General features: G+C 46.2%; 1 protein-coding gene and 1 long non-coding RNA gene across 2 annotated transcripts; one reads left to right on the forward strand and one right to left on the reverse strand.

Moving 5' to 3' along the window:
• The first annotated feature begins 30683 nt into the window (after positions 1-30683).
• LOC110596070 lies at positions 30684-34244 on the forward strand. The gene is made up of 3 exons (XR_002482242.1): positions 30684-30740; positions 31843-31930; positions 34128-34244. It is a non-coding gene; the product is annotated as an uncharacterized LOC110596070 (long non-coding RNA).
• A 2348-nt stretch (positions 34245-36592) lies between these two features.
• Positions 36593-56091, reverse strand: STEAP3 (STEAP3 metalloreductase). Its single transcript, XM_008063032.2, has 4 exons — positions 55589-56091; positions 53391-53918; positions 46749-46913; positions 36593-38126 (listed from the first exon to the last, which is right to left on the reverse strand). Exons 1-4 carry the CDS (start codon positions 56078-56080, stop codon positions 37845-37847), a joined length of 1467 nt encoding a protein of 488 aa, XP_008061223.1. The 5' UTR covers positions 56081-56091; the 3' UTR covers positions 36593-37844.
• Positions 56092-71425: the final 15334 nt, after the last annotated feature.

Genomic DNA, 71425 nt, shown 5'->3' on the forward strand with positions numbered 1-71425 from the left:
ATCAAATGGCAAATATCCATAATGCAAAAACCCAAAATTACTTTTGCACGAACCTATATACCATCCCAATCATTCTCCCAACTTAACTAACTGAAGAGTAACTCTATTATTATAAGAAAAATTAACATGTAAGTAAGAACAATGCTATTTTATTGAACAGACACACACACACAGAATTTTGTTCACATCTAACCTCCTTCAGGAGTGAGAAGGTATATTGTCTTCTAGAAGGACTTTTTGGGAAATCAGTTTCCTTCACTACCAACAGAACCTTATGTCAGTTAAAAACGTATTTAGTGGAAAAACTCGAGTAATCAAAAAAAACATCCTCCTTGGTGTCTTTGAACAAACATCATGTCTCCTTCACAGAACTTCAATGTCAAACTCCCTTTTGTTCCTCTGAACAAAACTGAGATTTTCCTTTTTTTCAAATGTATATGTAGCTGCTTATCAAAAAGCACATGATTAACACTCCTTTCAAATAACCTTCTGGAATCGTATACTTGTGAGTACAGGCTCCAGCAGCAGGGGTCGGGGGTGAGGGCTAGCTTTGGGTCCCCTGCCCCTGTATGTGAAGGAGAACCTACAAGGATGTGGTGAGGCCTCGGAGGTGACAGTTGCTTGGTTTCTGGCTGGTGGTCACTCCTATTATGAAGACCTTGCATGAGTGACAAAAACCATCTTTCAAAATTTTCGAGCATTTGTCCCACAAGCTTCAGCAGGGCAAGCTAAGCCATCAGAGGAAGATGGAGCAGGCCCAGTCACAGCCAGCATCTATCGAGTGCTTGCTCTGCCAGACCTGGTTCGAGCACTTTGCAGACATTCACTCGCCAATGCTCAGGACCACCCCGTGAAGTCCCGCTACTTATCTGCATCTTACAGATGCGAGAGGGGACGCTTAGAGGTAAAGTGATAACCAGCCATCGAGAGGGACTTCCCAGGTCAAGGGAGGTTCCTGTGCTCCCAGAGGTACTAGCCAGACCAAGAGATACCCTTCTTTGCCTTTCACGACTTGCCGAGACCTTCTCCACGCATGTCAGCTCAGAATTGCTGCAGAAGTAACGTCTCAGGAGAATGCCCTCCCCTTCTCTGCCCACTGCCATTGCCCTGGTTTGGGCTTCATCATTTCTCATCTCGACCATGAGACACGCTCCTGTCTGGTGTCCTTATCTGCAGACTCTCATTCGTTGAGTCTATCCTTCACGCTTGCTGCCAGAGTGATCTTTTAAAAATGCATGTCTGACTATATCCCTCTTTATCTAAAACCATCTGATGGGCCCCTGTTTCCTTCAGAATAACGTGCACGCTATTTAAAATGTCATCCAGAGCAGCACAGGGGACTTCCTTGGTTTGATCTCTGGCCATTTCTCCAGTCTCTTCTCTTGCTATGTGATTGGACACCCCCTCCCGTCTCCCCTACCCTCTTTCTGTCTTCCCTTCCCCCCCCACACACACCATGCTGCCACATACCTCAGACTTCTCCCTCTGGTCTCTGTTTGTTCTGCCCCATCCACCAGACTAGCATTCATCTTGGGAGGCCCAGCCCAGGATCACCTTGTCCCTAAGATCTTTTCTGTCCTACCCTCCCTCCTCATGGCCGGTAGACTCAAGTCTGCTCTCCTTTGGGTCCTCACCATGTTCTGGTCAGTCTGTTGTAGCACTTTTTTTTTTTTTTTTTTGAGTTGGTGTCTCACTCAGTCACCCAGACTGGAGTGCAATGGCCACTCCCGGCCACTGCAGCCTCGACCTGCTGGGCTCCGGCGATCCTTCCGCCTCAGCCTTCCGAGTAGCTGGAACTACAGAAGCGCGCTACCACGCCCGGCTAATTTTTTGATTTATTGTAGAGATGAGGTCTCGCCAAGTTGCCCAGGTGGGTCTCGAACCCGCGGGCTCATGCAATCCACTCACCTCAGCCTCCCAAAGTGCTGGGATTACAAGCTGAGCCACTGAGCCCGGCTGCAGCACTTATAACATGCTGTGGTCTTGCTTTTTTATATATTGACCTTCCCCACAAGATGGGGCTATCCCCAAGTTTGGGGAATCAGGTCTCATTCCCTGTTGTATCTCCTCTGCCTGCATGCACTGGGGGTTCATAAATGCATGGATCGATTATTAATGTATGAATGAGTGGATTTGCTTTCCCTGTTGCATACTTTCTAAAAGTTACCAGGATTTCTGGAACTTATATTAAGAAATTCAGATACCAGCAATAATATCCGGATAACGCAGCCTCTGCCAAAATTACTTGATGAGATGATCCGTGTCTCAGAGCTAGGACCACAATTTCTGTTTCCTTTCCATTCTCTCCATGCCCTGGCACAACATTGGATATGCACTACCTGTTTAAAATGTATTTGCTGCTTTGAGTTGGCGAGGCTTTGGGGGTGGGATAGGACAGAAAGAGAAAACGTAGTCCTGGATACTGAGGATCTGGCACAAAGAAAGGGAGACAGACAGATTCTGTGGGGGAAAAAGCCCCATTAAAGCCAGTTACGGAGGCTTTCTTCCACAGCCCCCAGAGATGCCTGCACGCGTCCCCAAGAAGCCCTTCCAAGTTGCGTGACCCTGATGAAGGTCTTCCTTCACCATATGATTTGTTACAGAAAAAATAAGGAAGGAATTTGGAAGCAGTTAAGGTCACTTTGTGCCGAGACAATAGCACTATATCATGTCAAATAAAATGTCAGGTGATAGTTATGGTGTCATTCTTTTCAAATGGTTTTATGCACAGTAGATAATCTTATTTGTTATATATTGGATTTGACTAAATTATCAATTTTTAAGAATTAAGTAAGAACATGTAAATATATTTACATCCTCTGTTTAAGGAAACCTGAAAAGGAATTGATGAGAGTAGTGATGTTTGGTAAGGACAGTGGTGAGCTTTTTGTAGATGACCTCCTCTGATCTCCTCCGTGACCCTGGAATATAGACATTACACCCTCTTCTAACAGATGCGAAAACCAAAGCTTGGATTAATTCGCCTAAGCTCTCATATCAGAGTCCGGGTTCACATTTTAGAAGTTTTTCACATCACGCTACCTACGGATGTTCAAATCTTAATTCATTTACATGAGATTATTGGTTACATTATTTAGAAAATTCTGAACCCTATGATTCTGTTGGCAAATATATGTGATGTATTTACTTAAAAATTTTTTTTTAGCCACGCACATGAATTTCAGTTTTAAAGGTGAAAAATCTTATAGCTATAAATTGCAAAGAGAGAGCAAGAGAGGGAGAAAGATAGTACACAAAATGAACACGGGCTGATGCACACCGGTATTTCCATAGTAACAGCGGGAGGAAACCTGGAACAATATTTCTGGGGTGAAGGCAAATTGGCAACATATGCCCAGATCAAAATTACACATGCCCAGGGATCCATCGAGGCGTCTTGGGAGTTCTGTGGGCACAGTGACACAGGAACTCAGTGGTCAGGGCAGAGGCTCTGGGTTGCCAGAGACTTGTTGTGGAAACATTTTCTGCCCGTAAGGAGCCGCGTGACTCTGGGCAATTTGGCTGGAGTCCCATTTTTGTTCCCTGTAAAACTGGGCTTTCTAGGGCCTACGACACAGGGTGTCGGACTGAATATTGGGATTTTTGTCAAGCACTTAGCATGGTACCGGTCCATGCCATGACTGGGCCAGGGGAAGGGGGCTATTGTCATTGGGGCGAGGCACATGGTTAATGAGGTACACTGTCCTGGCCATGAAGATTGAGAGGGCATGAAGCTAAGGTTGGGTGCTGGTTAGTCATGGAGGTGCCTGGGAACCTCAGTGGTTGGAGGGAGAAAAGGGCATGGCTTAGAGGAGGGGTGAGCCTGATGTCTGAAACCACTTTCCTCTCCTGGATAAGCAAGTTGAAAAGCTACCAAGCTTGGAAGCTACCAAGAAGTCAACAGCGAACGCCTTAGCTGTGCACCTGAATGCCACCAGCCGTCTGTACCGTGCAGTTGCGTAGGGCTCGCCTATATGCTGGGCCTTCTGGGAAGTTCCAGTTTCCAAGATTTGGTCTCCTTGTCAAAGCCCAGTGCCTGATTTTTGGATTTGATCATATGGCATATAGACGTGGAAAAATCCTCAAATCTAGGTCTTTAAACATTGTAAAATGGAAATGGATGTGGGGAAGACAAAGGGGGAGAAGGAGAAACAGGAGGGGGGATTCAAGAAGGACCAGAGGAGAATGCTGGAACCAAGGCAGACCCTGGGCTGCATGCCCAGGAACGTGGGGAGAGGGGTTGCAGTAGTAGGGGTGGGCTGGAAGCGTCGCCTGCCAAGCATATGACATAAGACAAAGAATAGGAGGGCAGGGAGGAGGCCGACAGACTGCTGAGTGCTAAGCCCTTGCACCCATTCCCCCAGCTGTGCCTGGTGCCATTGCTGGTAGCCAACCCGAAGCCTCCAGGAGTCAACTACCAGGCTCTCTCAGGCACGTGGGCCTCTTTCCCACCAAGGGCCCTGCAGAGAGATTTCCCAGGTTGGGTTCCTAGCTAGGGCTACGCACCACTGTGACTAGCCCAGCTAACTATTCGACACCCTCCAAGGTGGCCAGACTTCCACAATGTCCCCTACACTCATCCTCAAAGAGAGACCCCCAGAAGTGGACATTCTTTGTTCAAGAAGGACTTAGAATTCTCTCAAGGGCAAACACATTGTTTTCTGCCTCAGCCTCCGGGGTTTAAAAGAGTGAGGTGAGGGTGCTTAGTGATTCTGGGTGTAATGTTTCCACCTGATTCCCCATGTCATCACACCCCTCAGTGCTATGAAATTTGGATTATATTTTAATCTTCCCTTGGCATTTTTGTTGTTCTGCTGTTGAACTGATTATGCAGAACTGTGTGTTGATGTCTCTGTGGCACCTTCCCTCCAGGGAGGGAGGTCTGCTTTCTAAATACCCCCGTAATCCTCTTATGGAGGGAGGATACACCGGGGTGCTTGCTCCATCTGTCAGGGCCAACCAAGACTGATACTGTTCAGGTGCTTATGACCTGGGCCACACTGGACAGGAGGTTTGGAGGTGCCAAACCTCAGATCGCAGATCTCTTACCAATCCCTCCAGCCAAGCATCTCAGGTGGTTAAAGAATAAATGCATAAAAATTCAGAGCCGGCTCAGACTGTGAAAGGGAATAGGAGGCAGGTTGGCTGTCGGCTGTCACCTGGAATCACCTACTGGAAACCGCTGAGTCACCCCCCAGATCAAGGACAGAAAGGAGGCTTGCTGAGTGACAGTCCCACCCTGGCAGCTCCTCGGACAGCAGAGCTTCAATTCAAAGTGAAAACAGATTTGCTGCGTCGGAGCCAACCTATCAGTGTAAGATATTTCACTCTCAGCCCAGGGGTGTTTGTGATAAATAGATCAATGCCAGAATGCCTGGTTCCATTTTTCATTTATATGAGCTACTCAGGACACTTCTCACTTTCCCAACTTTTTGTATCTTAATGGCCTTTCCAGAACATTCCAGAACATGTACAACCCACACCCAGTAAGCCTGGGGATTACTGAGGGTGCGTAGTGTGATAAGACAGTTACTCCTGCACCAGTTGTCTTTCAGATCTTCCGGTCGAGTGACGAGGACTCAGTTTGGTGTTACCATATCCTTAGGACATCACAAGTCTCTTTCTCACTGTTTTTTTTTTTGTTTTTTAAGAAAGAGCAGGTCTTCATCAAGCATTTATAGCAGATAAAAATCTAGCTAGAATTTAGTAATGCAATTTAAAAAATTTATTTTAAGGCCGTATTTATTTTAAAATGGTAAGTAATACTGGTTTTTCATTTATGCTAGAGATGTTTATTTAGCAAACACACTTATATGGCACTTACTTTGTGGCAGATTTGTTTTAAGGTTTTCATAATCTAAGATCAAACCTACGTGGTAAAAACCATAATGGCCCTCATCCTATAGTTGGGGAAATTTAGGCAGGAGGGAGTTAAATCCGGTCACAAAGTGGTGGGATTGGTGCTGAAGCCCTGGCTGTGTGGCTCCAGACTTTGTGTTCTTGACCTCCATGCTATGCGGCTCCACAAGGAACATTAAAAAGTAATGTATTCAAGGGAAAAAGTGAGTGGATTTGAAGGAAACATTGATTGAAGGCAAATGGCAGATCTGGCGGAGGTGTTTAAAATGAATGCAGCTAAGCCAGGCCCGGTGTCTCAGCCTGTAATCCCGCGCCTTTGGGAGGCTGAGGTGAGTAGATGGCCTGAGCCCGCGGGTTCGAGACCCGCCTGGGCAGCGAGACCTCATCTCTACAATAAATCAAAAAATCAGCCGGGCGTGGTAGCACATGCCTGTAATTCCAGCTACTTGGAAGGCTGAGGTGGAAGGATCGCCGGAGCCCAGCAGGTCGAGGCTGCGGTGGCCGGGAGCGGCCACTGCACTCCAGTCTGGACGACAGAGCGAGACTCCAACTCAAAAAAAAAAAAAGCAAAAAAAACCAAAAAAACAAACAAACAAAAAAAATGAATGCAGCTGGTGGCTACACTGGCCGATTGAAGAAGGAACTAAAAGATGAAGTGCTCCACCTCAGACATGGCACACTCCCCAAAAGGGTCCCTGGGGCTTCAGCTGAACCCTCTTGCGAGGGTGAAATAGAGATAGCTTGCAGAAGCAGATATATTTATAATAATTTGGTTGTGCGCACATGCATGCATATACACCAACACACACGCACTGTTGCTTTGACTATTATGTACCAGGAATTGAGCCAGATAGCATTACCATCTCCCTTCATCTTCATGACACCTCGTGGGGTGGTTTTCATGGGTGAGAAAGCTGAGCTGAGATGAGCTGAGGGTCTTGTCAGGGTCCTACAGACAAGGGTGGTGCTGGGCTGGCTACTCAGGGATGCCAGGCCACTCCTGAACCTAAGTGAGTCTTAACTACTGCAGATTACACCGGCCGTTATTTGGTATTGAAAAGCCAGCTCTGTTTGCCTACATTCTTTCTCAAAAAATAAGGTGTTGGGCCCAAATATGACTCTGGGCCCTGAGTCTCCGACTTTAGGATTTAAATAATAAAGAATTTAAATCTTAGCGATGGATTTGGCAGCTCTTTATTTTATTAAGTGAGAACACGAAAAACCAAACAATACTTCCCTAAACAGTAACGAAGTCCAACAACTGTCTGTCATCACTGTCAATACATGCATGAAAGGAGATGCTGCTTAATAGAAGCACAGGGAAGAAATAAACTCGGGATAATCTGCGCGTGTGCGTGTGTGTGTGTGTGTGTGCACTATGATTGTGTGCTTAAGACAGATGAAAACCCCTTCATGGAACGGAATCAGCAGTGTTGGGAATCACTGACCTGGACTGCTCATCCGCTGTTTCTGCTATCTCTTGTTGATTGCCTTAATTACCTTAATTCAAAAAGCACCTCCTTCAAGTGATAACCCATAAAGTATCTCTTAGTTATCCTGAAGGCTGTGATTGTGGATTGTTCTGGCGCTTGCTCTTAGCAGAATTTTAAAAAGCCTCTTCCCAGTCAGCCCCACCTCCAGTGACAGAATAAGTTCTGGAAGGCTGTAAGCCCTGCAGCAGGCAGCTGTGGTGTCCATCTGCTCACTGCCCAATCCTAGGACCCAGCACAGTGCCTGGCATAGAGTGGGTACACAATAGCTATTTGTTGAGTGATCGAATGAACGAATGAATGGTCAATGAGAGGGAGAATTAAGTTTTTCATTCTTAATTCTTTGTGTGCAGATCTGATACACTCTTCACATAAAACAGATTTGTAAATTATGAGACATCATCATAGAAAGTACACTGTGGACCCACACACAACTTAAGAAAACTTGTAGCCGGGCTCGGTGGCTCGGCCTGTAATCCCACGCTTTGGGAGGCTGACGTGAGTGGATTGCCTGAGCCCACGGGTTTGAGACCCGCCTGGGCAACTTGGTGAGACCTCATCTCTACAATAATTCAAAAAATCAGCCGGGCGTGGTAGCGCGTGCCTATATAGTTCCAGCTACGTGGAAGGCTGAGGCGGAAGGATCGCTGGAGCCTAGTAGATCGAGGCTGCGGTGGCCGGGAGCGGCCACTGCACTCCAGTCTGGGCGACAGAGTGAGACTCCGACTCAAAAAAAAAAAAAAAAGAAAACTTGTGTGCAGCCCTTCATCCTCCTTGCTTCCCTAGAAATGAAAACTAGCTTGAACTGAGGTCTATCATTCCCTTGCTTTTTTAAAGTGCTGTATAGGTTTTAAGATCACATATCTATGCATTCCTAAACAAGATTGTTTAGTTTTCGCTTGTTTCTGAGTGTTAGAAAAATGATGTCTTCCGGTGTACAGTCTGTTCTAAATTTTGTTCTTACCAGCCTTGCTTCCATAAAATATAGTTTTAAAAATCCCACATGTGGGTATTCCTAGATAATATACTGTTCATTTTTGCTCGGTTTCTGAGGCTTGTAAAAATGGTATCGTATAGCATGTCTTTTTTTGCTACTTGTTTCTTTCCCCCCTTACTCCATAATCATGTTTCTAAGTTCACTGGAGCAACAGGTCATTTATTTTCATTGCTGAATAACAGGCCGTCATCTGAATAGTACGATTTATCCATGCCTTCTCCCGTCAATGGGATTTGCGTTCTTTCCAGTTTGGGGTGATTACGAACAAAACAATTAATTGTTAAGTGACAGTATACACATGCATGCAAATATAGCATAGAGCAAGATGAAAGATGAATGAAATTAAAAGATTAAAATGTTTAAACGCCCCATGAAAAGCAAACTGACCCTGACCCCATGAGCCTGCCATGCTCCCTTTCCCAAACACAATAGCCTCCCCCCGCCACCCCCAAGCCACAGGCCTGGCTTTTGTGCTAACGACCTCTACTTTTCTTTGCAGTTATGCCATCCATGCCAGAAGCTGCAGTTCAGCTTTGCCTCTCTTCCCTCCTCTCTGCTCCCCTGCACCCCATTCCCTTCTCTCTTTTCTTTCATGTCAAAATATTAGGCTGCGGTTTTCACCTGTGTGTTTCTCTGGCATGCTTTCGTTGTCTGCAGGGATGTATTCTGCTCCTTGTTTTGTCTTTGAATAACTGTGTGGGATTTGACTTCAATCCTTTTCTGCTACTTATGTTTACATACTATTAGATTTCCGGAACTTTTTGAAAGGAGGCATAATTTAAGAGTTTTTCTCATCTCACAGTGGTAGAGCACTCTCTTCTGTTGTTTTTGCTACGTATTAAAAAAAATATGACACCTCAGTTCCTGAGAACTTTGGGCTCTGTTCTTCCCTATTTTTATCTGGTTTCTCTTGAAAAAAAATATTTTCTCTATTCTCTTGACCTGACTAATTTGAATTCTTTTCTTAGCAGTTACTCCTCAGTTGGGGGTTTGACCTGGATGGGGACTTGGGCTGGTTAGTTTAGAATGTTTATCAGGCTTAATCTTCCCTGGCTCCTCAGTCTTTACCCTTGACACTCACATGCTGTTGGAGTACACAGATATCTCTCCAGACCTGTGTGGTTCTCCAATTGGGCCAGCTTAGTGGTTATTTAGTTCTTAGGTCTGTCAGATACTCCATTGCTTCTTTCTGCTTCTTCTGGCCCAGCTGCTGATACCAAGCAGATCTTGTAGTGTGTCTCTACCCATTTATGTTTTATGGTTTGTAGAACTTCCATGTCGTCTTGTTTGTTGTAGTTATTGTTCATGAGTTTTTAGTTTTGCAGCTTTGTGTATCTTTATGGTGGATTTGGAGAGCTTAAATATACAATCAAGGGTTCTGTCTTCTCAGAATCCCCGTGTATATTGTTATATGCTTTTACTGTTGCACACCTATATAAATTTTTAAAAATATATGATTTGGGGAGAAATTACAGGCTTTTAGGTACACAGATATTCAGCATTATAAGAAATGCTAAATTATTTTCTAAAGTTTTTGTATCAATTTATGCTGCTACCTTCCTTATGGTATTTTGGGGTTTGGTTTTCTCTTGTTTCTCTAGTTTCTTAAGGTGGAAATATAAGTAATTGACTTGAAATTTTTTTCTTTTTTAATGTATTTACATATATAAATTTTACTCTAAGCATTGCTTTAGGTGTATCCCTTAGGCTTTGGTGTGTCATTTTCATTTATCTCATTTTTTTCTTTCTTATTTCCCTCATTATTTGTTCTTTGACTTCTTGGTTAAAGAGAATATTGTTTAATTTTCACATATTTGGAAATTTCCCAAATGTATTTTGTCGGAGACCTGCTCCAGTGGGGTTGGGCCCGAAGGGGAGGTGAGAGAAGCGGCGAGAGACAGAGACCACACAACTTCGATGAGGATGGCAATCACTGCAAAACTTTATTGCTCATGAGGCTATATTTATAATGCTCTTTTTGGCATAATCTTAACATTACACGTATATTTTTCCAACTAGTTACAATATAAAACAACATGTGATATCCAAAACCCCTTTAGTTGACCTTTAATCTTTAATGATCTAAACAAAAATGTCTATAATTTATGCTAACCTTTAACTTTATAATGCTTATGTATCTATTTAATATTTTACAACTATAACAGCAAATATTGGCTTATGCCCCTAAGGTGTGAAACCTGCTGATGTAAGGCAAGTCTTTTTTACTTTCTTTAAGGGTTGTTTCTTAACTTCTCTATTCCATCTTAACTTCTCTATTCTATCTTATAAATCTTATTCTATACTTTAACTCTATTTAAATTTTTATGTCTATAATTTTTTCTATTTCTATTATTTATCTTACTTATACTTTATATCATCTATGATTTATATACTATCTATTAACCAACACCATATCTTGTGTTCCGCTTCACACATACTTTCTTTTTCTGTTCCCACAGGATTTTAGCCTTTTCAGACATAATCAGAGGTTCACTACGCTTTATCTGCTCCCAGGTGGAAACCTCACTGGCTCTGATCCTGCGTCCATTTATCCAAAACCATCTAGCAAAATTCTTATCATAAACACTAGTATATGGTAAAAATGGGTCAAACCAATCTAAATTCTGCATACTACATTTCCCTCTAAGCGCCCACCATATTCTATAATTAATTTTATATCCAACATAATTATCGATTTTCACTATAAAAATAACTTGTCTATATGATTTAATATCTCTAGTGCTTCTATGAGGTAAAGGTGGAATAGTGAAACCATTCTCTACAAAATAATTAAACTGTTTAATGTTTCTCTAGAATGGCCTGTCCTGTTGTGTTCAGTTCTGGGAAAGATTTCTTTATGTTCTCATAAAAGGGTGAAACAAGTATTGTCTCAGCTGGGGGGGAGAGAAGCAGAAATCTGCCTTATTTTGGTTAGAGGATTGTTTAAAAGAAGATCATTAACTAATGACCTTTGGACGTCATGTCTAGTTTCGGTTGATCCATAGAATTGGGTTTCATTCAAAACAGAGTGTTTAACGGATAAAATTTTAACAAACATCCGGGATAAACATATCATGAAACTTAATGCCACGAGGAGCATACATTGTTGTTTTTTCCAGGGCCATCTGAAGTCCCTCTGCCTTCCCTTCCATGGAGCTCTGCCAATTCCATGGTTTTCACCAGTGGCTCTGCCTGCCTGGTGAAGTGGGTATGCTTCAGGCAGCTTCAGAACTGGCACCTGTAAGATTATGGCTCCCAACAGTATTTGTTATTGATTTCTAATTGTATTCCATTGTAGTCAGAGAACATATTTTGTGTGATTTTAATCTTTTGAAATTTATTGGGACTGCTTTATGACCTGCTACATGGTCTGTCCTGGAGATGTTATATATATACATATGTCGCTATGTATTCTGCTGTTATTGAGTAGAATGTTTTATAGATGGTGTGTTAAGTCTCGTTGTTTATAGTGCTGTTGAAATCTTCTATTTCCTTGGTGATCTCTTGTCTAGTTGTTCTACCCATTATTGAAAATGAAGTATTCAACTTTCCAAAACATTGTTGAATTCTCTATTTTATCCTTTAATTCTGAAGTTTTTGCTTAATGTATTTTGTGACTTTATTGTTTTTACTTCATGTATTTTTATTTTCTGACTCTGTCGTTAGGTGCATATATGTTTGTAAATGTTATATGCTATTGGTAGATTCACATTTTAATCATAAACATGTTCTTCTTTGTCTCTGCCTTAAAGTCTATTTTATCTTTATTATACAGCCATTCATTTCTTTTTTGGTTACTGTTTGCATATCTTTTTCCATTCTTTTTACTTTCAGGTCTTTGGGTCTTTTAAAAAAAAAATTAGAGATGGAGTTTCTAATAGCATAGATCACTGTTAGAACAACTGTGTTGCCCAGGCTGGATTCAAACTCCTGGACTCAAGTAATCCTCCTGCCTGAGTAACTGGGACAACAAGCGCATGCCACCACACCTGGATGGGTCATGAAAAAAAAATCCATCCTGCCAACATCTGCTTTTTTCTTAGGGTGTTAAATTCTTTTACATTTAGCGTAGCTACTGATAAGTTAGAATTTATGTCTGTCATTTTGCTATTTGTTTTCTTCTGTCTTTTTTTCCCTCAGTTTCTCCATTATTGTCTTCTTTTGTGTTAGATGCATTCTAGTGTGCTGTGGTCATTGCATTAACTACGTATTTAAAAATTGTTTTATTAGTGGTTGCTGTGGTAATTATGATAAGCATAAGCTTATAAAAATTTAGTTTGAATTAATACCAACTTAATTTCAATATTAGACAAAAACTTGGCTCATATATACTCCATTTCCTCCTCCCTCTTTCATGATGTTAGTGTTGTTCACATAATATTATTTATTTTATTTTATTTTAAAGGTGTGGGGTACAATTCAGGATTAGGTATACAATAGGTCGTCGTACAGGTAAAGTTTGGGCTTCCCTTTGGTCCCTGCTTTGTGCATATCATATTATTCTACACAGCACCCATCAACACAGATATATAATTATTTATTTATATGTGTGTTTCAAATCAGGTATGAGAATAAAGTTACAAATAAAAACATTTATACTGTCTCTTATATTTACCTCTGGAGTTACCTTGACTTATGCTTTTTATTTCTTCGTGTAGATTTGAGTTACTGTCTAGTACCTTTTTAATGTGGTCTGAAGAACTTTTAGGGCAGTGACAAATAATATGCTAGTGACAAATTATCACATTAAAAAAAATACCTGGGAATGTCTTCATTTGTCCTTCATTGTTGAATATAATGATGAGTATTTTTTCCTGTATAATTTGACATCTGATTGTTCCCACATATAGTTTCTGTTGTCTCTTTTTCCCACAGTGTATGGGTTATACTCTTCTATCTCACAGGAGTTACAATTTTTTGTTAGAAACTGGATATCTTAAATAGTATATTGTTAGTGACTTCAGCTACTCCCCTCACCTCCAGGGCTTATTTTTATTTATTTTTTCAATTTTTAAAAAATTTTAAAGCTGTAGGGTACAATTCAGTGTTAGGTATACAAATGGTCATTGTGTAGGTAGAGTTTGGGCCTCACTTTGGTCCCCACTTCACCTGGTTTGAGATCAGGTATGCTTATTGATAAGGTATGCCCTCACCCTGCTTCATTCCCTGGCAGTTTCCCACTACTGCCAATCCTTTTCTTATAGTATTATGATAATTGTTCAGGGTCCACTTATGAGTGAAAATGTGTGGTACTCAGTTCTTTGTTTCTGTGATAGGTCACTCAGTATTATAGACTCTAAGTCCATCCAAGTTGCTGCAAAGTTCATAATTTTGTCCTTCTTTATGGCTGTGAAATATTCCATCGTGTATATGTACCACATTTTTTATCCAGTCTTCTTTTGATGGGTAGCACAGTTGGTTCCATGTTTTTGCTATTGTGAATACTGCTTCAATAAACATGTGTGTGCAAGTATCTTTTTCATAGATTTGAGTTCCTTAGGCTATATTCCCAGAAGGGAGACTGCTGGGTCCTATGGAAGGTCGATTTTTAAATCTTTTAGGAATTGCCACACTGTTTTCCACAGAGGTTGTAGTAGTTTACACTTCCACCAACAGTGTACAAGTGTTCCCTTTTCCTTGCATCCTCTCCAGCATCTGTTGTTTTTTGAGTTATCAATGATGGCCTTCCTGACTGGAGTTAGGTAGTATTTCAGTGTGGTTTTAATTTGCATTTCTTTGATGATTAGTGAAGCTGAGCGTTTTTTCATGTATCTGTTGACTGTTTGTATGTGTTCTTTTCATATCTTTTGTCCACTTTATAATGGGGCTGTTTTTTCTTTTTTTCCAGCACATTTGAATGGCCTGATGTTAGGCCTTTTTCAGATATACAGTTGGCAAATATTTTTTCCCATTCTGTGGGCTGTCTCCCTACTCACTTGATGGTTTCTTTTGCTTTGCAGAAGTTTTTCAGTTTGATGAGGTCCCACTTGTCTAATTTATCTCTTATGGCGTGGGCACTTGGGTTTTTTTTTTTTTTTCTTAATCAGGAATTGGTTGCAAGTTCCAATTTCTATTAGGTTGTCTCCTGCATTTTCTAAGGTTCTTATAGTTTGAGGTTTTACATTTACGTCTTTGATCCATTTAGAGTTTATTTTCGTGTATGGTGATAGGTTGGGGTCTTGTTTTAATCTTCTGCATGTGGTCAGTCAGTTTTCCCAGCACCATTTACTGAATAAGTTCACCTCTTCCCAGTAGTTGTTAGCGGAGACTTTGTTAAAGATGAGTTGGCTGAGAAATTGAGATTTTGCTTCTGGAATCTTTATCCTGTTCCAATGGTCTATATGCCTGTTCTTGTACCAATGCCACACTATTTTGATTATTGTACTCTTATAATAAAGTTTAAAGTCTGGAAGTCTGATACCTCCCACTTTGTTTCTTTTGCTGAGGAGTGTTTTGGCTGTTTGTGATCATTTATGTTCCCATATGAATTTCTGTATTGTTACCATATCTGAGAAGAATGATGCTAGTAATTTAATGGGTATTGTGTTGCATCTGTAGATTGCCTTGGGTAGGATGGACATCTTAACAACGTTGATTCTTTCAATCCATAAGCGTGGAATATTTTTCCATTTGTTTGTGTCATCTTTGATTTCTTTGAGCGGCATTTTGTAGTTTTCATTGTATAGTTCTTTCACTTCCTTTGGTTAGAAAGATGCCAAGGTATTTCATTTGTGTGTGTGTGTGTGTGTTTATTGTGAATGGGATTGTGCTTTTTATTTGGGTTTCTCTTTGTTTATTGTTGATGTATAGGAATGTGACTGTTTTTTGCACATTTATTTTATGCCCTGAGATTTTGCCAAAGTTCTTTATCAGTGCAAGAAGATTTTTGACAGATTCCTTGGGTTTTCAAGGTGTAGGATCATGTCATCTGCAAAGAGGAATAACTTAACTTCCTCTTTTCCTATTTGGAGACCCCTGGTTTCCTTCCCTTGTCTGACTGCTCTAGCTAGGACTTCCAACACTATGATGAACAGGAGGGGTGAGAGTAGGCAGCCTTGTCTTGTTCTGGTTTTCAGGGGAAATGGTTCCAATTTCTGTCTGTTTTGTTGGCAGTGGGTTTATTGTAGATCGCGCTTATTATTTTGAGGTATGTTCCCCTGTGCCTAGATGTCCAAGGGTTTTTATAAAGAAGGGATGCTGGATTTTATTGAAAGTTTTTTCCATGTCTAATGATATAATCCAGTGTTTCTTGGTTTTACATCCGTTGATGTATTTAATTATGTTTATGGTCATGTTGATGTTGAACCAGGCCTATATCCCAGGGATGTGAAGCCTATTTGGTCACGGTGGTTGATTTTTGAGATGTGTTGTTGAATCTGGTTTGCTAGAATATTGTTGAGAATTTTTGCATCAATGTTCATCAAGGATATTGGCCTGTAGTTCTCTTTCTTTGTTGGATCTTTACCCAGTTTGAGTATCAGTGTGATGTTAGCTTCATAAAATGATTTGGGGAGAGTTCCATCTTTCTTGATTGCCCGGAATACTTTCAATAGGATTGGTAACTGCTCCTCCTTGTATGTTTTGTAGAATTCTGCTGTAAAGCCATCTGGTTGAGGGCTTTTAAAAATTTTTTATAGGTAGTTTTCTTATGACAAAGTCAACTTCCTGGGTTGTTATTGTTCTATTTAAGGTCTCAATTTCTTCTTGTTTCAACCTGAAGAGGTTGTGTGATGTAAGAAAGTCCTCCATTTCATTTAGGTTTTCGATTGTTTCCATACAAGTGTACATAGTAATCTCTGATAATCTTTTATATTTATTTGGGGTCAGTTGTGACTTGATCTTTTGCATTTCAGATTATGCTTTTTTGGGCTTTTTCTCTCTTTTTCTTGGTCAATTTGGCTAGGGGTCCATCAATCTTGTTTATCCTTTTAAAGAGCCAGCTTTTTGTTTTGTTGATTTCTCCTATTATATTTTTGTCTTCTATGTCTCATATTTGGGCTTTTATTTTGGTGATCTGAATTCTTTGCTAAAGCTAGAGTTTTGGTGGTCTTGATTTCCAGCTCCCTTAGGTGATCTGTTAGGCTGTTAACTTGTGATCTTTCAATTTTCTTCATGTGTGCTCATAGAGATATGAATTCCTCTCTTAGTACTGTTTTCATGGCATCCCAGAGGTTTTGGTAAGATGTTTCTTCATCTTCATTTGTTTCCAGGAATCTTTTGATCTCTGTTTTGATTTCCGTGTTGACCCAGAAGTTGTTTAGCATCATGCTATTTAGTGTCCATGTCTTTGTGGGTTTTGGGGGAAATTTGTTGGTGTTGATATTTATTTTTATTCCACTGTGGTCTGACACTGAGAAGTTGCATGTCAGTATTTCAATCTTATGAAATTTGTTTATGCTTGATTTATGGCCAAGGATGTGGTTGATCATAGAGTACATTCCATGTGGTGATGAGTACAATGTATATTCTGTGGTGGTTAGATGGAGTGTTCTGTAGGTATCTATTAAGCCCTTTTGATCAAGCCTCAAATTGAGGTTTGGATCTCCTTGTTGACTTTTTGCCTTGATGATCTTTCTAGGGTTGTTAGTGGGGTATTTAAGTCCCCAGCTATGATAGTGTTAGAGTCAATATCTTTTCTAGTTTACCTAGAAGCTGCTTTATGAAAGTTGGTGATCCTATGTTGGGTGCATATATGTTTAGGATGGATATTTCTTGTTAATGAATTGAACTTTTTATCATTATGTAGTGACCTTCTGTATCTTTTTAAATTTTTGATAGCTTAAAGGATATTATGTTTGATATTAATCACAACTCTGCTTTCTTTTATGTTCTGTTCACCTGAAATTTTTTTTGTTCATCTTCTTACTGTGAGTCTGTAAGTTTCCTTTCTGGTGAGATGAGTCTCCTGGAGACAATATATTGTTGTGTCATGATTTTTTTATCCAGTTTGCCATTCTATGTCTTTTTAGTGATGCATTTAGTCCATTCACATTCAGGCTAATTATTGAGATGTGAATATTTACCCCTGTCATGAGGTTCTTATAGAGTTTGTTGTTGTTGTTTGTTTGTTCATTTGTTTTTTGCACTCTTTTGATTTTTGGTTTGATTTATGTTTGTTTTCCATCTTTTTCGTGCATTCTTAAGAAGGGTGTGTTTGTTCTTTTTTTTCTTTCTTATGTGTTTAATACTTAAGTGTTTCTTGTAGAGCTGTTCTGTAGATGGTGTAAACTCTTAGGGATTGAATGTCTGGGAAGGATTTTAATTTTCCATTGCTGACGAAACTTTGCTTAGCTGAGTAGGAAATTCTTGGTTGAGATTGTTTATCTTTGAGAACTTTGAAAATTGGACTCCAGTCTCTTCTAGCCTATAGTGTTTCTGGAGCTAACTCTGCTGCTATTCTAATTGGTGTTCCCCAGTAGTAGTCTGACCTTTCTCTCTTGCTGCCCTTAGAATTTTTTCTTTTATTTCTATTTTATGTAAGTGGATTACTATATGTCTTGGTGTTGGTCTTCTCATTTGATGTCTTGCAGGGGTTCTCTGAATCTCTTGTGTTTGAATGATCACATCTTTAATGAGATGAGGGGAGTTTTCTTGGATAATTTCATGGAACGTTTGTTCCAGGGCGGTCTCTGTCTCTCTACCTGCCTCGGGGAGTTCAATTACTCTTAGGTTTGGCCTCTTGTATAATTGTTCATCTCTTGGAGGCTTTGTTCAATTCTTTTAAGCTTCTTTTCTATATTTTTAACAGTTTTGGTTAGTTCCATATTTTGGTCCTCAAGTGCTGAGATTCTTTCTTCTGCTTGTTAATTCTGCTATCCATGCTTATCAGTTTGTTATTTATTTTGGTCGCTGTATTCTTTATTGCCGTCATCTCAGTTAACAACTCCTTCATTCTTTCCTCTTGTCTCTCCTCATTTCTATTTATTATCTCTATTATCTTGATATCTGGGTTTGTGGTTTGAGACCAGTCTTTCTGGGGGCTCTTCATTGTTTGAGTTCTGAAGTCTGTATTCTCACTTGTTGTCTTCTCAGGGGTCTGAATGGGACCTGTGTTCTTCCATTGGTTTTTCTTAATTTGTGAAGGCTTTCATCTCCCTCTTCCCCCTTGTTTAATTCTGTTGTCCAGTCATAGGGAGGATAGCTTTCACTTCTGTTTGTTCAACCCCCTATTCTTATGTAGACCCTCTGGGTTTGTTCAATTTTAAAGCCTGCCTGAGGTTGGCGGGCTGTGATTTTTGCAGTTTTGAGATTTTATTAAGAGGGGAGTTGTGGTTCAGAAGCTATCTGCGGATCCCAGTATCCGCTGACAGGTGTGTGCGGCCCCTGGAACCCAGGTGGTGGCATGGGCCAGGTGCCAGGTGGTGAGAAGTAGCTATCTCAGCTGCCTCCTCCCAGGAGACCCCGAGAATGACAGATGATCCTGCTCCACTGGGGGTCTGATCTCAGGGCGGTGGTGGGTTGCAGTCACCTTCAGAGGAGAGCCCTGGGTGCTTGGACCTGAATCTCCCCTCAGACTTTAACTCACCCATTGGCACACACCCACTCACACAGACAGTCTTTATAGACACACACTTTTGCAGAGACTCTCACACTCTGACCAGTTCCATCACCATCTTGCCTCTTCTGCTGAGCTTGTTATTTTTATTTGCTTGTTTGTTTTTAGTGGCTGGCTGGGTCATTCTAATGAGGTCTTTCCCCTTCCAGTGTTTAGTCTCTGATGTTGCTCATGAGGCAGGCCCATCAAGAGTACGCTCACACTTACCCTGGAATGACAGTGGTTGTGGCTAGTTTCTCTTTTTTTTTTCCCTGACCACACCCAACTGTTAAATTCCACTACTTGGTAGGTGATTGTTCTATTGTTTTCAACAATGCCCTGAACCTTAAATTGTCCCACAAATTAATCCAATCAAAGAATGGCTCCTTTAAAGGAACAGTTTCTGAAGTCTGTGTTTAATATTTGTTCCGACCCCAGAAGGGCTTCTCCCAGCTGTGTTATTCCATGGCTCTATCCTACAAACTGCTGACCTACAGTCTAGGATATATCTTCTTTAAATCCATGAATGTCCTCCCATTTGCCTTTTACCACAACCTCCACTGTTCTTGAGAGCACCCTTAGGTTTGAACTTCGTGCTCTGTTGAAAATGAAGTCAGTTTCTTTGGGAAGAGATTAAGAGCTATCTGTTTTACAGCCTGTTTTTATCCCCAGGCAAAACCTTTGAGCCAGGGCTCTGAAGCTATTGGTGGAGACAATGTCAAATTTCTCTCTGAATCATACTCCTGCTTCAGGAGCTGAACAATCAGCAGAGGGAGGTTGTAGTAGCCTGAAGTCCCTTGAGTTTACCTCTTCTGGCATGAAAATACTGCCTCATGAGCTGGGGCAAGGACAGGCAATCAGGTCCTCTGTATTCTCAGCTTGCCATGCCCAAGGTACAGCCTCCAAACTACAAATAGGGGTTAAGTGGAAGAAGGAAGCCCCTACTTCTCAATAATTGTTGTCTGGGAATTATCTTCAGCAACAGGCAAATGGGCACTGGGTGAGAACCACTGAAGTTCTGTCCTTCCTAGGAAGAAAGTCCTTCAATTGTGTCTTGGGAAGAGGTAGCCCTGTGTTCTTGGCTGTAGCAGTCTGGACTGAAATCTCTACTTCACTGAGCTGGGAAAGAACAAATATCACACATTCTTGCCTTTCTTATCCATTTATTTTTGTCAATTTTCTTAAACACATTTTTCTTCATTTGCTGAGGGCCTTTGGATAATTTCTAGAGACTTTAATGGTTTTTTAAAAATAATTTTTTACCAGTTTCACTGGTCATTGGAACTCCTGATGCTGTTATGGTAGATGTTGATATCACTCTCTCTCATTTTATAAAATAGATTTGTTAGATATGGAATTCTTGGTTGACTGCTTTTATCTTTTAGCACTTTATATATGCCATTCTGCTGCCTCTGGCCTACATTTTTTTTTTGAGAAGTCAGCTGTCAGTCTTATTGTGATCACTTTTTGTGTGTGTGTGTTGGAGTCTCACTCCGTCACCCAGACTGGAGTGCAGTGGCCGCTCCCGGCCACTGCAGCCTCGACCTGCTGGGCTCCGGCGATCCTTCCACCTCAGCCTTCCAAGTAGCTGGAACTACAGATGCGCGCTACCACGCCTGGCTAATTTTTGATTTATTGTAGAGATGAGGTCTCACCAAGTTGCCCAGGTGGGTCTTGAACCCACGGGCTCAGGCAATCCACTCACCTCAGCCTCCCAAGGCGCGGGATTACAGGCCGAGCCACCGAGCCCGGCTGAGGATCTCTTATATGTGTTTAATAACTTTTGTCTTTTTCCATTCAAGATTCTTTTTCTTTGGCTTTGGACAGCTAGATTACAATGTGTTTAGTGTGGATCTCTTTGAATTTATCCTAGTTGGAACTCATTGAGCTTGCTGAATGTGTAGATTAATATTTTTTAATAAAATTCGTGAAGTTTTTGGCTATTAATTCTTCAAATAGTCTTTCAGTTCTGTTATCTTTGTCCTCTTCTTCCAAGACTCACACAGCATTATGTTAGTATGCTTGGTAGTGTCCCACCAGTCTCTTGGGGTCCATTCATTTTTCTTCACTTTTTTTTTTCTTTTCCTCAGACTGCATAATCTCAACTGACCTATCTCCAAGTTTGTAGATTCCTTTTTCTAGCTGCTTAAATCTGCTGAGTCCCCCTAGTGAATTTTTAATTCACTAGGGGGACTCAGCTACTGTAATTATTATCTCCAGGATTTCTATTGTATTTTTCAATTCCAGAATTTCTGTCTTTTTACTAACACCCTCTATTTGGTGATACATCTTTCTCATATTTTCCTTTAGTTATTTAGATATGGTTTCTTTTAGCTCTTTGAATATTAAAAATAGCTGATTTAAAGTCTTTGTCTAATAAGCCCGATGTCTGGGCTCCTTTAGGGAGTTTCTACTGATTGAATTTTTCCCAGTGGGTGGGCTATACTCTCATTTCTTTACAAGTCTCATAACTTTTTTTCTTGAATATTCAACATTTAAAATAATATCATGAAGCATCTCTGGAAATTGGAGATTCTATGGTTTGACTGTGTCCCCTACAAAATTCAGATATTAAAATTTAATAGCCATTGTGACAATATTAAGAGGTGGGAACTTTAGTGATGATTAGGCCATGCAGGATATTACCTTATGAATAGGTTAAGGTTAAGGCCCTTATAAAAGAGGTTTCACACAACATTTTGTTCCTTTACTCTTCCACCTTCTGCCATGTGAAGATATGCCATTTTTCTCCTCCAGAGGATGTAGAAACAAGTACCATCTTAGAAACAGAGAGTAGCCCTCACAATGTAACCAAACCAGGTGGTACCTTGATCTGGGACTTCCCAGCCTCCAGAACTGTGAGAAAATATATTTCTGTCCTTTATAAATTACTCAGTCTCTGGTATTTTGTTGTAGCAGTAGGAACAGACTAATACAAAATCTTCCTCTCCCCTATTTTATTTTTGTTTATTATTGTTGCTGTTTTTTTTTTTTATTGTTTAGTGACTTTAAAAAATTAATTTAAACTATATTCTTTGTTGTGAATGACCCCCACAGAAGTCTCTGCTTGCTTAGCTTAGTTTTCAGTTAATGACTAGATGAAGAATACCTTAAATATCTGGAACTGATAAATCTCCCAGTCTTTGCCAAGGGGGGGAGAGAGAGAGAGAGAGAGAGAGAGAGAGAGAGAGAGAGAGAGAGAGGGAGAGAGAGAGAGAGAGAGAGAGAGAGAGAGAGTATTTGGGGTTCACCTTCAAAACTCAGTCAAGCAGTTGACATCTCAGTCCTAGCCTTCAGGTTCATGGAGTGCCTTAAAGTCAGCCAGAGGGGAAAGCATAGAACCTTTATCAGGTCTTCCTAGGCATATGCAGTCTTGAACATGCACACAATCTTATGCATGCATGTGGGCTTCTAAATTCCAATGAACATGTTGGAGATTTTCAAAGCCCCTACAGAGGTCTCATTTCCCAGCTTTTCCTTTTAAGCTTTTTGGTTAATGTACTATTTGTCCCAACTGTTATCCATCATCTCAGCCAGCCACAAAGTTAAATCATTGACTGTAATTGTTTTCAACAAATGCCTTTTGGAAAAGCCTTTTTCACCAGGTGCCCTTAGAGTCAGGCCAAATAAAGGCTGTCTTGCAGTCTTGAGGCCTTCCTGGAAACCATCACACAGTTCAAGTAATGGCAGTTCTCTGGAATAAGGCTTTGAAGGAGCGGCAATCCTCTTCTGTACTCCCCAGGAGCTTCTAGGCTGCTGGTTTTCACCATGAGTGTAGGCTGTTGGATTTCAAGGCACCAGCAGAGCCGGAGAGTGGGGGATGGGAGTAGGGCAAGTTAAAACCCCACAAAGCTCTCTGTTCTTGCTGAGATTCAGTTGTTTTCATGAATAATTGTTACCCAGATTGTTGCAAGTCTTTGGTTAATTTCCAAGGTTCTGAAAACGTTGATTCTGACATTTTTAAGTAGTTTTCTCATTTTTTGGAGGAGAAAATTTTGAAGGTCCTTATTCATCATTTTTACTGACATATTCTCTGAATCACTTCTGACTTAGAGTCCACAGTTTTCCACAAAATATCAAACTCTAATCTATCAAGAACATTGTTGATACATAATTTTAGAACTTATTTTTCAGATATAAGAAATATAAGGGAGTGACTCAAAACAAAAAAGAATTACTTTTTGGAGGGTGGGCCCCTTGTGGTATAGGCTTTTCCTGCTAGGTAAGTGTTCTAGGAACCTACTGGTACCTAGGTAGGTTTGATACCTACTGGTATCAGGTATCAGTGTATCAGCTAGCGTTGTTGTGAGAGACTGTTTGGCTTCAGTGAATTTTTTTTTTTTTTTTTTAGATTCTTTCAACATGCTTGCCCGTTTCATGATGAGTGATTTACATGAACAAACTGCCCACATCGCACTGAGTGGTCAGCAGTTTTTGACCAAAAATGGCCTGACCCCTATGCCCTACCCTCCTTATTCACCCAATCTCACCCTGAGTGATTTTTTTTTTGTTTCCCTAAATGAAAAAAGTCCTCAGAGGAAAATGTTTTGTCCCTGTAGATGAGATGAGACAAAAAATGGCAGAAGCCCTAAAACGCATCAAAATCGACGAGTTCAAAAACTGTTCTGAGCAGTGGAAAGAGTGTCTTGGCTGGTGTATCGCATCCAACAGAGAGTACTTTGCAGGTGACTGAAGTTTAAACATGTAAGAATAAATACACAAGTTTTAAATCAATAGATTCTGTTTTTTGGGGTCCCCACTCGTACATAGTATAAATGTACAGATCTTAAGTATACAATGTGATGATTCTTGATGATTGTATACATCCATATAATTTACACTTTTATCAATATGCAGAATATATCTATTATCCTAGAAAGCTCCCTTAGAGCCAGGCTCAATGGCTCAGCCTGTAATCCCGCGCTTTGGGAGGCTGAGGGGAGTGGATTGCTTGAGCCCACAGGTTTGAGACCCACCTGGGCAAATTGACGAGACCTCAGCTCTACAACAGATCAAAAAATGAGCCGGGCGTGGTCGCACGCACCTAGTTCCAGCAACTTGGAAGGCCGAGGCGGGAGGATCGCCGGAGCCCAGCAGGTCGAGGCTGCGGTGGCCGGGAGCGTGCCACTGCACTCCAGTCTGGGTGACAGAGTGAGACTCCAACTCAAAAAAAAGAAAGAAAGAAAGCTCCCTTAGGCCCATTCCCAGTCAATCTCCACCCCTTAGAGGCAACGCCTGTTCTGATTTCACCATTGATCGCTTTTCCCCCAACACTATTTTTTTTTTTACATATAGGTTACTTTTGCTTATTCAGAACTCCATATGCATGGATCCATATATTAATCGTATGCACGGTTTTGTGTCTGGCTTCTTTTGCATCAGCATAAAAGTTTTATCATTCATCTGTGTTGATGTGTGCATCAATAGTTCATTTCTTTTTATAATGCAGCACTCTAAAAAGACTGCTTCCAGAATTTTTTTTTTTCCTGGAATTTTCTCCCAAGATAAGAGAATGACACCTATTCTATAAGTTGCAGTCAAACCACTTTCTTGATTTTACCCGAAGGTAGCTATGGAAACCACCAGGACTCCAACTTCTTTTTCTAATGTTCCTTAAATCAGTTGTTGGCTGGAAAGATCAAGCATGCCAATAGTAATAAAAATCTAGCTTGAGTGTGTGTGGACTATGACAGCGAAATATCTGCTTTCTGGCCATCAGTGGCCGTAAATGTTACCAACGATAAGATGTATTCCAATTTGAGAGATATTAAACTATGAAACATATGTACCTTACAATTCATAAAACATGTAGCTTTAAAAATGGTCCCGTTGAGTTTCCAGTTTTGCACGGGTCTGTTTTTTAAGTTCTCTGTTCTATCTGTTCCTGTGATTATGCCATGTTGTGTTAGTTAGTATAACTTTAAGATACTTCTGGATATTTGGTAGGCAAGTTTTCATATCTTATTCTTCATGAGTGTCTTATCTTGTCTTGGGACTTTACTTTTCCACAGAAATTTTGGAATAACTTTATGTGTTAGCCATGTTTCTAGGTTCTGTAAACCCGATGCTTTAACATCTGTCCTACATGCATATGCCGAACACACCTTATTTTGGACAACCTGGTAACATGACTGAGCCACCTTGCCTTGTCCTTCTGCCCTCTCCTCACCCTCTCTCATCAGGAGGATTCCTCCTGCTGGGGGTGCTCTTTTCAAACACAAGCCTACAAATCCAAAGTCTACACCCCCAGCCATCTCCCTTATCAGGCTCGCACACTCTAAGCTACTCTCTACCCACCCTAATTAACTCAGTGCCAGGCACCAGACAAGCAGAGACAGCCTGATGCCCCAGAGCCTGCTGAAATCCTAAACCTACTTGTGCTAGGTTATCCATTCTCTCCTGTATAAACCACGATAAAGACGCGTGCCCATTTCCCCACTCCCTTTGCCCCTGTGTGACTCCGCATGACATGACATACGCTCCCACTCATGGGTCTGTGAGAATAATAAGCTATCTGTTTAATGGCCGTTGTCTCCTTTAGTTATCATAACTATTTATATTATTAATTTAGCTTTATCATAACTAAATAATAATGAAACCTATTAAAAAAACACCTTGCCAACTTCTTTAAAAGAAAGCTTGTTGGGTTTTAATGCATCGAATCTATAGTTCAATTTAGAGAAAATGCGTAGATTTAAAGTATTGTTTTCATTCCCAAGAACATGGTATATATCTTATTGTCCTTTAATGTTTTTATAAAATTCTGTAATTCTCTCATTATAGGTCTCCCACAGATCTATTAGATTTATTCTATGTATCTTTCAGTTTTGCTGCCATTTTAAGAAGTGTTTTTAAAAAATTGTTTTCTTACCATTCATTGCTGGTATTTGAAAATTCAACAGATTTTTATATTCATTTAAAAGCAGTCACCTGGCAAAGCTGTCTAATGACGTTTAATAATTTTTAGATTATTTTGGGTTTCCAGAATAGTCAATTCTGTTATCTGTAAATAACGACAGTTTTGTGTTTTCCTTTCCTGTTCCATATACTTTTAAATTCTTTTATTATTTCCTTCTTTTGTGTTGGCTAGGACTCTGGTACAGTCTTAAGTAAGAGTGGTAATAGTGGGATCCTTGTTGTGTTCCTGATTTTAAGTGAACTGCAACTAACATGCCACCATTAGATTAATATTTGCTGTAAGTTTTGAATAGATTACCTTTATCAGGTTAAGGAAGTTTCCTTCCATTCCTTTTTTGCTAAGATTTTTTCTAAAAGTCATGAATGGATATTAAATTTTATCATTTATTTTTTCTCTATGTATTGAGAAAAAATAATCAAAATTTTTAATGTGGTGAATATGGTGAATGATATTTATAGAGTTACTTACGTTAAACCATACTTGCATTTCTGGTATGACAACCTTAGCCATGAAGTATGATCTTTTTATATATCACAAGATTTAGCTTGCCAGTACTTTTGTATAAGATTTTTACATTTATGTTAAGAGTGAGATTGGTCTATAACTTTCCTTTCTCGTATATTTCTTGTCCAGTTTTATTTTCTCTCATGACTTCATGGAATAACTTGAAGAATAGTCAATCTTCCTAATAATGTTTGCTTGTTTGTTTTTTGGTTGGGGTCTCACTCTGTTGCCCAGGCTAGAATGCAGTGCCACGATCATAGCTCACCGCAGCCTTGCCCTCTTGGGTTCAGGCCATCCTACTGCCTTAGCCTCCCAAGTAGCTGGGACTACAGGCGCACACCACCACACCCGGCTAATTTTTTAAACAATATTTTGTAGAGATGAAGTCTCACTATGTTGCCTAGGCTGGTCTCAAACTTCTGGACTCAAGCAATCCTCCTACTTCGACCTCCCAAAGTGCTGGGATTATAGACATGCACCACCATACCCAACCCAACTTTTAAAATAATTTTTGAAAAAGATTATATAACATACAAGTATTTGTTATTTGACAGTTTAGTAGGATTTAGCTGTAAAATCATTCTGGCCTTGGGTTTTTGTGTATGTGTGAAAATTATAAACTACTAATATAATTTCTTTAATGACTAGATGTATTCAGACTTTTTGCTTTCTTGAATCAGTTTTGGTAAGTTATATTTTTGTCTATTCTAGGTTTTTAAATGTATTTGCATAATCTCATATGTAATTTAAAACAATTTTTTATTTTAAAGATGTGGGGTACAGTTCAGGATTAGGTATACAAATGTTCATTATGCAGGTACCCTTGTTGATGAGGTGTGCTCCCTCTCCCCTGGCAGATTCCCGCTACTGCCAATCCCTTTCTTATTATCTTTTTTTTATTTTTTATTTTTTTACTTTTTTTTTGAGTTGGAGTCTCACTCTGTCGCCCAGACTGGAGTGCAGTGGCCGCTCCCGGCCACCGCAGCCTCGACCTTCTGGGCTCCGGCGATCCTTCTGCCTCAGCCTTCCCAGTAGCTGGAATTACAGGCAGGTGCTACCATGACCGGCTGATTTTTTTTTTTTTTTAAATTTATTGGAGAGATGAGGTCTCGCTGCCAGGCGGGTCTCGAACCCGCGGGCTCGGGCAATCCACTCACCTCAGCCTCTCAAAGGCGTGGGATTACAGGCTGAGCCACCAAGCCCGGCTCTTATTATCTTTTTATTTATTTGTTTGTTTTGTTGAGTTTGAGTCTCACTTGGTCGCCCAGACTGGAGTGCAGTGGCACGCTCATGGCACCCCCAGCGTCGACCTAGTGGGCTCTGGCGATCCTTCCACCTCAGCCTTCCACATAGCTCAAACTACACACCCGGCTAATTTTTGATTCATTGTAGAGAGGAGGTCTTGCCAAGCTGCCCAGACTGGTCTCAAACCCGTGGGCTCAGGCAATCCACTCACCTCGGGCTCCCAAAGTGCTGAGATTACAGGCCGAGCCACCGAGCCCGGCTGTCTTGTGATCTTTTATATTTCTGTTTCATCTGCAGTTTTGTCTCCTTTTTGTACCTAAAATTATTTGAGCATTTATCTTTTTTTCATGATCAGCCTTATCAAAGATTCACCTATTTGATTAGTTTTATGCCAAATCAACCTTTGTTTTTTTCAGTCTTCTCTATTGTATCTATCATATCTTTGTTTCCTAGTTCACTAATTTCTACTCTTCATTCTGTACATCTTTCTGCAGGTTGGATTCTTTGTGTATTAATTCCTATCAAGGCTATTGATTAATCTAAGTAATGTTTTTGCTGCATCCCAGATATTCAATATAGAGATATTTACTAATCATTCAATTTTACATTTTTGAAAAATTTCATTGTAATTTTCTCTTCGATTAATGACTTATTTAGAAATGTATATTTGAAATTTCCAAACGTATGGGCATTTAAAACATAGCATTTTATTCTTGATTTCAAACTTTCTTGCATTCAGTTGAGATAATGCAGTTGGTACTATGCTTATTCTTTGAAAGTTGTTAAAATTAGCTTTATTTTATGTTTTCAACTTTAAAAAAAATTTTTACTTTAAAGACATGGGGCACAATTCAGAGTTAGGTATACAAATATTCATTATGCAGGTACCCTTGTTGATGAGGTGTCCCTCCCTCCTGTTTTCAACTTTTTTGAGAAGAAGATAATTTTTTCATTTCTTATGATATCAGATTTGTGTTGTTGCACACACATGTATGTGTGCACATATACACACATGAGTTTTAGTTTGTTTTAATCTCCTAGTACAATGATGGATTTGTTCACATTCCTTTCTCCTTTTTTGATTTACATATTTTGAGATTATATTATTAAATGCATGTAATTGTAAAATACTTACATTTTCATTTTATTGCAACATAGTGATTCTCTCTATCCCCAATTAATGTCGTTTGTCATTAAGTATGATTTATGTGATAATAATCTAACCACCCCAACTTCAGTTGTTTGTTTTTGCCTAAAGAATCTTTTTTTGTATCTTTACCTTTCTTATTTACAAATAACATACATCTGAATTGAAAAAATCCAATTTAACAACCTCTATCTGTTAACTGAAGAGTCTAACCCATTTGTATTTATTGTGATTATTGCAGGAAGACAAGTCCCTGAATGGCCTTGACTAATCCAGCTGCTTCCCCCTCTTTCTTATAATTCTTGGCCAGAATGTACTGATTATGCAACATACTGAGATAAGTAAGAACCACCCAGAACAGCCTGGGCTTTGTCCTTGTTTCTTCCAGAACAACGCCCCGCAATGCTTAAGTTTAGTGAGTTGAGTACCCCTGGGGTATAAAACCCAGAGTGTACTGCTTTCAGGGTCCCTCAACTGTGGTGTAAAACTGGGCATATGCAAATGAGATTCTCTCTGCTCTGGGTGACTTTCTTGAGTCTTGCGGGTACTGCCTTGCCATGAATCCTAGGCTTCAGTTCATCCTTGCTATCTATCTGTGAGTAATACATGTGCTTTGTCTGACTTGCATGGGTGTTCTGTCTCACCAGACTCAGGCTCTGGCAGTTGGGTTTGTACAAAACCCCTGGAAACTGGGTTTGTGTAGACTTCTGCTAGACTTGGGCACTTGCTAAAATACAGGAACCTTCCCCTCCAGAGGTAGTGGACACTGGCTAGTTACCAGGTGACACTTGTGACTAGCAGTCCCTTTATCCCCGTGGCCTTGGTGTAAAAGGCACATATACTGGTCCACACACAGGGGTTTAGAAATAAGGGTTGGCTGGTCAACTTGAGCATGTTACTAACAAAGGGAACATTGGGGTTATTTTCTGGTGGGAATAGCATGTCACTAAAGCAGGCCTTTTGATACATTAAAATGTTTTAAAAGCAAAATAGAAGTTTAGATTCTAATCAAATTTTTAGGATTTCTAAGTAATTTTTACAGAGTTGCTTGTTTGCCTCAACTGTCCCTCTTTGCTCTTAGGGGAGTTGGGGACAGAGCTGAAGTCATAACACATGTAATTTTGTATCCTGGTGTCTTTTCTCCCAGTGCCAAGTATCCCTTTGCTTTGTTGAGACTGCAGAGGCGTTATCTCTTCCTTTGACAATTAGAAACCAACTCTACCTTTCTCCCCTCCATTTCCCCTCCTGTTCTGGGTGTTTTGTGTTGGCCATGGTTTCCTCTTGCCGTGACTACTGCTAATTGCCATGTATGGTATGTTCAGAGTTAGATAACTCCTCGTTGTAGACAAAACTGTGCAACTGCCCACAGTAGCACTTGTAAATTAGCCTAACATTTATAAGAAAAAAAAAAAAGATATGGGAATCTTAGCAGAAATTGGCAAGATGTTTAGAGTCCTGGTTACCAGTGCATGATGTTACTCCACTAGGGATCAATACCAGTACACAATTATTGATAAATGTGGATTTGTTTTTAACATCTACTTTTTGTTTTCTATGTGTATTGCTAAATCTATGCTATTTTTCCTGTTTCTTGCTTCTTACAAGTTGAAGTTTTTGTTTCTCTTTTTATTTTTTTCTTCCTAAGGGATTTGGGCACTATATTCTTAGTTTTTTAGTGGTTATCCTTGACATTTTTCCAAATGTACTTAACAAAATCTAAATTTGTCCATAATTTGCTCCGCCTCTAAACAAATATAAGAGCCTCAGAACATGTTAGTTCAATCCCTTAATCATTTTATATGCCATTGTTGTTGAGTCAGTTAGTGTGTGCTTTTTAAAGAAAACATTATATATCATATACAATGCTATTTATATTATTTTATATTTTTCAATATACTATTTTATATAGAAAAGTTTTGTTTAGATTTGCCTACATAGACATCATTTCTTTGCTGTTTCTTTTTGTTTTTCAGATCCCACTCTGGAATCATTTTTCTTCTGTCTGAAGTATAATTTTTCAGAAGTTCTTTAGAGAAGAACTATTGGTAAACTCTCAATTTTTATAATCTGAAAGACTCTTATTTTGCATTCGGTCTTGAAAATCAATTGCTGGATTTACCATGCTAAGTTAAAATTATTTCCTATTTGCACTTTCAAGAAAATAGACTACCATTTTCTGATTTCCATTGGTATTGTTAAGAAGTCTGTTATAATTCCACAATTGTAGGTCATCTGTAATTTTTCTCTGACTACTTTTAAGAGCTTCTGAGTATGTCTAAGTATAGCTTTACTTTTAAATTTGCTTTCCTGCCTGGTGATATGCATTATGCTTTCTGCTTTTTTGGAGTCCAGTCACTAGTTTTAGACAATTCCTAGCCTTGATCTGTATGTATGTATATATGTATGTATGTATTTATTTATTTAGAGATGGGATCTCACTCTGTTGCCCAGGCTGGAGTACAGTGGTGGGATCATAGCTAACTACAGCCTTGAACTCCTGGGCTTCAGCAATTCTTTCATCTCAGCCTCCTGAGTAGCTAGGACTACAGGATGCACCACTATTTTAACAATATTTTTTGTTGAGATGAGATCTTGCTATACTGTCCAGGCTGTTCTTAAACTCCTGGGCTCAAGTGCTCCACCTGGGCCTCCCAAAATGCTGGGATTACAGGTGTGAGCCACTGCAGCTAGCCAGCCTTGATTTCTTCAAAATTTTCTTCTCCATCATTCTTTTCTTCTGGAACTCCGGTTATTTGTATGTTATACATTTTAAATTTCAATCTCTCTTTCAATTGAAAATCTTGTATATTTTCAATCAGTCTCTATTGCATTCTGGGTAATTTCTTCAGTTCCATTTTAGAATTCACAAATTTTCTCTCATCTGTTGTTAAGTCCACCAAATTATTGGAAAAAATCCAATCTAACAAACCAAATTAGGTTTGTTTCCAGCAATTTTCATTTTTGAAAATTCTAGCTTTCATCATGCCTGGCCCTTTATAGTGTCTTATTGCTGATTTATTTTTTTGTGATTCTATTTTTTAGTTCTTTAGATATTTAATATATCATTCTATATTTGATAATTCTATTCTTTGAAGTTCTTGGGTGCTGTGTTTCCACTGATTCTCACCTATGGTTTGTTGATTTTAGCTGTAGAGTTCCTCCCTCGTTTTGTTGATCTGAACTGAAGTTGTTTTTCTCCAGAAAGGACTTGAATTGGCTTCTGCCAGGAGCCCAGGTGAGCTTTGTTTTGCTTGTTTATTTGTGTGTATGTGTTCCCATTTATTTTCTGCCCTAGTAATTTCCCTGAGTTCAGCAGTGCCTTAAAAAGTATATCTTTTGTTTAGGAACTAGCTGTTTTATGGCAGAAAGACCGTTCAGGAAGTAAAAGCCCTAATGAATTCGCTAGTTGGGGAAGTGCTTTAACTGTTGGCTAACATTAGATTTTCAAGAATAGGCTTTGCAAGTGATGGGAATTATAGAAATAAGTAGGTTTCTGGTCCAATAAATGAAATCAGTACTCAATAAACAAGGGTGTTATTTACTTTATGGGAGGATCAGCTGTGGAGATTTTCTGGTTGCCTAGTGCATCAGAGGTTCCATTTGTGGTTGTTCGTTTCTGAAGAGGGAAAACAAAAATGAAGCCAAAGCATTTTTGTATAGCAATTAGGGAGCAAACTGAACTAAGACAAACTAATTGGAATTGTTATAGAAATTGTGTGTGTGGGGGAGGGGGGATAGAATTTAACTAAACAAAAATCTACTTTGCACACTTCCCAGGAAGCACAACTAGGTATATTTTACCTTGGACAAAAAATGGTATCAAGTTTGTTTTGTTTTGTTTTGTTTTTTTGGTTGGAGTCCCACTCTTGTCACCCAGGCTGGAGTGCAGTGGCATGCTCATGTCCACTGCAGCCTTGACCTGCTGGGCTCAGGTGACCTTTCCACCGCAGCCTTCCAAGTAGCTGGAACTACAGGCATTGCCACCATACCTGGCTAGTTTTTGGTTAATTGTAGAAATGAGATTACACCAAGTTGCCAGGTTGGTCTCAAACTCCTGGGTTCAGGCAATCCTCTCACCATTGCCTCCCAAAGTGCTGGGATTACAGGCGTGAACCACTGCACCCAGCAAATTTTTGTTTTGTAAACTCTACTATAATTCTTTGGTCTGCTCCCCTTTTACTTTCTACAATTATTTTTAACCTTTTTGTCTTTCTTCAACCCTCAGAGCCAAACCTTCTTCCTTCTCTGTCACTCTCAGCAGATGGCATTGACTGATTTTTTACGAAAGACACAGACACCATCAGAAGGAAGCCATCACATACCACAACATCACAGCTAAAGCTTCCCTTCCTTGACACCTCTCCTTTTCCCATTCCCCCATAGTTGTAAAGGATTGGCTGCTTTTACTCCTTTGTGAAGCCACTTGTGCTCTGGACTCCATCACTTCCCATGTCCTCTGGGACTTTCATTCATTCATTCATTCATTCATTCTTTCTTTCTCTGCCTTTCTCAGTATTTCTCTCTCTCATCTGCAACCACTCCTGTTCATCTTGGTTTTTTTTTTTTCCAGAAACTTTTAAGACATGCTCAGAACCATGGGAAAAATAACTGGTTCTCCTTCAACTCCCCTCCATCTCCCTCCCATTACCAATCCTTCCTCTTTCCCCTACTTCACAGTCAGATCTCAAGAGAGTTGTCCAGAAATATTGTCTCCATTTCTTCCTGACTCATATCCCATCTGGATTTTACCCCCGACACCCCATTGGAATTCTCACTATTCGTTTTCCATGTTTCCAAATCTAGTTGACATTCATTGATCTTCATTCTACTTGACTCTTTCATAGCACTCAACACAGTTTCAAAAATCAACGGTGGACAAAAATGCACACACACACACACACACACACACACACAAACACACACTTTAGTCCCTATCTTAAAATGTCAGTTATAAAGCAGTGGAGTCAACAATGTTTAGTTGAATATCAATGTATTTATCTTACAACTAGCTTAGTTATTGTAAGACTATCAGTTAACATAATCATTATTCATTATTACAATTATATAGATAAGTATATTTTAGTAAAAATTATTATTTCTACTTTGTATTTCAATTAAGAATTGAAATTGATTTTAAGATTTATATGCATAAGTAGGTTACATTTTTTATTTCATTCAGGTTAGTAAAAAAGTTCAAAGTACTTCCTAGAAAACATTGAATTGAGAATTTCTGCTCTAGTTGTGCGAACTCTCTCTTTGCTGAGACCAAGGGAGTGACCCAGCATGAGAGAGCTTCTATACTGCTTTCAGAAAAGATTCAATTTGTCAAATAGCTGAATGATAACACTGTCTCTAACTAATATGAGTTATTTTAGTTGTTCCTTAGTTCTTAAGTGAGTTACCTTAGTAGTGAGCATGTTTCATCTATTTAGTTACTTCTTTGTGAAGTGAACTCTTTACAACGCATTATGCATGGGAAGACATCGAGTAGAAAAGCAAGCCTCCAAGCACAAGATTTTTTTCACCTTGAAAATGTTTGTAGTGAAGTTATTTCCTGGCTGTGGTTCTTTCTTTGAAGAACATTTATCGTGGACTCAAAATGGCAGGTAATTGTTCTGGTAATTGTTGCCAAGAAATGTATTTTAGCCACTAGACTGCTTTCTGCAATGGGGCTCTTGCTTCCCCCTCTGCAGAGTAAGACATTCTGGATGCTTCAGCCCGAAGGCCTGGCTGCATGACAGGTGGGTGGTCTCTGAAAGAGAGCTCCTCTTTTTGCCATGGACCCGGGGCCAACGTGTCACACCCTTCAGGGGGCATCGTGCACGTGGCACCCAAAGCACAAGGTTGTGGCTCTTGGGATAGAGTGTCCCTCTGCCTTTAAGGGAACAAGGGGGCTGTAGCAGTATGCAGAGGCATGTCTCACCAGGGCTGTCATGGGAAGCGGGCTCATGGGGAAGATTAATGGGCAGAGACGTGCAGGCTAGTTTGTGTGCTCGTAGAATACAGCGCCGCAGAAGCAAAGGAAGCCATCTAAGCTCCTGTAACTCGAACTGCCCAAAGAGCAGCATTATCCGTGTCACCTGGGAGCTTATTAGAAATGCACAATTTCAGGCCTCACTCCAGACCCATCAATCATAACCTGCATTTGAACTACATCCCTGTGGACCCACGGGCACATGATAATTTGTGCAGCCTTGCAGCTGCTCTTACCTACATTCAAGGCCTCAGCCTTTGGACCACTCCGGGGAGCTTTTCCTGCTGCCCTGCTGGCCTGGGGTACTCCTGCCACACCCCCCCCACCCTGCACTTTGTCTCCTGGATCTTGTTCGTTTCTTCCCTGACCCGTCCCCCAGGTCTGCGTGTCTTCCCTTCCTCAGCGGCTAGCTCTAGCACAGATCATTTGTTCATTCTACGTTCACCTGGACAGCCCTAACACCTCGCGTGTTACCCAAGAGATAGCAGGCTCCTGGTCAGAAGACTAGACGAGTCAGTGAATGAATGAGCATGTGATCCACACAGCAGATGCAAAAGCCCGAGATTCAAGGATGATTAAGTATTTATTTTCGTTGCTTCTTAGACAAGGTATACAGGTAAAGAAAACCAAAAAACACACTCTTTCAATGGTATAGATTTTAGACATCACCATCAGACCGTGGCATTCAGGATTTCCAGAGCACATTGCTGAGGCACTTCTGTACCCAGAGGCATGTGGAATTGATCAGGCTGTAGGGAATGATGCACTCTCTGGGGGACACATTACCAGTTGCCCGGTGTGGGGCTTGGGGTTTGCAGCCGACACTAGATCAGGGCTCAGTGCACAGCCTGCCTGTCTTTCCTTAGTGGATCGTCCAGCTGGCAGACGACAGGCCCTCTGTGGCACCTGGGCCCTCCCTCCTGCCGCCCACCTTGGATTGCTTCCCTCCCGAGGAGCACCTTCAGCAGGTGGGTGGAGAAGGGATGGATGTACCCTGGGCTTTGCTCTGTGTCAGCGTCTTTGGTGTAAGGAACCATCTCCCAGCCCACAGAGGGCTGGAGAAGGAAGGCACCCAGTACACGCTGGGGTTGGGGATCACTGGTGGGTTTCCACTGCCTGTGTTCTCCCTGCCTCCCATGACTAGGAATCGATGGGCCCTCCTTATGCCAAGCAGTGCTCAAATCTCTGCTTCACCTGCTCCCTTCGAGCGAGGCTCTGTGGGCCACAGCTGGTGTGCCATCAGTGCCAATTACAACAGATGGAAAATATCTGCAAGAAGAGCGTCCCTAGCACGGCCTTCCCCCATCAGTCAGAGATCTAATGAGATATTCTTGCACTGGGCTTTTTCTTTTTCCCTTTTCACAGAAGGACCCTAATGTGTTCCACAGACACGAGCTCATGAAGATTCCCTGGTGGAGGCAGGGCATCTTCGCCTAATGACACCCTCTGACCAGTCTTCTCAGGCCCTACTCTCGGGGTCCCATCGGAAGATTCCTTCAGGGCCAGGTGCAGTGGTTCACGCCTGTAATCTCAGCACTTTGGAAGGCCAAGGTGGGAGGATTGCTTGAGCCCAGAAGTTTGAGACCAGTCTGGCAACATAGCAAGACCTCGTCTCTACCAAAAAAAAAAGTTAGCTGGGCATGGTGGCATGTACGTGTAATTCTGGTTACCCGGGAGGCTGAGGCGGGAGGATCCCATGATCAGTGACAGACTGAGACTGGAATTAAAATAAAAAAGATGACCTTGGGCCCAGGAGACTTATTGGGACCGTACCTCTTTGTGTTTAAAGATTTTGGGGGGCAGATCACCCTGGTTCTGGAGGGGACTGGGAGACTCTCTGGAGAGCAGCTGTTTCTCCACAGGAGAAGTGAACTAGTGTCAGCAGGGGGCAGCGAGGGGTGGCATATGACTGGGGAATAGATGTCCTGTGGCCTGAAGGTGGTCTGCCCTCCTGTGCTCTGGGGAGCAGCATTTTAGGTTTATAGCTGTGTCGGGAAGACCTTCCCTTCTTTCTTGAAACGTTAACACTCCGTGAGGAGGAACTTGGAGTCAGTGTGGTTTTCTGGGTGCTTGGAAGGCAGGTTCTCTGTCCACTGGCGGCAGAGGACATCTGGAGGGGTCCCTGGTGTTTTCCCACAGGCCCCACTTAATGAAGACAGTCCTTCAGCCCCCGGGCAGGGTGGATGGAAGAGCTCAACTCCGATGCCTGGTGAGCCCTTCCGGGTTTTCTCTCCCTCCGCCTTGGACTGGTTTTGAAAGGGTCTGTTCCAGGCCTCCCCGGGACATGTTCAGGCTAATGATGGAAAAGGTGAGAAGGCACCGTGGTTTCAAGAACGGTCACCACCAACTTACAGGAGGGAAGGAAATTACACTTGTTCTCCAGACGGGCTTCATTAATGGCTCTGGCAACGAGGTAACTTCACACTCTCACAAGGAGGATCAATTTGCAGGCTCCATGGGGACTTCTGACTTTCAGGGGGAAAATTTCCCCAGTTCCGGGAGGATTAGGCGAAGTAGCTTCACCCCCAACCCCCTCCCGGAAAGGACCCCAGAAAGGACCTTTAATCAGCTCCTCAGGCCCAAGGTTCCAGGCTTACCCTCCTGCCTTTGCTCCCTCCTGGGCCTTCTGCGACTGCCCAAGCTGGAGAGGAATGACATCCCTTGCCCACCCCGTCTACCCCCTACCCACCACCTGCACGGAGGGCTCATCAGCTTCCTAGGGCGGCTCCAGGGGTCACTACGGTCTTCCCTGCCTCCTTAGCATCCCAGCAAGCAAGAGCCCTGGGGAAATAGCAAAAGGGGAGTGAAGCGGGGCATGGGTGGATCGAATCCACCAAGGTACAAGCCTCTTCTGCACAAAAAGTGTGTGTATATCTCTGCAGATGTCACAGCATGATCTGTTCTTCCCTGGCCTCTGGCCCTTGCATTTAAATCTACAAGTTGAAATCTCAGGGACCCAACTTTTTAGCTAAGTATGATTGCAAATCCTGTTATATATGTGGAATATATGTACGGACACATCACACACACGCGTGTGTCATTCTGAATATTACTGCATACATTTGCGTCCCAGGAATTCGGACCTCAAACGACCCTGCGGACGATAACATCACTCTGCTCCATCCAGAGTAGAAAACCTCACAGGCCCAGGGCACCGTCCTGCTCACGCCCGGTGTCACACGTGGCTCGTCTTCTCCACCAGGGCGTGGTCGGTGGGCTGCGTGAACCTGACGGCACCGTCCCTCTCCCAGCCCCTTCGGATCCTGGAGAGTCTGCGGCTGATGCAGGGCAGAAAGAACAAGGCTTTGGCCAGGATGACGACGCAGGGCACCAGCAGCGTGAGCGTGAAGGTGGGAGGCAGGTAGAACTTGTAGCGGCTCTCCTCGAAGGCGCGGGTCCAGCCATAGGTGAGCGTGTGCAGCGTGCTTAGCACCAGGGCCACGAAGCCCAGTGTGGACTGCGGAAGGAAAACAAGGCTGCAGTGAGGGGTGGTGACAGGCACAGCGATTTTGCCAACAATGTGTCTGCTCACCTGGTGGAGAGGAAGGAGGGCCACTGCAGTACTCACGGCTGTGGGTTCGAATCCCAGCCCCGACACTCTCTTGGTGCATGATCTTATGATAACTAGCTGAGCTCTGAGCCTCAGTCTCCCCAATAGAAAGATGGGATGAATGCGTCTGTGCTGAAATTGTTTAAGGATTGATCAAGTCATGTGAATTCAATAAGATAACGAGGCTTCCCCCCTAACTGTTATCTGTACCTCTGGTGGCTGCCATTAGATGGAATGAAGTTCAAAGAAGTTTAAAAACATTTGACTAGTTCTGTGCATATTTCAATGTGTATTAGAGTAATAAGTGTCTTCCAGCATACCAAAATAATAATTCCACAGATAATATTTGGCCAAAGTTAAGACCGGATAAAAAGTGAACTGGGTTTAAGCTGAGAGTGGCTCACGCCCAGTCTCAATGGCCTGAGAGGCTGAGGAGGGAGGTTTTGCTTGAGGCCAGGAGTTCGAGTTAAGTTGGCTTAAAGATAAACACAAGTCAGTAATTCACAGGATGGCACATTAATTTGACACCGGTAGTGAAGTTGGCTTACAGGGGCCCGCAGTCTGAGTGACCTGGCACCTTCTAGAAAGTACCAGACACCACATAGATGCTCTCTGTACGTGCTGATCCTTTACCTCCTGGCCCTGGCTAAGTTATGAACACCCCAGGCAGAAGCCCTACCAAGCTGATTCTCCTACCAGGAAGTGGCCGTGGGGAGATAAGACCATCCCAACTCCAAACGGAAGTGGTCTGGCCACTTTACAACGGAGCTTTCCAGTCCCTGAGCCACGTGTGGTCTTTGGTGGGTCACTTCCCGCCAAGAGCGGCTTGTCCGTCACCCGATATGACTTACTATAGAGGTCACTGTGTGAAAATGGCTGGGAAGCGCTGCTCTCCCGTGACTCCAGCCTCATTGGGTGTAAGGCTGCTCATAGCCTACAAGGAGAAGACCTGGTTTCTACTGCTGGTGCTGGTCCAAATCACAATGACCCTGGACCTCTGTAGGGGTAGTGAGTGATTCCAAAGCTAAAGGTGGCAGGGGAAATGCTGAGTAGAGGCAGCAGCCTCCATCCAGTTCCCAGACCAGGCAGGCAAGGACACAGCAGAGGACACTGAGAGGGAGGGTTTTCTGCGGGCCAGGGAGGAGAGGCACAAGGCAGTTCTGACTGAATTCTGTGAGCGCTGAGGAGTTGCTGAGATTTAGGGGCAGGAGAGACCTATGTTTATTGTGGAGGAATACAAGGCCTGATTAGGCCAGCATCAAATTGGGTAAATTATATTGAGGAAGGAAATCTCAGGATGAGAAGGAAATCTCAGGATGAGATTTTACAAATGTTACAAAGAAACTTATTGATAACGCAAGGGTCATCAAGGCTGGTTAGACAGCTGCAAAACATTTGCCGTAAACAAAACGGAGATAATCACCTGTTGCTAGTTAATTGTTGCTGCTAATTAACCCTATCTTTTTTTTGAGTTGGAGTCTCACTCTGTCTCCCAGACTGGAGTGCAGTGGCTGCTCCCCGCCACCGCCTCAACCTGCTGGACTCTAGCAATCCTTCCACCTCAGCCTTCCAAGTAGCCGGAACTATAGGCACGCGCTACCACGCCCGGTTGATTTTTGATTTATTGTAGAGATGAGGTCTCGCCAAGTTGCCCAGGCGGGTCTCGAACCTGCAGGCTCAGGCAATCCACTCACCTCAGCCTCCCAAAGTGCTGGGATTACAGGCTGAGCCACTGAACCCGGCTTAATTAACCCTATCTTAAAGAAACAGCACCACAGACCATCAGCAAACCTCTGGTAGAAATTGCAAACTTCCCCTGAAGACAGTTCCCAGCCCACTAAACCCTGACACCACTCTTATAAAAACACCCCTCTAGCCCCTGCCTTTGCAGACAGCAATCTCTGCTGTCCTGCCCACTGTACCCTTCACAACATATCTTCCCTTTAATAAATCTACCTTTCTTAATTCATAACTGTCATGGTGAGTACTTTCATCTCTGTGACTTGGCCATACCAAGACCACCGCCACACACATTATTACATAAGGAGTGAAAATAACAGTGACCAATCAAGCAGTGAGCACATATGCATTTCTCTGAGGAGACACTGCAAGGGTTTAATTTAAAGGTGTGGCAGGCCAGTACCTCGGGCACTCTCTATAGATTGGTTTTGAGAAGCTGCAATTAGGCCTCCTGGATTTCCTTCCAGGCCAGCTGGTTGGCAATGATCCAGAGACTATGCCAAGAGACACTGTCTCATTTGGGCTCCCCTCAGACACGTCTCAAAGTCGGTCTGGTTCTCGCTCCTTCCTGGTGTAAGGGAGTGTTTTGCTTGGACCTGCTCGAGGATAGGTACCAGGAAGGTGAACATCAGTGAGTGAAAGAACATGATTTGGAAGGATTGCTTGTAATACTTTTGCCAAACATAATAATAAACATTTTCCAGTGATGGCACACTGTAATTCCATAGACAGGCTCTTAGGTACATTTTAGACCCCAGTAAAATAACCAGATACAACTTTCTTGATCCTTGTCGGCCATCTCTGGTTCTTCTTGGCTTTGTGGCCAATTCCAGGATCTTCTAATTCCATCCTTAACAACTTTCTGGCTAACCATGGCCAGTAGGGAAGCCATGCTTAGCTTTGCTCTACCACCCACAGTTAATTCTTGTCACTTGAATGTGGTCAGCCCCCAAAGGAAGCTTCCTTGACTATAAGTCACATGTAACCAAATCTCTGTCACTTCCAGAAGTGACTATGAAGAATTCCAAATCCCCTGCAACTTCAGAACCACACCAACTTTCTCTAAATTCTGATCTCTTTTTTTTTTGAAGACTGAGGTTAAAAGGTCCCCAGCACTGACTATTGGGAATAAGTCTTGAACAGCCTGTCAATCACTCTGATGTTCCCCAACCAGGTGCTCAGCCCCAAACTGTAGGTCCTCCCACCTTCTTTGTGGAGTTATTGGAGTTACTGGGATGGCTGGGAGGTACCTTTTGTCTCTCTGAATTTATCAGTCTGATACTAGTTTTCAAACCTGGCTACACATTAAAATCACCTGGGGAGCTGGGGGTGGGGGGGGAGGGAATATAAGGGTCCAAGTCCCACCCCTAGAAACTCCTAAGCATTAAATTGAGCTGGGGCTCAGGCATCTGCCATTTTTTAAAGTTCAGCAGATATGCTGGCATACAGCTGGGACTAAACACTTATTTAGGAGACTCTTGTCACCACATCCTTGTAGCCTCAGCTTGAGAAGTCCACATGGGTCCCTCTGCCCAGGTCATTTGATGGGGGAGGATCTGGACCTCTTTGTCTTTGACGAAGCCCCCACTGAAGGCTTTTTGGTGCCCACTCTCTGCCTCATGGGGCTTTCCAGAGGGTGCAGCAGTAAGACCCCACCGAGGCCTAGGAAGCCAGCCGTGGTGGCCCCAGTGAGGCCTTCACATGGCCCTCAGTTGACTTGTCCCGTAGCTCCGTGGTTTGGCCCATGGGAGCCACTGTCCCCATCCCTTAATCTGGAGAATGATGCATTTTTCTAGGCATTCTGGGCCTGGCGTGGAAACAGGATGGACGCTCTAGGGTCCACTAACAGCAGCCACCTCTTCCTGTTCTCACATCCTCAGCCCTTTGCCAGCCCAAATCCCATGGCGCAGATGGCAGGAAGCCCTAGCCTTGGGCTAATAGTTCACAGCAAGGGCCGTCAGCCAAAGGTTAGCCAACAACAAAGGGCCTTTTGACTTTCCAGTCCCAGTGGGAAGCCTGGATGATTCCAGCCAGAGTTTGTGTCCCTAAAACTCTCTCCTTGAGCCGGGCTCGGTGGCTCAGCCTGTCATCCCGCGCCTTTGGGAGGCTGAGGTGAGTGGATGGCCTGAGCCCGCGGGTTCGAGACCCGCCTGGGCAGCGAGACCTCATCTCTGCAATAAATCAAAAAATCAGCCGGGCGTGGTAGCGCATGCCTGTAATTCCGGCTACTCGGAAGGCTGAGGCGGAAGGATCGCCGTAGCCCGGCAGGTCGAGGCTGCGGTGGCCGGGAGCGGCCACTGCACTCCAGTCTGGGCGACAGAGTGAGACTCCCACTCAACAAAACAAAACAAAAACTCTCTCCTTGGGAACAATCTAAAAATCCTAGGATCGCCAAAGAAGACCAAAAGAAGCAGAGGGATTGTCATGGGGCAATTAATAACTGCCCCCCCAAGCGAGGGCCATTTTTATTATACGTAAGCTTGTTAGCAAAAAAAGAAACAGCCGGGTAGGTGGCAGCTCATGCTGGCGCTCAATTACTCAATAGCATGAAGGGGCCTTGGGCAATCGCTCATGAGGCTGGGTTCAGGCTGGTCTCTGTCATTATTTCAGGCTGGAGGGGGCAAGGTCACAGGAAGTTCTTCTGACTCTGAGTCAGAACTTAGGTGCTAAGAGCTGAACCTTAACTTTTCTGGGCAGCTAAGCTGCTCTGACCCGGGTGTTTTGCAATCTCACATCTAATGATGTTTGTTTAAGTGGCTGAATGAGAACACTTGGCACAGCCAAAACCAAACCAAAATAACAAAAACATCCAAAGAAACACAAACCAAATGAAGAGAGGGACCCCAAGAAACTTAGAATCAACTTCACATTTTGCCTCAGCATGGCCATTTTTGCTTAGACTGACGCACTTTGAATCTAGCACAGGTTAGACATAGATACATTTCCAATAGGCAGGTTTTAGGAAGTGTTCAGACATTTTACTGCAGGTCAAGCTGGCAGCCTACCCCACCCCCTCAGCAAATCTCCATCAGATGCAAGACAAGGACAGCCTGATCTTTCAATTCATCATTTAGCGTAATAATCTCACTAAGAAACTTTCAGGTTCCTTGTCAAAGGTGGAAGGTCAAAGATGACCCCATCACTGGAGGAAGCCATAGAAATGATAATAAGACCACCTTCTGGCTAAGGAGCTTGTGAATTGGAAATGTCTGACAGATCTCTTGCAGGAAAAATTCCCTCCCTTTGTCTCCTCCCAGCAATCATGTGACTAACCCACCCATCTGCCTGCAGTCCATCACCTGACATCAGTACCTGCACTTACCTGCCCCTTTGTGATGAGGTAAAGCAGACCACCATCCAATCACCTTAATGACCCTCTCCTATCAAAGGGAAGGATTAAAAGGACTCAACCAGGAGCAATCAGTCACCATTGCCTCACTAGCCTATGCTGTGGCCACGTGCTCTTTGAGCTATGGCCAGGCTATGTTTCCTGGCTTTTGCCCCCTCCCCTACCTCGGGGAGGTGAATCTCTTCTTTCTCTCTCTCAATTTACTTTCTAAATAAACTATATTTTTTAATCGAACATCTGTGCAATTCTCTGCATCTTTCTCATGGCACTGGATCACACACCAGACACCCACATCTTGGTGGGCCTAACCTAACATTCTGGAGGCCCTGCTGGGAGTGAAACCTAACACCAAAATTAACATCTTTGAAAACAGCCTTGGGAACAAAGGGATAAATGCAAGCACAGGTCACCTCCTTGTGGAATCAACAGCCTCGACTTGCTGGGCTCCGGCGATCCTTCTGCTCAGCCCTCCAAGTAGCTGGAACTACAGGCGCGCGCTACCACGCCCGGCTGATTTTTGATTTATTGTAGGGATGAGGTCTTGCCAAGTTGCCCAGGCGGGTCTCGAACCCGCAGGCTCAGGCAATCCACTCACCTCGGCCTCCCAAAGCGCGGGATTACAGGCTGAGCCACCAAGCCCAGCCTGGACGGTTCTTAACTAAACAAAGTATTACAGATCCAGGGGTCAGTGTAGACCCCTTGAGGACCATGGCTGTTCCCACAGCTGGTTTCTAAGCCCTGGTGGCTGCTGTGGCCATGTGTGGCAGGGGAGGGAGATGGGGTTCAGGCAGCACCTTTGGCTGGGCTAACTTTATGGGAGAAGGTTGCAGCTTGCCTCAAAAATCAGCAAGCCACTATTGGATATGCGCCGTCTGCATTTTACGTGTCCAGCTCAAATCCTTCTGATGACCACCTGAGGCGGACGCAGGCTCAGGTGAGGAAGCACAAGAGGCTAAGATACCTTCCGACAGGCTAAGAAACCTGCCTGAGGGTGCAGGGCCGGGAAGTGCGGGTTTTGGGAGTGAAACCCGGGTCTGCTGGCTCTACCGCCCGTGTTCCCTCTGCGGGAGGACGCCACACGCTGCAGCCTGCGCACCCATGAGTCACCCAAGGAGCTGCAAAAATAGACTCCCAGAGCCATCCTGGAGCATCTGAGTCCATGGGTAGGGCGTGGGCCTGGGTGTCTGTATTTCTACCCTGTCAACAGGGACTCACGGTGAGAACTGCATTTGACACCGCTGCCTGGTGGACACCCAGCTCTACCACATGTGTATGTATAACTACAGAATCAATGTACGTGAAAAATACCTATCCTCACGATATGCAAAGCACTCGGATGCTTTCTTTGCTGTTCTATTTTATTTCATCTTAAAATGCTGGTGGCGACCCACTGGATGGATTGCATGACTCACTAATGAGCATCTTCCACAACTTGCAAACACTGACCTGGAGCACTCTGATGCCCAGGGTTGGAGTCTCTTGGCTTCTACCTCATGTCTCCCACTGAACTCAGAAACGGGTGGTTGGTAGCTTAGTCAAGAATAATGGAAACGTGGCCAGATGCCCTAAGAAGAACAGCAAAAAGAATAGCCTTTATCTTTCTTCCACACACAATCTCTCACTGTGGCCCACAAAATCCCTGTAGGACATTAACTCCATTTTCGAGGGTATATAAACTGAGGCTCTGCCCAAGGTTACAAAGCAGGGATGCAGGGAGGGAGAGCTGGAACCCAGGCTTCCCGGGCGCTGGCAGTGCCTCCTCCATATTGGCATCTGGTGTTTGTGGACAGAATGAGGGCATTTGCTTTCCACAAGTAAAATCCTGCCTTTCTGTCCATCCAGCTCCCCTTGCTCTTGCCGTGGCAAAAGGACTTTCTTATTTGTATTTCGACTCTTTAAAATATGTAAAGTAGAGCGCAGCTGCTGGGGTCCCAGGCAGCTTTTGCTAACAAAATCAAATCCACAGGCTTTCTTGGGCAGCCAGAGCCAGGGCGTGTAATCTACGGCTGCTTAAGGGAGCAGCTTTCTGGTGAGGGGAGCAGCCTGCAGTCTGTTTTAATTGCGGATAAACCACGCGCCCAGGATACTCCAGGTGGGAACAGGAAAATCCTAGATTTGGGTGTGAGACACATGGGGATTAGTGTCAGATACAGACAATTCCTCCCCGCCCCCCTCCCCATGCTAGCTTGTGTCAGTCCTGAGCCTCCCTCCAGGGGCCTTCTGAGAGCAGCAGAGCCAGGGAGATTCAGAAAAAGACACTTTAAAAAACACACAACCCCGACTCTGCTTTGTTCCAGGGTGTGTGAAGCGTCCCCAGACAGGAGCAATTAATTTGGATTACATAAGAGCTTTACGCTGTCACTGTCCCTGAGTCCTGTGCCGCATCTCCACTGCACAGAGAAGATACTCGACAGATTTTTGTTGATAGTGGGGGTGGATAGGATCGCTGTTCTCTGCCCTGATACAATACAATGGCAGGATCCAGCATTAGTCAGCTCCCACCCATGGGAGGGGATGAGTGAATCCGCCAACACTGACCGCGCATCCTGGGTGGAGAACAGTGGGCGATGCCAAAGATCTGCAAAGAGTGTCCCTGTCTCCACTGTCATCATCCTTGAAAGGTGGCTCTGCCTGTCTTGTTCCCTGTCACATCCCAGGCCTAGCACAATGCCGGCATACAGTAAGTGCTCAATAAACGTTTGTTGGAGGAACAAATGCACCAAGAACATTTTGCCGCTGGCAGCATTTCCCAGAGTGTGTTCTGTGGAGTGTTGAGAGCTTTTATTTGGAAAAAAAAGGAGGGGGAGGGCGCCGAGGCTCACACAAGTGTGGGGAACAAAGGTTTGTTTGCTGTAGATGTTATTAGAATCTCTGATGTGCTAAAATGCATTGTGAATCTCTTGGGGGAAGCAAATGTATGTGACTACAGAACTCCGTTTAGGAATGGAGTCTTTTGGGAAGAGCTGTGTCTCATCCCTACAAACTGGGTGGTCCTAGCGCTCACCTCTCACTCGCCCTTCAGGAGCCAAGGGTTAAAGGGAGTGACAGAGCCAGGTTAAGATGAGGAGGCAGGTGGTAGGCTATGCTTGCTCACCAGCCCACTGCCTTCTACCTAGACCAGCAGAATGCCTGATGGCTGTCCATCACAGTATTTTGTTTGGGAAGCTCAGAAATGGCAGAAGTTGAGAACGCTGGACCCCGGCTTCGGCGTCCTGGTCTCTAATTTTTTCACGTGCCTGTATCTGGCTCCCCCAGCCGTCGGGAGGACGAGTTTGTCTCAGGCAGCCCCTTGTCAGGAGAAGTGGATGGGCCCCCCCACAGGTCAGGAAGGCCCTGGCACCTGCCTGTGGGGTCCTGCTGTGCAGAGCACCGAAGCCCAGGCGGTTCACAGAGGGGCAGGTGGTCGTGCCTGGTCCTAGCAGAGGGGAAACCTACTTTACCTGAACAAAGCTAAACTCCCTCCAGTTGAGCGAGTTGGCAATGGATGGCAGCGAGGTCACAGCCAGCAGGGACAGCGTGCCTAGGGCCAGCACTCCCGAGGAGAGGTATAGCTCCATCCGCCAGACTTCCTCCTCCACCCAGAGGTGGCTCTTGTTGGCCAAAACCTGATATGGACAGAAGGAAAGCCATGAACCCTGGGTCAAAGGCCCTTGGGAGGTGGATGGACACGTCCCTCACAGTGTGTGCCTGGCTCTGTGATGAGGGCTTCAGGCATGAACTCATTGAGTCCTCACAAATAGCCCACGAGGTAGAGATCACTATGATCCGATTTTACAGATGAGGGAAGCAAGGCGCCAGGATCAAGTCACTTTCCCAAGTTCACACATAGCTTATGGGTGCAAAGCTGGGACCAGGACCCATTTGGTCTGGAGCCACAGACACGAGCTCCTGGGGGCTTTCACACGTCGCTCCGGGGAGCCACCAACCAGAAGAGTCACATCAGCGGAGAGTCAGAGGAGTCAGTGAGAAATACAGAACCCTCAGGCATGACTGTATTGCACGGCGGTCTGGCCCCCGAATCCCAGGACAGGAGAGGCACGAACCCAGCTGAGTCCCCTCAGCCGCTGCTGTTTCTCTTCCCAACCTGTCTCACCCTGGACCCTTTGTCTTCCTGGTCCCCCAAATACCCCTGTCACTGGCTCACATTCAGGGCACACAAAGACACACTGAACCCCTCGACATTTCCTGACTCAGAGCTCCCAGACTCCCCTCTTCATACCCAGTCCTCCATTTCTAGCTGAGGCATACAGCTTTGGCTCAGCTTTGCCAGGCAACAGAGACTGACTGCCATTCACCAAGCAATTCAGTGAGTATTTATTAAGCATCTACTGCATGCCAGACTCCGGGCTGCAGAGAACAAGGATACTTGCCCTCACAGAGCTCTGGGGTCTCCCACCATGCTCCAGGATGCATACATTGAGGAGCTCCTGTAACCCCAGAGATTTTTCTCCCTCTCCCTATCTGGCATGCCCCTGTAGCTAAGCTCCCTACCAGTGCCCACCCGGGGAAGAAACTTTGATTTCCCCAACTAGATCAGGTAGCAGAGTTCCTGGAAGCCAAGGTGTTCTCTGAGAACCACCATGAAATGATGGTACTTTCATCGTACCCGCAGAACAAGGAACAGTCTTTCCATTAGAAAATGTGACTACACTTTAGTGGGCAGGTCTCTGCCTCTCAAAACAGAATGACTCATGCGGGTTTTTTAAGAAACGATTTCTGCAGGAACAAAAAAAATAACATAAGCCCAGGAAAACTATTAAAAAGAAATCCACTGGGCTAAGCAAAAATGGTTGTAAAGCTTGGGTGAAAAAGTTTAAAGAAACTGAGAACATGTCATCCATCAGACACTTGTCCTGCAGTTTGTGAAAAATGGTTGCCCGTTCTATTTTAGGGCAGATTGGCTCTCTTTGGTGTCTTTAAGGCACAAGAAGACTAGGAGTCTGGGACCCAGCCTCTTGTCCTATCAGTCATGTGTGACTCCAGGCAACAGTCTCGGAGCCTCAGTTTCTCTACTTGAGTGATCACAGCCAGCACCCTCTGATTTTGCCTGTGTGCCTGGTGTGGCCGCCATCAGCATTGGCTAGAAAGGCGTGCAAGGGGCAGAGATGTCTCCTCTGCAAATCCCCAAGGCATCTTGCTCACCCTGGCAGTGTTGACAACCCCTGCTGAGTAAGTCCTCTCTCCTGTTGCAAGTTGTTTGTTCTTCAACTCGACACCATTAGTCATCCCTTTCTGCGTTTTGGTGAGCTCAGGCAGTTAATGTCACAAGTCGGAGTTTGATGATTACACACATATACCACATTTGCTTGCAAAATGTCTTGGTTTTTTCCTCTAATATTTCCACTCCACAGTGACGCCAGCAGCGGTAGGTGGCGAGGAACTGCCTGAGGACCTGGACCTCCGCCGTCTTGAACAGCCCAAGATGTCCACTTGACTTACTAAACCCCGGGGCTGTCCTCAGAGCTCTCAGGGACCAGTGCTGCCCGCGGCTAACAGTTCTCCACTCCCTTAGTAAGTCACCCATGGTTAGAGCTGATCAAATGGCCACCTTGGGCTGGTTGTGGTGGCTCACGCCTGTAATCCCAGCACTCTGGGAGGCAGAGGTGGGAGGATATCTTGAGCTCAGGAGTTCGAGACCAGCCTGGGCAGCATAGAGAGACCTTGTCTCAACAAAATTTGTTTAAAAAACAAATGGCTGTAGTCCCAGCCATTCGAGAGGCTGAGGTGGAAGGATCACCTGAGCCCAGGAGGTCGAGGTTGCAGGGGGCCGTGATAGTGCCACGGTACTCCAGCCTGGGCAACAGGGTGAGATTCTGCCTCGGGGAAACAAACAAACAAACAAACCCAAAGAACAAAGCAAAACTGGTTATCCTGAGAATGCCAAGGAGAGTGGTCGTCAACAAGAGATGAGAAGATGGCAGTCAGGTGCAGGATTTTCCTCTAGGTTAGATGTGGAAGGGACAGTGAGGCTGCAGCATTCGCTCCCTCCATGTCTTCACAGCAGGCGTGGGTGGGAAGAGGGTAGTAACGACCCACTTCTTGCTAGACCCAGAGCAGGAGGAGGTGGAAGGAGTAGGGGGTAGTGGAAGGGGCAGCCAGCTGTCACAGTCCTATGGGCCTGGATTCTGATGCTGACTCTGCCACTGGGGGGTAGTCACGAGACCCTGGGCAGTCTCTTTCTTGGCTGATAGCATCACTGCCTCTCACTACAGGACTACAAGGATGATGTTTCTGGAAAGAGTAGCAGGAACTGGCCCACAGAAGGTACTTAATATAATAAATGCCTGGTGCTGTTCTAAGTGGCACCGGGTCACTGGACTAGTTCTTGCCCCAAGCTCTACATATCCTCTTCTTTAAGAGATGCCTGGTATTGGTTTCATGGTGGCCAATTTAACAGTCACTCAGTGAACTGGAACTGGGAATCTGTGTTAGGAACTATAGACACCAAGGTGTGGAAGACCTAGTCATGCAACTCCAAGTCAGGTACAAGATGGCGAGTAAGAAAAGTAATAGACATGTGTACAAAAGACAACATATTAGAGGTGAGTCTGGGGAAGGGTGGAAGCTTAACAGAGGCAGGGTTTTGAAGGCGGAATAGAAGTTTGTCAGGCTGTCAAGGTATCCCAGGATGGGTATTCCAGGCCAAGAAGAATTGCCCTTTTAGAGGACAAGATGGGGTCTGAGTGTGACATATCACAGGAGAAGTAGGGGAGTTGTCACATGGGGAAGGGTCTGCCGTTATCCCAAGGGCTAAGGGCAGTCACTGAACGCTTTTCAACAGCGACATGGTTGGATGAGAGGTTTGTTTAGACTGTTCTTTGACAGCCATGTGCGGAGTTAGTCTGGGGCAAGGGAAACGGAAAAACTGTGCAGGTTAAACATTGTCTGTGATCTTGATCTTTGACTTTGATCTTGAAATGCATCTCTAGGGAAATGCACAAGCAATTCAGAAAGTGCTATACAAATATAAATTATTGTTGATAATAACACTGCCAGTAGACATGAGCTCAATGGTTTTCTCTACAGCTGGGATACAGCTTTCTTCCTAATCCATATATCCAGGGACTTGAAGGACATCTTGGGAAAGGAGTTTCCTGTGCCCAGGCTTCCTTGACACAAGGGCCCAGCGGGCAGCCGGGGTAGAGAACGGCCTTGTGGGGACACTGGGATGAGGCACCCACAGACAGGCAGGCAGGGGCGTCACACATCAGGCGAGGACTGGCCAGGAGGCCCTGCTGGTAGGGACTGAAGGCGGAACAGCCTCATGTACCTAGGCTGGCAGCCCTGGGCATGGCTGACCCAGCTGCTACCTGGCATCTGCCTGAATATCTCCAGGCTCAAGCAAGGCTCATATCCAGGTCCCTGTGTGTTAAGCCCCTGCCTCCCCCTGATCATCAGACATACCGCCATCAGTCCTGGTTCTGCCCTGGAGAACCCTGCAGAACAAGTTTAAGGTTCTTTGCGTGAGAGGCCTTCGGTGTCTCCGAGTGATCCCGTCCCGCAGGAGGGATGGTTGCCTGGCAACCTCACCAGGGCCTGCAGCCCTGAAGGGTTTTGGAACGCAGGGAAAACGACCTCGCGTGCACCCCTCTGTGCCCGGGTATTTGCATCAGGGCAAAATTGGGTTAACGCAGTATCAAGGAGAGCCTTGGCAGGGCAGAGAATTTGGAGAAAGGCAGGTGGAGAGTGGCAGGGAAGGGAGGGAGCAGTGGTGTGCCTTGTGGTGGTGGGGGGGTGTGTGTGGACATCAGCTTCTTCCCCTCTGTTCCTGGCCAACTCAGGGGAGAGGGCTCCCACACACAGATCTGTCACCTCCTGGACGGCAAACGTTGGACCAGTCCCCGAGGAGTCCCGCAGAGCCAGGGGCAGGCTCTTTGTAGAAGTGAGGAAGAAAATATCATCAAAGAGCATCAGAAACATAGCACTAGGCGAGAGCTTGATCTACACATCAGGGCCCTGAGGACAAAGAAAGGCTGTGGCTTGTTCAAGGTCAAGGTCTTTGTTCTAATCAGTGATGCTGGAGGACAAGAGTCCAGGGCTCACGCCACCCCACACCAGCTGAAGTAAGGGACAAGGTTGACTGTTTCTTTCTTCCTCTTTGCTGTGGTCCCAGGGCCCAGCAGAGTATGTGCTCAATGAAGGGGTGAATGAATAACCTGAGTTCTGAGACGGTTTACTCAACTGTTAATTAGGATTTGTTTTCCCTTTAGAAAGCAGTGTGGGTCTGAGCATGGATCTGGTATGGAACAGCTGGATCTGAATCCCAGCCTGCTACTTATTGGCTGTGTGAATTTGGCCAAGTTACTTAACGTCTCTGTGCCTCAGATTTCTAATCTGTAAAACAAGGGTCGAACATCCTCACCTGCCTTATAGAAATAAGATAGGAGTTAAATGAATTTACAGTGGGTACACAGAAGCTCTTTTTAAGGGTTCAAGACTATGGTTTTCCTCCCCTTCCTCTCATTTCCATCAGGCCTCTTGCTTCTCTGCCTGACATCTGGGGCTCTTCCTTTCTCTTTGGAAAGTCTGAACCCACAGATGCAGTGATGCCAGGTGTCTGTGGGTGGGGAGGGACAAGGGCAGTTGAGCAGATGGCAGCAGAGATGCAGCGGCAGCCCTGAGAGCGAGTAGGGACTGAGGGCTGCAGTTCTCAGGAGTCGCCCGGTCCTCCCAGGCCCCCATCCTCTGGAGGGGGGATGGCACCCTGGCAGGCATGCCCAGAAAGGGCCCAGTCCCACCAAGGTCCCTGCATCTTGAGCAGGAACAGACGCTGCGGGGGCCACCCGGGTTGGGACAAGGGGTGGACGGAAAGGCTCTTGCTGGCACCCATGCCACACCCTGCTGGGTGACTGGTGTCCTGGGGTGGGCAAGCCCTAGGCACCAACCAGCCAAGGGGCGAGGGATTGGAGGCAGAATTCAGTTGCAGAGAATAAAGAAAGGAGAGACCTGAGCTTGGGATACAGAGCCAAGCCCTGTGAGCTGGTGGGCCAGGAGGAAGCATCGGGGGAATGCCGCTGAGGAAACAGGTGCCAGCCGCCACCGCCTATGCCCCCTTGGCTTGGCCTGAAGACCTCCATTTCCCAGGGGTCCTGCTGGCAAAGGAGCACTACATGAGTTTTCTAGATGAATGAGTACCAACACCCCTCCAAAAAAACCCTAAACCCCCAACACTCCCTTCTGCACCCTTCCCCATCTCGGCCGATGGCAACTCTACCCTTCCAGATGCTCAGACCAAAAGCCATCCCTGACCACTCCTAGGCCCAGGCCCATTACAGCAGCGGCTCTGCACTCCAGCCTCAACACGTGCCTTCAGGGCCCTCTTAATCCTGCCCCCTCCCAGCCTGCGCTGCCTGGAATCCGGGGATCTGCCGTCTCCTCACTGGTCTCACAGTGCTGTCTTTGTCCCCCCATGGTCTGTTCTCAGCCCAGCAGCCAGAGCGAGCCACCTGAAATGTCAAGGGATCATCACAGCTCAACTCAAAACCCTTCCCTGGTTCCTCATTTCACTCCAACCAAAGCCAAAGCCCTTTCTTGGCATTCAAGGCCCCCTGCTCTTTCAACCTCTCAGGCCTCGCCCACCGCCCCCTTGCTTGGCTCCGGCCGCACAAACCTGGCTGCTCCTCCAACGTGCCAGGCATGCTCCCACTCGAGGACTCTGCCCTCGCAGCCCCCTCGGCCTGCGATGCCACCCTGACTGGCCACCCAGCCGCTCTCCTCCCTCCTTCCTGCCTCTGCTCCCATGGCTCACTCCACAAGGCCTCCTCAGACCGTCCTTAGAACCCCACGGCCCTTCCCTGCTTTCCTTGGCTCTCAGCACACTTGACCTTCTCAACGCCCTCTACAACTCAACTGGTGTATCTACGTCTGCCCTGATGGGACGGTGCCCACGAGGGTGGGGATTTCCGTCTGCTTTATTCACTGAGACTCAGCAGGACGTGGGTGCTGCCTGAGTGGAAGAGAATCCACAGTCATGGCAGCTGCAGCCCTGGGGACCGGCTGCATCTGGTTTGCAGAGAACCCTGGACAGGCATGTGCTGAGTGACAGAGCCGGGGGAGGGACGGGGGAGGGTGCGGGGCGCTACCTGCTTGACGGCCAGGTTCACCAGGTCGTAGCGGTGGGAGCGGCGTAGAGGCAGGGAGAAGCTGTAGAGCGCGTGCAGGGCGGCACAGAAGAAGCTGAGCAGCCCAATCTGCTTGCGATGCTGCAGCCAGTGGTCCAGCCAGTCGGGGAAGCGGCGGTACTTGGTGCCACGTCGCAGCTGCAGGGCAGCCGCCAGCACGCCGGGCAAGTACACCAGCGACAGCAGCACGTAGGCCACGCACGGCAGTGTGGTGTTGACCACGGACACGGGCAGCTTGTAGAACTTGTTCTTGTCCTCCTGCACGTAGGGCTGCAGCACGTCCCGGATGAAATTGTAGGTGTAGAAGCAGACGAAGAGCCCCAGGGCCAGCAGGGTGGGCACCTTCCAGCCCGGCAGCAGGCGCGAGGACATGGCCTCCACCTCCCGGGCCGATACCAGGGAGCCCATGTCCACAGGCATGAAGCCCATGGCGTGCGCCAGCTCCGAGACGGCACGCTTGGCTTCCGGCTGGTCACTGCAGATGGGCACCTGGGGAAGGAAGGAGGGAGCCGGTCAGGCAGGGTCACGGGCCACAAGAGTGGGTAGGGCCTCATCTGGGCCAAGCTCATCACTGAGTGATTGAGGAACCTGAAGCCCGGAGGGGCAGGGTCGTGTCCAGGTGAGCTGCCGGTCAACAGCACAGATGGGAACAGAAGGAGGCTCTGACTCCCAGGCCAGGGGTCTTTCTTCCGCTGCCATGGCCTCCCAGCCTCAAGCCCAGTGAGCCCAGCCAGGTCCACTGCTCAAGGGGAGAAACAGCTATCGGTGAGCATCTTGTCCAGCTCACAGACATCAGCAGCCACAGGCAAAATGCCCATCGAGGCGGCCCCACGGGCCCCTGGAATGCCTACCTCCGAGGACTGTGCCCTGTGCTGGGAGCCAGCGACAGGGTTTTACATAAGGCCCCAAATCTGTGGCCGTGCTGCGGCTCATTCCCTCAGACCTAGATCGTCCCCTCTGAAGACATCTTTCGCCAATGCACAAGCCTTCCACAAGCCAGCCCCAGCCCACTGCTCCCCACCTTGACCCCACCCCACCGCAGGCACCTGGAGTCCCCAGAGCCCCAAGCACGCCATGGGCCTTCCTGACACTGCTGCGGTCAGTCTGGTTTTGCAACACTGACTGAGCACGTACTGTGTGCTGGGCTTTAACATACATGGTCTCTCAGCTTTGTCACGAGCCTGCAGGTAGGCGCTATTGTCTCCATTTATCAGATGAAGAAACTGAGGTCTAGGGACATTTTAAAAAAATCTCTGTGTCTTTGCAGGTTGTCCTCTCAGCCTGGGATGTGCTCCCTGCTCCTGAAGCCTGACAACATGAGGTGCACCCAGTCAAAGCCCACCTCGAAGTCTTCTCCAGCCAACCTACTTGCTCTGTTCCCTCCAAGTCCTGCACTTGACACTCACCCACTGTTCCTGGCCAGTCTAGGCACGAGAGTCCCATGATGAAACCTGTACCAAAGCCCCTGAAGTCAGGCGTGGCTCTGGACTCTCCCTCAGAGCCTGGTCCCCAGGCTGGACTCACTGGTGAAAGTTCTCATGCGTATGTGGAGTCTGGCACTCTTCCTCCAGGAAAATGCAGGTGGTCTTTTGGCATTAAAAACCACCTGGTCTTGGTAAGAGCTCCTCCTACCTAGAAATATATGCAGCTCTGGCTGTTCTGGGGAGCCATTTTCCAGCCCCAGAAAAACCTGCTGTTGACTACTCTGAGAAATTAGTTCTTGGAAGCCTTTAGAATGAACGAGATGAAGTTTGGGACATGCCTGCCTTCCTTAGGGCCTGACACGTAAGTGTGTTGCTTTCCTCTTTCTGAGTCTAGTCCTCAAAGCAAAATCTCTCTCCCTCTTGACTCCAAATAGGAAAAACCCATCTGCCTTTTCTCCCTTGCCCCCTAGGACACCCAGTTACAAGAGCAGGAAGAACATGGGTTCCAGATCCATATGAACTGGGTTCAAATCCCAACTCACTGGTTGTGGGATTTTGAGGAAGATTATTCACCTCTCTGAGTCTCAGTTTCCTGCTCTGCAAAATGGAATTTTGCAGTGATGTCAGATGAGCTTAGATAATATATGAAAAAAAGCCTGGAATGTTGATGGCCATCAGTGAAAATTAGCCATTTGCATGTACCGTCATGGTGGATGTTATTGCCCCAGAACCTACCTGCCTGTTTCCATCCCTTGGGCCCGCCTGCAGGGTCCAGGCAGAGATGACGTTGAAGGCCTTGACTACTGTGCAGGTGGGGAAGAGGGAGGCCAGGTACTCGGCATTGGACTGGCGGTGCCGCAGGTGCTCCTGCTCCGTGGGGTTGCTCACGTCCACCAGGACCTTGCCAGCCAGCGGCTCGCGGAGCCCACACAGTGAAGGGTAGTGCTCCCGGAACACGGCCACGAAGATCACCTCCGGGGAGCTCACAGCCTCCTCCTGGAAAGTCACTCGGGCGGCCGAGGGGAACAGCCCGGCCGTGCGTTTGGGGTTGCGGCTCCCCACCACCACGCCGAAGCCGGAGCCCACCAGGCGCGTGGCCAGGGAGCGGGCAAAGTCTCCACTGCCCAGGATGCCTACTTTGGGGGCCTCACGGAGGGCCTCGGCGAGGTTGCCATCACTGTCCGCCGGGTGGTGACTGATCAGTGGCTTATCCATCTCTCCCGACATTTCGGAGGCTGCAAGAGAAGACAGGAACCTGGTCAGTGGAGGGCTCCCTGCTGGCCCTCCTGCTCCCTGCCTCCTCATGCCCATTGTAACCGCATGACGGTCAGACAGTCACCCAGCGGGCGCTCACTGAGTGCGACTATGGGCTGGCACCTGGGGACAAGCTGAGCGAGGCCCAGCCCCTGTCCGGAGAGGGCACAGACTCAGGAGGAGGAGGGGAGGAACTTCTGCCTTCCAGCCTAGGTCCTCCCTCAATTATTTCCTCAGGACAAATGGCCGAGTGAGGGCGCTGGGAAAGAAGGCTCTGGAACTTCCCTGGCCAGTGCTATGCAGTACCACACTCCCCTACAAAAGATGGTGTGATGGACGGTGTCACTAGCTAGGAGTGACCATCTACCTCCAGTCTCCCCAAGGCTGAACGTTGTCTTTGATGATGGAAGAGTCGCACGTCTCTGCCTGTGTTTTTCTCTGACGTTTTGGGCAGTTTTCCTCCTGGTCTTCCTCGACACACGGCTCGAGGGCTGGGCCTCATCTCATCTGACTTGGGACCTCACTGTGTGTCACAGCCTGGGACGGGGTGGTGCTCAGTATTTGCTGAATGAATGAATGAACAGATGGAGGAATACTGGGCCCTGCTCCACGAGGACAAGGCTGGGGAGACACAACAGTGCATGCACTCAGGATGGTGTCCTGGGAGCAACTTCGCTGAGCCTGAGGTACGACAGACATGGAAGGAACCCTGGACTTGAGCCAGCAATTGACAGTAAACTTGGACAGGGGAATTATATTTCAACCGTCACTAACTTCCTTTTTTGAGTCAGGGTGTCACTCTGTCACCCAGAATGGAGCACAGAGGCACCATCACTGCTCACTGCGGTCTTGAACTCCTGGGTTCAAGTGATCCTCCCACTTGAGCCCAGGCTCAAGCCCAGACTTGAGCCCAGACTTGAGCCCAGTCTCCCAGGCAGCTGGGACTACACGTGTGTGCCACTCTGCCACAAGCTGATTTTTTAATTTTTGCAGAGATGGGGTCTCGCTATGTTGCCCAGGCTAGTTTCAAACTCCAGGGTTCAAGCAAACCTCCTGTCTCAGCCTCCCAAAGTGCTGGGATTACAGGCATGAGCCACTATGCCCGGCCAGTTGTCATGAACTTCTAATCAAAATGTGCCATTTCCTGTAAGTACAGAGATAAGTGGGTTTTTTCATCATTTGCCATATCACAAATTTAACCATCAGTGAGTTCCCCTCATTCTATTTAAACTCATCAGGAACTTAAAATTATTGGAGACACCAGGTCTGGTGTCATTTAGATCTTGTCATTTAACGTGCTACTAAAGAAGCATGCATATTGCTACCATATATCTTTTCAAAATTATATTTCAACGGTGTTTCCAAATACTATGTTTCCTTTGCAAACCTAGGCTATCTTATTTTCTGCACATAAAAGCATTATTCTGAGTAGAAGTCTGCAGGCTTCACAGCCCATGGGCCCATAGGGGTTAAGAACACCTGCCTGGGCCGGGCTCGGTGGCTCAGCCTGTAATCCCAGCACTTTGGGAAGCCGAGGCGAGTGGATTGCCTGAGCCCGCAGGTTCGAGACCCACCCAGGCAACTTGGCGAGACCTTGTCTCTACAATAAATCAAAAAAATTAGCCGGGTGTGGTAGCGTGCACCTGTAGTTTCGGCTACTTGGAAGACTGAGGCAGAAGGATCGTCAGAGCCCAGCAGGTCGAGGCTGCAGTGGCCGGGAGCGTGCCACTGCAGTCCAGTCTGGGTGACAGAGTGAGACTCCAACTCAAAAAAAAATAAACAGAGAACACCTGCCTGGAAGCATGGAGCAGAGGGATGGGTGTCTGCCTCTTTCCACTTTTCCACACGACTTTCCTGGGACCCTCTTACCACCAGATACAGGGACTAATCCAAGGGTGGAGCTGGGGACCAGAAGGCTGTAGCCGGCTCTGCCACAAACCACCTGTGTGTTCTTGGACACATCTTGTGCCCCCCTGGGCCCCAGCTTCCACCTTTGTCAATGGAGATCACAATCTCTGCTCTCAGATGGCCAACACTGCGATCTTAAAAGGCTTTCAAGTCTGTGACGTAGGCCGGGTGTGGTGGCTCAAGCCTATAATCCCAGCACTTTGGGAGGCTGAGTTGAGAGGATTGTCTGAGCCCACAGGTTCGAGACCAGTCTGGGCAACATGGTAAGACCTCATCTCTACAATAAATAAAAAAATTAATTGGGTGTGGTACCACGCGCCTGTAGTTCCAGCTACTTGGAAGCCTGAGGTGGAAGGATCCCCTGAACCCAGCAGGTCGAGGCTGTGATGGCTGGCTGGGAGTGTGCCACTCCAGCCTCAGTGACAGAGTGAGACTCCAACTGAAAAGAAAAAAAAAAAAAGACTGTGATGTGGACCTCTCATAAGGCAGGAGAAGCTCCTATTTATGGGATGCCTGGCACACACCGGTCACTGCTCTCAGGTCTGTCTTTGAGTGATGTTCCCTACTCCTTACGAGAACCCCAGGGAGTAGATACTGCTATTACCCCCACTTTAAAGAGGAAGAGGCTGGGTGTGGTGGCTTTTGCCTGTAATCCCAGCACTTTGGGAGGCCGAGGAGAGAGGAGCATTGGAGGCCAGCCTGGGCAAAATAGTGAGACCTCCTCTCTAGCAAAAAAAAGATAAAGAGAAGAAAACTGAGGCTCAGAGATGTTGGAGAACTTGCTCCAGGTGGCACAGCTAAGTGAGAGAAGGAAGAACAGGATAAGGGCTGTCTGCCTTCTCGGGTGAGCTTCTCTCAGTCTTATCATCCAGACAGAGGACAGTGAGTTCTCTGGAGAGGCACCCAGATAGTAGCAGAGCTGGGACCACACTGGCTGGGGAGAGAGATCAGTGTGGAAGGGGGTGTGCCGACTGTCCATTCTGAGTGAGGGGACATGCATTCATGTCCTGTCTCTTCTTCCACCTCTTCGAAGTGGTTTTGAAACATCACCCTGCCTCCCTCTCAGATTAGTGGGGACTGGCTGGGCTAAACCACCAGGGAGTTGTTTTTGTGGGAGCCATGCTTCCAGAGTCCACGGGTAGAGGGCCATACTCTCACGGACATGCAAGTACCCACCTGGACTCCACCTCACTCATGCCAGACTCCACCTCCAAGTAGAATGGGAGAAGGTATTTTCACCTGGTTCTGGGGCTGTTTTCTAGGGTGGCGAGCCACCCTGTGTAGACGACTATGGGCCTCATGACCCATCCCATAGGGAGGTCATGGCAGGGAGGACCACGCGGGTCTCCTATGCAAAGCTGTTGGGGCCAGGAGCCGGGCTCTGGAGCCAGACCGCCTGGATTCTGATCCTGACTCTGCCACGTGTTAACTGTGCGACCCTGGGCCCGTCAGTGCCTCAGTTTGCCCAACTGTAAAAGGAAGACAATCATTGTACCTTCCTTCAGGAAAGGTTGTGGGAATGAGTAAGCCAATATGCATAAAACACTCAGAGATGGGTACATAATTCGTGCTCAGCAAACGCTGTTCAGTAATGATTGAGCAAACGCTGGTTGCTGGCAGAAACGAAGCACCGTGCCAGCACACGGCCCAGGTGAGAGGGGAGGGCAGAAGACGCTGCCAGCATCCCTTTGACCCGTTCAGTCCTGGAGAGGAGAGATGAAGGGCAGGGTGAGACCTGAGCCAAGTCAGGGGCCTTGCTGGTAGCCTCAGGGCTGCATCAGGGATTTGGGCCTAGGGGAATGCAAATCCCTCCCCTCCCGTGGTCAGGAGGGTCGTGGTTCCCCTGTGGCCAGTCGGGGCTGGGACAGATACATCCAGGCCCATCCCCAACCACCTGGAGACACCAGCCTCACAGGGTGTTTTGCCCTGATGGGGAGAGAGGGCAATTACACTGAAGCCTCCAGACCATCTTTCCCACCGCCGACTTTGCTAACAATTTGGATGAGATCAACTGAGGCCCTTCCAGGGAGAAACCTCTTTTCTTTGCTTTCTCTTTCCTCGCTCCCTTCCATCTCCTTAGTGACTTTGTGTCGAACACTCCTTCTTTTTTTGAGTTGGAGTCTCATTCGGTCGCCCAGACTGGAGTGCAGTGGCCACTCCCAGCCACTGCAGCCTTGACCTGCTGGGCTCCGGCAATCCTTCCGCCTCAGCCTTCTGAGTAGCCGGAACTACAGGCATGCGCTACCATGCCCGGCTGATTTTTTGATTTATTGTAGAGATGAGGTCTCGCTGCCCAGGCGGGTCTCGAACCCGCGGGCTCAGGCAATCCACTCATCTCAGCCTCCCAAAGGTGCGGGATTACAGGCTGAGCCACCAAGCCCGGCTTGAACACTCTTTCTTAAGAGCATAAAGGTAATAAGAAGTGGCCCTCGCACTTGGATGGTTTTCAATCTAGTATGTGTGTGGGGGGCCGAGAGGTGGGGCTGGGATAAGACCCGTCTCCTTGTGAACGGACACGGGGCAGCTAGGGATGGAGCCTGGGCATGGCACAGGCATGGCAGGACTCTTGCCCAGGGGGCAGGCACCACCGTCAAAGGGGAAACCAAGGAGGCCTTCACAGCCCCTGATAGCCCTTGGAGAACCTCAGATGGTTTGCCGTCTCAGGACAAAACTGAGCCAAAGCCAACTAAAGTGGAGAAAGGCAGTCAGACCCAGATTCTGAATCCGGTCTTTGTTCTAATCCCAGATTCTTCCCAAGGGAGGAAGAGACTATTAGAGGCTGGGCCTCGAGGTTGGCTCAGAAGCTGACTTAGTATCTGTCTCCTTCCAGGGAGCAGAGAGAGAGGCAGCTGTGGCAGAGGGGAGACCCGGTAGGGGCTGGCCCCGGCTCTGCCCCTTACTGGCCCCGGGACACAGGAGCGTTGCTGAGTCTCTCTGGGTAGCTCTCTAACATGAGTCACTGCACCAGTCACTGAGCCCCTCCTGGCCCTGGCAGTCCAGGGATCTATTAAGTGTCCTAGACATGGTCCTAAGGGGCCCTGCTCACAGCCGCGAGAGGAAGGGAAACTAAATATTAAGCTCCTCTAAAGCATTTCTCACCATCAAAATTAGGTCCAGGACGGGAAAGCGCCAGGGTGTGAGTCCCCCCAGTCCAAGGGCAGCGCCTTCCTCTGTTTCTGATTCAGGGACAGAGCCGCTTGGGTGGGAGAAGGTATCAGCCAGGCGGTTCAAGACAGGACTCTGGGCCAGGTTGCTGGGCTCAAGTCACAGCCACGCCTGCCACTGACTCACTGGGTGCCTCTGGGCAAGTTTCTTAGCCTCTCTGTGCCTTAGGTCCCTCACCTTTACAATGGGCGCACGAATTATGTCTTTCTAAGGGTTGTTGTGAAGATGAAATGAGTTGCTATGTGCAAGAGCTAAGAGTCTTTTTTCTAACTGGTGTGTGTGTGTGTATGCTGTCCTCCAAGCTCTTCATGGGCAGCCGTCCTGCCAATTTCTTCTGCCCTCTCAGGGCCCAGTACCAAGCCTGCTGCTGGTCTGAAGTCTGGCGGGGTGGGGATGCAGAGCAGGTGGTACAAGTTCTGAAGGCCTCAGAGGCCCAGGGGAGCCCCTTGTTGTCTGTCCACATGGCCTGAAGACGAGGGTGTGATGGAGCCCTGTCTAGGCAGCTCCCTGGGGTTCTATTTATAGATCTGGTGAGGGAACACAAGGAGATCAGATTGCAGCTTGGTAGGGTGAAGCTTGTTGCCTGCACACAGACTTGCTCACCTCCCCTCCCAAGCTGTGGAAATGGCATGGAAGCTTGGGTGTCCCTGTCCCCTCTGAGTCTCAGCCCAGGCTTGCCTGTCTCCTCCTACTTCCCAGCAGGGCTACAATTCGGGCTGTTTATGGCTCGGAGCCATGCGTGGTCCATGGGCCTGCCTGCCAGCTCCTGCCTGCTCTCGGGCAGGCCACTGATAGTGGGCAGTCACCACATCCACAGTCTCACGGTCTGTGCTTTGTGGGCAGCCTTCAAACGCTAGTGGCCAGGGAAGGCCGTGGCCTTGAGAGGTCGCTGTAGAGTTGAGTGTGGGCAGAATGCCTCTACAATAAATCAAAAAACATTAGCCGGGTGTGGTGGCACATGCCTGTAGTTCCAGCTACTTGGAAGGCTGAGGAGGAAGGATCACCTGAACCCAGAGAGTCGAGGCTGCGGTGGCCGTGAGCGTGCCATTGTACTCCAGCCTAGGTGACAGAGTGAGACTTCGACTCAAAAAAATAACAAATAAAATGTTATATATGGTATAAATTGCACTTAAACAAATATGGATGCAAGAAAGGAGGCTCTGGGGAGGTTCATACCCTCCCTGGAGGTCTCTGCCCAAAGGGAGGGATGGGCACTGGAAGGAAGCATTCAAGGTCTCCTGACAAGGGCACTGACTTCAGACAGGGGAAGCTGGGAGACTTTCTGCAGCAGGGGGTCCTGAGCTGAACCTTGATGGGTGTGAAAGTGAGCCCAGGAAAGGCATTCCAGAGAGACCTGCGTGAGCAAAGGGGGTTGTCAACAGCTCATGTTCCTGGGGAAATCAGTATGTGCCCACCGTCAGCACCAGGGGCTCAGCAAGCCATAGGCAAAAACCAAATTCTTGCCCAGAACTCTTTTCTGAACTTAAAAAGTGTAGAGAAGGAAGGAGTATGGATCTGGGTGGCAGAGACTCTGGGTTCTGCCCTGATTATCTCTTCACTGGTAGATACTGGACAAGTCAGTCCTTTCTCTAGCATCAATTTCCTCATCTGGAAAATGAAAATACTATTTTTTCCTTCATGGGCATAGGATAGCCGAGAGCTGTACACACCCAGGGCATTGCTCTGTGGATGAAACTTTTCTGGACTCCTTGCATGGTAGCCTTTTCATTCATGTGCCTGTTGCCCTTGCCCACCCCACTGTGAGCTTTGAGAGAGCAGAGATTGCTGTGTTTTGTTCCACGGGCACCCAGCACCGTGCCTGGTGCACTAGAGGGGTCCTATGAATCTCTCTGACTGAATGCACACACCACTGGAGCCTACAGCTTCAAAACTTACTCTATTTAGCCTCTGGGGGCAGACAGCGTTCTAGAATGCAGTATATACAGATTCTCATCCTGCACCCTAAGGATCACCCCAAACTGCTTGGGCTTCATCTTATCTTTTTTTTTTTTTTGAGTTGGAGTCTCACTCTGTCACCCAGACTACAGTGAGTGCAGTGGCCTGCTGGGCTCCGGCGATCCTTCTGCCTCAGCCTTCCGAGTAGCTGGAGCTACAGGTGCACGCTACCACGCCCAGCTGATTTTTTGATTTACTGTAGAGATGAGGTCTCATCAAGTTGCCCGGCAGGTCTCGAACCCATGGGCTCAAGCAAGGCGCGGGATTACAGGCTGAGCCACCGAGCCCGGCTTCATCTTATCTTTTTGAAGAACCATTCTATGTTTTCTCCCTCCTCCTTCATCGTCAGACTTTGTCAAAGCTGTCTGTCTGCCTGTTTGCCTCTTAAAGCACCCCCAGGCCCAACCAATCCTCTGCCAACAGGAAATCCAGAGGGCACAACATCAAGAAAGTGAAAAGACAACTCACAGAATGAGAGAAAAGTTGTGCAAATCATATATCTCACAAGGAACTTGTTTCTAAATAAATAACTCATACCTCAATATTAAAAAGACAACCAATATAAAAATAGGCAAAATACTTGAATAGACATTTCTCAAAAGATATACAGATGGTCAGTAACATCACTAGTCCTTGGGGAAATGCAAATTAAAACCACAGTGAGATTCCACTTCACATTCACTAGGATGGCTAAAATAATTTTTTAAAAGAGACAGATAATAACTAGTGTTGGTGAGGATGTGGATAAATCAGAACCCTCATACACTGCAGGTAGGATTGTATTAATAAAATGATGCAGCCACTGTGGCAAAGAACTTAGAAGTTCATCAAAAGGTTAAATCAAGTTTCTAAATGATCCAGCAATTCCACTCCTAGGTATATACACCCAAGAGAAACGAAACATATATCTACACACAAAAAAACATTTACACCAGTGTTCACAGGGGCATTATTCATAATACCTCCAAAGTAGAAACAATCAAAATGTCCACCAACTGATGAGTTTTTAAACAAAATGTAGCATATCCATAAAATGGAATAATATTCAACCATAAAAAGAAACTAAGTTCTGATATATGCCCCAACATAGATGAAAAAGCACTTGAAAGTGCTCTGCTAAATGAAAGGTGCCATTTGCAAAAGGCCATTTATAATTGCATTTATATGAAATGTCTAGAATAGGCAAATCTGTAGAGGCAGAAAGTAGATTAGTGGTTGCCAGGGAATATGGGGATTGGGAGAAATGGGGAACGACTGCTAACTGGTTCAGGGCTTCTTTTTGGGTGATGAATATATTCTAAAATTGATTATGGTGATGGTTATACAATTCTGAATATACTAAAAACCACTGAATTGTATGCATTAAGTGGGTGAGTTGTATGACTTTTGAAATATAGCTCAACAACATTGTTATAAAAAAGTTGTTATTTAAAAAATTGTAATAAGACTGGGCACAGTGTCTCATGCCTGTAATCCCAGCGCTTTGGGAGGCCAAGGTGGGAGGACTGCCTAAGCCCAGGTGTTTGAGATCAGCCTAGGCAGCATAGCAAGACTTCATCTCTACAAAAAGTCAAAAAATTAGCTGAGCACGGTAATGTGAATCTTTAGTCCTGGTCACCTGGGAGGCTGAGGTGGGAGGATCACTTAAGCCCAGAAATTTAAGGCTGCAATGAGCTGTAATCATGCCACTGCCCTCCAGCCCAGGGAACGTAATAATACCCTATCTCTTTTTTAAAAAAGTTGTAATAAAATAAGAGATTGAGGTACCATAGATGGCTACATGTGTGTGTTAACTAAAAGTAAACATGTTTTGGGTGAGAACTTAGGGACCCTTCATAAGCTGTAGACACCAATTTTATGGCATCAGTATTGGTAGTACTGTAGTTTGGATGTCTATCTCCTTCATGTCATGTTGAAATTTGATCCCCGGTGTTGGAGGTGGGGTCTAGTGGGAGGTGTCTGGGTCATGGCTGGAGCTCCATCATGAAGAGATAATGCTTTCCTTGGGTGGAGGCGGGGGACAGTAAGTGAGTTCTCTTTTAGTTCTCACCCTATTAGTTCCCCTGAGAGTCGGCAGTTAAAAAGAGTCTGGTACCACCCCCCCAACTTGCTCCCTCTCTTGCCACGTAATCTCTGCACACACCAGTTCCCCTTCATCTTTGGCCATAAGTGGACAGAGCCTGAAGCCCTCACCAGATGCAGACGCCTAGTCTTGAATTTTCCAGCCATCAGAATCATGGACCAAATATATTCTTTTTCTTTACAAAATGCACAGCCTCGGGTATTCTTTTGTAACAACACGAAACAGACGAAGGCAGTAGTTCTGCTACGTTCTAAAGTTACTTCCTAGTTGCTTTCCACATCATTGAGGTTCCGAGTCCCCATGACCTCTGGACAAGCGAGGCTTATGTAATCAATACTATTGCCTATTGTCCTGGAGGAGCTGGTCCCCTGGGCTAAACACTTCTCTTGGCCTTGGTGGGCCCTGTGGCTTCTGCCCACACAAGCAGACAGCCATTCCAAGGCCATGTGGGATGGTGTGCCTGTGCCAAGTGCTGAAGGCGGAGGCCCACCTCACTAGCTGCCGGCACGGGTCAGTGAACAGGGCAGATGTGTTCCAGTGGAAGGGATGCAAGAGGTAGCATGTGCCACTCAGCCCCAAGGCTGAGGGCTTATATAAGGATGTGTGGGCAGACACCAGCACACAGCTGCATATCTGTTAGGTGGGGCGTTGGGTCTGATGAGTCCCCTTCTCTCCCTCAAAGTCAGTTCTTCCTAATCAGGCAGAGGATCAGATCTGCCACGGGAATTCTCCAAATCACACCCTTGGAACTACAATCGGTCCCCAGGAGCTTGCCCAGAGAGGCGAGGTGGCTTTTCCAAATGGAGTCATCAGAACACCTGGGCTCAGGAAAACATTTGAATATTCTGAATTTATTCAGAATCAGTTGTCTTCGTGAACTGCAAGGTCAGCTGGCAAGGGCACCACTGGAGGCAGGTGGATTCCTATTCCAGCCTGACCTCTTTCTAGCTGGGTGGCCTGGGCAAGTCCCTTCACTTTGCTGAACCCAAATTTCCTCATCTGCACCATGGGGTGATGTTACTTACTTTAATGAGTTGTAGTAAGGATTATATGAAATAATTAAATTGCCGTGTTCTGGGCCTGTTAAATTCACTCATTTTTCATTTTACTCCTCCCTCTCTAAGATTTTTTGTAAACCTTTTGTCTGAGTAAGGCAGAAATAGATGCACCTGAATCAATACATGGTGTTCTCTGCCGAGTGGAAAAATTTACTTTAACGTTTTCTCCAAATGTGCCCTAAGATAATGGCCTGGAGGCACATGCCTATTTCTCCCCCAGACAATTGGAGGAAAAGACCTGCGGTTTGGGACTCAGAAGTGGAAGAAAGGGGTGGTGGGGGGCATGGTAGGGAGAGGCTGGTGGTCGGGGCAGGCCCTGGTGGTTTGGGATGGGGCACTGGGCTCCCTGAGCCTGCCAGGGAGTCAGTTCCCTTCCGGGGACAGAACAGTCTTCACGACATCGGGGCCCCCAGGTCACCCTTCCTTGCCAGGACCCCCATCTTGGGATTCACTCACACCAGCGCCCCTCTCTCCACAGCCCCCCAGAGAAGCCCCTGTCCCACTGGACAGTATCATTTTCTTTCTGGTCTGTCTCTTCCCTGGACTCCAAGCTTCTTAAGGTGGGAACTGAGTAAAACTCACTTCTGTAACCCCAGCGTTCAGAACACTTTAGGTCAAACTTGAGCTGCATCAGAATCCCCTGGGTGAGGGGGAGATGGGGGGGTGCTTATGAAAACATACTACTGGGCCCCATGCTCAGAATTTTTGATATTGCTGGCCTAGGGACCGTACTTTGAAAACCTCTGCAGTATGTGCTCAATAAATGACTGTGGAAGGGCTGAATGAACTAACTGATCACTCGCATGCAGGAGACACTCAGATGGGACTTTGTCCGGGGTCTTTACAGGCGACCCAGCTCCCAGCCTGCCTCTTCTATAAAGCCCTCCCTGACCACGGGGACCCTGGGTATTGGTGCTCTCCCTCACAGGCTCCTCTAGGTCTCGAGGGTCAGGCGTGCATGCCCCATCCCTCACATCCCACGGCCACCCAGAGCGGAGTCTTTCTGGTGAGGAGAAGGTGGTTGGAGTCACTGTGGCATTACTGGTTGAGCCAACGAGGAAAACTCCACAGGGACCGCTCCCACGGCCCCTTTCTCCACCAAATGTGGGTCACCAGGCCCACTGCAGACTGGGAGAGAAGAGAGGGGCAGTATTGGGAGACCATGAAGATTCTGAGAACCCAGGGACCCCCTAATGCCCCAACTGGGAGAATGTTCCCAGAGGGCAGTTTCCTGGTTGACCAAGAATTCAGGTGGCTTGCTTCCCATGCAGGGGTCTCTTTCACTATGAGACTTGGACAGCCCAACCTGGAACAAACGCCCATAGGACAGCTCATTACCACCCACGGCCAGCACATAGGCAAGATGGTAGTCAGTGCTGGTTGGGAGGGGGAAGAGAAAGACACAGCAGTCAGCACCAAGGCCAGGGGCTTGAAGCAGTGGGGATGGAAGAGGCCCAAGCCCCTGAGTCCTCACTCTGCACAACCCCAGGGGGTGCCATTTACCCTGTAGTCTCTGTGGTGAAAACCTTCTGGAGTTGTGCAGTGCACAGCCTCTGCAATTTTATGCACTTTTTTGGTTTTGCCAAGCCTTCTGAGAAATTCTCTCATCTGTTATTCCTTGAGGACCTACTGTATACTCTGTATGGAGCGAGACACTAGGGCCGTGAGGTGGCCAAAGACGGCCTGCCAAAGTGCTCGAAAGAGGGCATGGCCAGGCGCTGTGGAGCCAGGGGGCACTGGCTGCACTCTGCCCAGCGAGATCAGGGAGCTGGCATGGGGGGGGGCAGCTGGCTCCCTATGGGTCAGTTAATCCAGTCAGGTTGGAGCCCATCAAGCAGTGGCAGCTGAATCTGCAGTCTCAGTGTCTGGGGCTGGCTGGTTTCTTGCTTTCCAGGGAGACCTAGAGCTGCGAACTCTGGGGCCAGTGGGTCTTGTGGGCTGTGGCTGCTGCCGTCCCTTGCCATGGTATAGGGTTTGCTGAATCAGGGATGGGTCTTGGCCCTGCTCGTGGGCAGGGGGAGCCAGGCAGACAAGGAAAGAGGCAGAGGCAGCCAAGACACACAGAGGCAGCTCCAGGATGTCTGCCAAGGAACTCAGCCTGCCTCACGTCGCTTAGTTCTTGGGCTTGGGGATATACAACTCCCCTGGTTGCCCAGCTGATGAGCAGTCTTTTCCAGGAAGCCCCTGGGGCCCTCTCCGACCCTGGGTGGCCTCTTCCTTTGGACTATTGGGGACACTGGAGAGTTGGCCTCCACCTTCCAACAGCTCTGTGTGGGCAGTCACACAGCTGCTTCCCAATCGCTCTCCATGGGCGAGTGCCAACTTTTGCAAAAACTGACTTTTGCAAGAGTTCTGACTTTTGCAAGAGTCCCGAAAGCTCAAAAGGCTGGCCCAGGCAGCTCTGGGAGCAACTCCTAGCTTCCACCTGGGCCTAGGATGGGGGACTTCACACTCTGGGACTCACTCTACACTTTTTTGTCACATCACAACTGACTGCACACACTGGTCTGCTTGTTTGTCACTCACCACCTGGGGGCCACCTATTGCGCCTTTCTGTGCCTCTAGCACTTAGCCCAGGGCCTGGCACCCAGTAGGTGCTCAATTAATATTTGTGGCTTGAATGATTTAACAATCAGATTCTGAGCCTGAGGATGGGGAGTAGTTGTGAGGTGTAGCTGTTCTCCTGGGGAGCTAGCTGGGGCCCTCCTGCACCCAGTAGAGATGAAATAGTAATGCTGTGAGTGTCTAAACCCTTCTGCGCCTGGTGATATTGTCAGACTTGGCCGAGTCTTCGACTGTTTGATAAACTTAGTGACACAGAGGATTTATGCACAGATGAGTTTAACAAATATGAAACCACAAACAGACTGCTGCACCTCTGGTCAAAGTGGAAGATCAAACACCAGATCTGAGGAGCATCAACATGCAGACTGGTAGGGGGGATACCCATGAAAGGAAGCTTCCGGGGTGCAGGGATTCTGGAAGCTTCCGGGTCAGGGCTTAGCAGCCATTTGGAGGGGTCTGCCCCATCTCCATTAGCCAGAGGTGTCAGGGCAGGGCAGCCGTGGCCATTGGCAGTTGTGCGGTCTCAACTTGGGTCTTCCTCATCTACTTCTCTGGCCATTCCCCACCCAGATCTCCTGTTTTCTTTCTGCTCAGGACATAAACTTAATCTTTTTGCCTGGAAAGTCCCTTCCCGCCAACTAGTGAAATTCAAGTTCCTACAGGAAGATCTAACACCACTTCCAGGTGGAATTAACATCCCCTCCTCTGTTCCCTTGACTCTCTGCAGCACAGGTGACAGGACGGAACTAGCATACAATGGTGTGTACTTTCCCTTAGTGGTCCAAGGGGGTGGATGGGGGGGCTCAACCCCATCGTCTCCATCATGTCTCCCCACATGCTAATGTTCCCAGTAAAACAAGCACCCTTTCATATGAATAGTCCACATTTCCCAGCCAGGCAAAATAAGTAACAGCTTCTGTAAAGACTTTTCCAGTCCTTTCTGGACCTGAAATATACAACCTAAGTCAAAAGCTGGGCACTTGCTATGCAAATAAAAGCTTTCAGGGAAGTCCCCTGGTTCCCACTTCCCACCCCATGACTGCCCTGCTAGAAACCCCAGACCTCTCCTTGGGCCTGAGATCCGCCTTCCCTAACAGAGAGAAGCCGAAGAAGCACATCTCAGCACCCAGCAAGTGCCTGGCATGGGCACAACTGCAGTAACCAGGACTCAAATGCAGAGACATGCCCAGGAGGCAAGGCCGGGAATCGAGCCTGTGGATGTGTGTATGCAGGGCAGGACCCGTAGAAGGCTACCATGCTTCCACTTTGCAGATGAGAAAACAGGCCCAGACAGGTGAAAGGACTTCCTTGGGGCCTCGGCATTGACTCTTGCCTGCCCTGAATCCGCTGTGCCCTAGCCTCATCCAGTCCCTCTAGTCTAGCTGCCTCTGGGGTGGCGAGGGCCGTGGCTCCTTGTCAGGGGTTGAGTAACAGCCGGTCACCAGGTTGGCACCAGGCTCCGCTGTCATCTGCTCTCTTCCTCTTAGCTTTCCTCCTCCCTGCTGAGGCGCCCCACCGCACACTTTTCAGCCTCTCATTCTCAGGTTGTTTCTGCAAATCTGAGGCAGCCGTCTGTCCCAGACCCCCAGGCCATTTTCTCACAGGCTTAGGGGTTCAGGAGACCCCACCTGACCCCAGATCCCTTTCCCCACTCCATCCCTAACCTCCCACAGCTGACCTGAGAGGAGAGAGGTCAGAGAATGCCAGTCTCAAATCAGAGTCTAAAAGCTCGGTTACAGTTACCCACATCTTAATTGATGCATTTCTATTTTCTCTGTGGGCGTTTTCCTTTTCTGATAGATGCTTACAAATATTTTACTATTATATTTCATGAAATACTGCCTGGAATCATTATTTAGACATCATAAAAAAAAATCATTACATTTTTAGAACGAAGGCCGAAAAGTGCCTCCGAAAGAGAACACAGAGAGCTCAGGCCCACAGAAGCCAACCCACACATCGGCACACGTACGGGCAAGTTTGTTCCGACAGAAAACAGAAGGTTATCACCACACCACTTTGCAAAATAAAAGTGAATGAATAATTTATACAGCTTTTTACAAACATCTAGATTTTCGAATCATTCTAGAAAATCCTGGTTCAATTACTTGCAGCAACAGTTCCGTGATGAACCAGTACAGAAATGGTTCCCAATAAATAAAATTTCCAATTCCCCATGAGCTTGCATTCCACAGAAATGCATCATCAACGCTAACATCTTAAAACACACACCTCCCAGAACCTGCAAAGCTGCCGCTCTCACCGGCTGAAGGCAGGTGTGTGATAAGACCGTGAACCCTCGCCTTTGAAAAGCCTCTTGTCTGAGTAGCCTAAACCCTCTCCCCCACCCCACCCCCGCCAAAAGGGGGCCATAGGAATGTGCAGATGATAACATTTCCCATTTTATTTTGGCAAGGACTTTGTCATACTGCACTCTCTGCCTCTGGGAGGTGTCGATTTCTTCGGACTCCCTAGAGACTCAAGGGGCACTCTCCAGCAGGCCAGGGGTCGCCGGGGTGGGAGGGAGGGTCCCACACATGATCTGTACCCTGACTACTTACCAATGGGCTGGTGTGACATCTG

The sequence above is a fragment of the Carlito syrichta genome, unplaced genomic scaffold, assembly GCF_000164805.1.
Source record: "Carlito syrichta isolate Samal-C Ts95f unplaced genomic scaffold, Tarsius_syrichta-2.0.1 Scaffold306483, whole genome shotgun sequence".
In the NCBI taxonomy this organism is placed as follows: domain Eukaryota; kingdom Metazoa; phylum Chordata; class Mammalia; order Primates; family Tarsiidae; genus Carlito; species Carlito syrichta.

Coding starts and splice junctions, on each gene's coding strand:
- STEAP3 (XM_008063032.2), bottom strand. CDS start 56,080: ATGTCGGGAGAGATGGATAAGCCACTGATCAGTCACCACCCGGCGGAC. Junction 53,919..55,588: donor CAAGGGATGGAAACAGGCAG/GTAGGTTCTGGG, acceptor TTCCTTCCCCAG/GTGCCCATCTGCAGTGACCA. Junction 38,127..46,748: donor GGGAGTTTAGCTTTGTTCAG/GTAAAGTAGGTT, acceptor TTCCTTCCGCAG/TCCACACTGGGCTTCGTGGC.